Source organism: Hevea brasiliensis, chromosome 3, assembly GCF_030052815.1.
Source record: "Hevea brasiliensis isolate MT/VB/25A 57/8 chromosome 3, ASM3005281v1, whole genome shotgun sequence".
In the NCBI taxonomy this organism is placed as follows: Eukaryota; Viridiplantae; Streptophyta; class Magnoliopsida; order Malpighiales; family Euphorbiaceae; genus Hevea; species Hevea brasiliensis.
The window spans coordinates 72,254,170-72,326,258 of NC_079495.1; the positions used below are offsets into that span (position 1 = coordinate 72,254,170).

The window sequence follows — 72,089 nt, forward strand, 5'->3', positions numbered from 1 at the left end:
TCCCATGGCCGCCCAAATGCATGGCTCACTTCACCCATTTTCAAGCTGAATTTTTTTTACTGTCTTAATTAATTATGATCCCCACCTCACAAGGAAGAAGTAGATACTAAAATCAAGGGAGTTTGGTGAAGATTTAAGAAGCCTCATCAATAGGTAAGTTTGTGTTTTTGATTTTTGTTTTATTAAAGTTTGTAAGGATGTTATGGGTATTTCATTTATAAAGAGATTTTTGAGGTTTGATGTTTAAAGGGGGATGTGTACTTTTGGCAGCCATGGAAACTCCTTGAAGACAGTTTATTTTTTCTGGTAAATGGTGGATTAAAGGATTGATTAAATGTTTATGTGCGTAGGAAATTATTTGGGTGATGTATACTTAGTATATGTGAATGTGTATTTGAAATTTGAAGCTTGGGAATTAATGGAATGTAAATGCATGAATCGGCAGCCTGGTTTGGTGAACCATAAGGAATTTATTTTATGTTTGGATTATGGTATAATAATGTTGAATTGTGATGGTTGTTATGGCAGCTTGGGTATATATGTGATGGTGTGAGGTTGGAAATGTAAATGAGCATGAATAGGTGGTTAAATTGTTGTAATTGAGTTTGACAAATTCTGCACTTTATGGTGTATGTTAAATGTGATTGTAAGATGCCAAAATGATCAAAAATATGTGGTAAAATATGTTTAGGTTATGGTACAAACCAAAGTTGACATGAATGTAGAGTTTGGTAATGCTAAAAGTGACCTTTGATGAGAAATGAAGAAAATGCAATAGGGCAGTTTGTGTTTTGGGCTTAGAACCTTAAGAGTGTGGCTCCAATTGGTATGAGACCAATTGGAGGTGAAACTAGGCACAAAATGTGCCAACTTTCATGAAGGAAGCTTGCCAAAATTCTGCTTGTAAGGTAACTTGAAAAATGACCAAATCCGGATTAGTGCAATTAAGGACTGAAAATTGACCGTTTGGGCAGCAGTTAGTGTTTAGGCCATAACTCACTCAAAACAGGTCCAATTGACCTGAAAGTTTGACCATGAATATTTAAGACCTATATCTACAAGTCTTATGAAGACACCAAAGTCCAGAAATGACCATAAGCAAGTCAAAAAGCTTGCACAAATTCGGGTCCAAAAACTGGCCGAACCTAAAATGACCTAAAGTGACTAATTTTGATGCATTTTGACCAGCAATAGTAAAATGACCATAACTTGGTCTACATAACTCAGAATGACCTGAAATTTTGCCTCGCGTGCAATAAGACATAGATCTACAAGTTTGTAGTTTTGACCAAAGCCCAAAAACCGAGAGAACTAGGTCGTCCGGCTAGGTCAAACTAGTATTCCGGAATCTAGCAAATTGCAAGAAAATGCAAGATACATGAAAATGAATTTGGTAACATGTACCAACCCTAAAAGAATATCGACTGTGACATATTAGTAACATTAAAACCTAATTTACCTAGAATGCATCGAGAGTCAACATATTAGGCTGACTAAGCAAGTAATAGAATCCAGTGAATTAATTATCAAGCATTATCATTAAAGATAGTTTAAATGAGTACTGAAACACCTCAAATTATGTTTCTCAGTTAGCAAAGACTCAGGGAAAGGGAAGGAAACACTGATTCAAGGCCAGGAGATAATTATCAGAGGTTTTTGCATAACAGTTATTCCTTTTGAGTTTTTCAATTGAAATAAATTATGACTATTTGTATATTATTGTTTTCAATTATGGAAATGTGTTTGAATGGATACTTATTGCTTGAAAAGCATTGTGAATGGTATGAAACTGTGGAAAAATTGATTTAGTGTGATTTGTGAAAATTGAAGTTAATTATGAATTGTGTTGCCATTTTGTGAATGAAATTATGACTTTGGAAATTTATTGGATTCTCACGAATCATTTGAATAAAATGTTTGGAATTGATTTTGTGTTCACACTTAGCATGACAGTATCACATCATTCCTTCTCCATTTATGGGGTTGTGATCATTTATTTTTCTCCCTCTCTGGTTTACCAGTTGAGGTGATCGGACGAGTATTCATTATATAGCTAGCTTCCTTCCTCATTGATTTCGATTAGTGGGGTTGTGATTGCTTTGTCGTGGTGTACAATGCGGCATTGATCGGAAAATTGTGTCATGGCTTAAGTTGTGTATGAATTGGCAACACTGTGTTCTTAAATTATTTGACTAAATTGTATTATTATGAGCTTTGATAATTTGTGAAATGGAGTTTAAATTCTTATTGACATTCACTGTCTTCTGAATTTAACTATTTTTTTTATTACTGAGATTTATTGTGATATTGTGTTAAATTCCTTATGACATTCATTGTCTCGAATTAACTATGATTTTATGTATCCATCATTTATATGATTTATGAATTGTGATTTAAAGTTGTATTTGGTTAATGTTGTGCACCACTGAGACATAATCTCAGTGATAGCTTTCCATTGCTATCGCAAGTAGACAGACAGACAGGGCAGTAGACTAGGCTGCTAGTGCATTAAGCGAGAGATCATCGGGTATATTGAGTATACCACATTTTGCATTTTGTACTGTAATGTATGTTCACTGTATGTATATATTGTTCTTGGTTTTGAGCAGTTGTAAATTAAAATTGTACATTGAAGTTTTAGAATAAATTATGAGTTATTTTGGCTTGTAAAATTTGTACTGTATTTCTTTTATCTCAGTCTTTGAAAAACTATTGTAGATTTGAGTTGAGAAAGATATTGTGTTGTTTAAATGTTGGAGTGGAGATTGAGAATTATATTGAAGTGTTTTTTTTTTACAGGTTTTCTAAAGAACTGTTTTATCCAAAATACAGATGGCACTCTGCCAAAATTTTTACAGAAGTCACTAGTAGTCCAAATGTGTTAGCTGTTTCACTTCAATTCAAAAAGGTTTTTAACACCTGTAAATTGTGCTCACCACTGTAAAAAGAAGTAAGAAAAGTTTTAAAATCCCTTGTAGTGTATTTAATGGGTTATCAGTAGACGAAGTTGGTAATTCATTAGGTATACTACCGGATCATGTTATGCCTTACAGAGGGGTAGGGTGTGACATGATGACTTCATCTCATTCATACATTTGACAATTTACTTATGTTAATTACAATTTCATATTTCAAGTTGAATTACTAATGTATTATAAATTCTATTTGTAATGGGCATATAAGCCCTAACTATCTATTTACATAATTTAGGTGAATTACCATTCATATTTCAAGTAATTCATAAATATTTCATGGATTTCAAATTTTTTGCCTTAATTTCCTTCTAAAAATTTGGCCAAGATGCATAGTCCATTGGCCATACTTCCTTCATGGAAGTTGTTGCTCTATGTGTTAATGTAAATCTTTCCTTTTAAATCATTCACCTTAAAATAGTATAATTCTATTTATAATTAATTGATTAATGACCCTAGACAGTCTATAAATCTCAGAAATTTCTATCTCCTTTGTCATATAATTCCAAGCACTTAGGTTTAGAATTGGTTCTAAGTCCCTAAAATAAGGTTCTAGGTCTTCTTCTTAATTTTTCATATTATTATGATCACTATTCACTTTACTATTCATGCAAAATTTGACTATCTAATATGTAATAGGTATGTAATTTCTAAACACACTATCATACCACATTTTGGGTTCTAAATTTGTTGGCATTAGTTGCCAATTACAATTCAAAGTTTCCTAGATGTATTTTTAAAATTTCAATTTTTGTGTCCTATATTTACTGTTCCATTGGACCAAGCTATAGTGATAATTTGGCTAAACTTTCTGCATGAAAGTTGTTCCTTAATGTGTCTTCTTTAATTTTATTTTAGAATCACTCTATTTAGAGTTTTTTGGCTCACGTTATGGTCAATTTACCATAATTGACCGGATTGGTCATTGCCCAGAATTTCTGGGTAAATTTGGTTCTAGCAGTTTTGGTGTCCTAACTTTGGCTAGCAATTTGAAATGGTTATGGTCAGAATTTGGGTTTCTGGTCTTCATGAAAGTTGTTCTAAATTGTCTAAGCTTTCCATGGGTTTAAAAATCAGGTCAGTTGGACCTCTCTATATAAAGTTATGGCCAATTGAACAAACACTGTTCATTTTATCATTTTCCAGGTCTAGATTTTGGTTACCTGGATTTAGGAAAATTTTAGGTTACTTTAGGCTGGTTTTCTGGGCAAGGTCTCTCCATGAAAAATGTGGCTTTATGTCCTAAGTTTCACCTCCAATTGGTCTCACACCAATTTGAGCTATCTAGCTCTACTTATGGCCATCCAAACCTGCTGGACTCAAGGGTCCAGATTTTACCTCAACACACAACATCACACCCACTCAATAATTTGGTCATCTCATCAATTCATATCAATAATTGGGTGTCAAATTGACTTAATTTAGGCATAATTACATCATTTAAAACACAACAATTAAAATTCCCAAATTTAGCAAACCCTAAATCAATTTGGTACAACCATAAAAATCCAAGAGATTTAATAGCACTAACCTTAGTTTCTTGCTTCCCTTAGCCTTCAATCACCTTTTCCATCAACCAAAACTTCCTTCACCTTCATGAATCCACTATGGCCAAAATTCTTGGCAACTCCATGCTTTAAATTTTCTTACTTTCTTAGTTATTTTCTTTAATTTAAGACTCAATGTTAGTTTTTCTTTCAATTTGCTATAAGTATGGTGGTGGAAATTAGGGTTTCAAAGCTTTTATAAAGCTTTAATGGTGAAAGAAAATGAAAGGGAGAGTGAAAATGAAGAGTGCCGGCTGGATGGGCTGTAAAGGAGAGGAATTTTCTGATTTTTCTTCCTTTTTAATGATATTTATAATATTTAAATACAAAATAGCAAAGTTATAAATTATGGGTGATGGCAAACTTGTAATTTAGTTAAACTTTGTAATCATTTCATTTGACTAACTAAATAATCATATTTAATTTTTATAATCTCCATTAATTAAATTAATTGGGCTTTATTAACTTAATAAATTTCATTTTTTTGTCAATGTGGAACCTTTAAATTTCATTGACCAAATTTTGTTCTTACCGAGTTTTCTGTTTATTTTTCTTTCTTCTTTCTTTTTCTTATATTTATTTTTAATTAAATTTTTAGCAATATTTATTCATATTTTAAGACATGGATCTCACATACTAAAATGGACAAGTTGATCAAAAATCATCGCTAAAGGTGAAATGACCAAAATGCCCATTGTTTTGCTTATTGAGCTAAAATTATCTATACCAATTTATAAAATTTTCTCAGCATTTTCTTGATATTCTATTGTCATATGAGCCTTAATAACTTTTCACTTGAGTCTTAAAAATTATTTCACAGGATTTTCCATGGGTCTAGAGTTGCTAACTGTCTTTACGGCTGCTTCCCATTAGGTCACCCATTGTTGGAGCTCCGGCTCATTTAACCTCTTTGCTTGTTATTTCTTAAATTCTTCCTTAATTTTTCTTGTCATTATTTAAGTTATTTATGACTCCTCACTCTAGTTTAAATATAGTTCCAGACATTCTGACTATCTGAACAAACATTGGTCACTAGAACAGTAGAATGTATGGACTATTTAAAGTGAGGATGTCACAGATCCCAGTTGAAACCCTAATTTCTTATATTTATATCTCTTAACAAATCCTTGTTTTAGAGTCCTAAAAGGCTTAGAAAACCTCTAGGAATGACTAGGAGTCATGGGGGGGGGGGGGGTGGGGGAGGGGGCTGAGTTTGTAATTTTGTTATTAATAGTAGCATGGGGCGTGTAATCTTTTTAGTTTACATGGCCCTGCCTCGTGTAACTTTTTGGATGATTAATTTCAGAGTTTTGATAGCTCAAAACATGGGATGAGCCGTGTAAAGCATTCAATTAATTTGGGCTTGGGACATTAGTACCATTTCTGAGCTAACCTAGTAAGTATCGTAGGAAACTCTCAGTAGAGGTGGTAATCATTCATGTTCTGGAGCATCATTATTGTCCGAAAAAAATGGCTCTAAGGATTAATGGTTCCTCTGTATCTATCTAGGATGGGCAGTTTGAACTTTGGGAAAACTACTCAGCCAAGATTGGTTCAAAGAGTGGAGAATTGTCCCTAATCTCGAAGCTTTCTTCCTTCACCCATTTTCTGGTATCTCTGAACTGCTTTCACCAACCTTCAATTCACCTTAAGCTGTGGAGATTCGTCAAAATGTTCCTCCTGCTCTTTCGTCTTAGTATGCTCGATTTTAATTTGAGCACTACTTATAGAGCGAGCCTTCGAAACAGCCTCTAGACTTGTCCTTTTCTGGGCTGAGCTGGATGAACTTCTCTAGATAGTGCCTTAAGGGAAGTTCTGCCTCTAATGCTCTAGGCAGTGTTAATCCTTGAGGTTAACCTTATTGGTTAAGCCTGATAGGCAGGATACTAGCGATGCATGGTGAGACCTATTCACAGGAGCTACCTTGGGTCCAGTTACATTTTGAGCTACCCCAATCATTGATGGGGTTGTCCTAGCCATTGAAGCACTAATAACCACAGTCTTGCCAGGGATTCATGGATCTGCAGCCATAGATGTAACAAAAAGATAAAAGAAACGGAATTAAATTAGGACTGGAAATTAAAACTCATAAAAGCATAGAAATACGAAATAGATAAATGGTTTCAAATTTGGGATGATAGCCGATATTCTGAGTTTCCCATAGACGATGCCATTAATGTTGCCGTGAGTCATTGAAAAATAGTCCAAGTGCCAAGTAAGCCTAAAAACAAAGAAAATGGTGAGGTCGGTAGCTTATTGGTCAATCACTCCGACGCTCAAGTTAGAGACTTTGTGAGAGTAGAGAATTGAATAATGAATGCTTCAGTGAATAATTTGGCAGAATAAGCATACCTGGTTAATGTTTGTTTCTCACATTTATAGGTTAAAGGCTAAGTAGCAGTTATAGCTATTTATAAGAATCTCAAATATTTGATTAATATCCCGATATTTCCTCTTAAAGATACGGCCTTATCATTTACTAGTATTGCTGATGCTCAGTATGGTTGACGCTCGATTTGTCGGGCAAATGTTTCCACTTGTTTTGCTATGTTTATTTTATGTTCATTTGGCCTCACCGGACCGAGCATTCTTTTGCTTAATTAAGGTTATCTGAGCCTACTTTTGCTCAATTTGGGTAATCCAGGCCTTGCTTGCTTGGTGCAGCTAATATCAGGCACATGATGATAAGTCTAGTTCCTAGCGATGACTCTTCTTCTTTGCTCTGACTTTTTACTAAATGTTGACACTTTGTCACACCTTACCCCTCTATAAGGCATAACATGATCCCGTAAAATATCTAATGAACTATCGAACTTCACCTACCGATAACTCATTAAGTATCATGCAAGGGATTTTAAAATCATTTTCTTACTTTTTAGAAGTGGTGAGCATTTTCTAATAGGCATTAAAACATTTAATTAGAGTTTAAAAACTAGTTAAAATTTTTGTCCCTTTTTACTTTTCCACAAATTTTAGAAAAATTTCGGTAGAGTGCCATCTGTATTTTAATAAAACAGTTCTTCAAATACCTGTAAAAACACTTCTAATAATTTATTTCATCAACTCAACAACTACCACATCATTTCTCAAAATCCAAAATTCAAATCAATCATTTCTAATTCAAATATCATAAAAAATAATACTAAGTAATTTCGTTCAAATTAAAACAAAATAACTTTATTCATATTTCATTAAAGTTCAAACAATTTACATTCATCAATCCAGATTTTATATTAGAAAAATCCAAACTAATATTATTACAAACTTTATACAACTGCTCATGATCAGTTCTACATGTACATACATTTACATACATCAAAATAATTATTACAATCAGGGTATAAAATATACCAGATAGAACTTCAGGGAAGGTGGCTCCACAATCCTTAGCAGCTCACTCTGCAGCTCCTCTAGTCTCAATATCTGCGACAGCAAACAGCCATCGCTGAGTACTATGACTCAGTGGTGCATAACATACTAAAATAACATTTATGCAGAATTTAAATCATATTTATTTAAAAACTAAACTGAATATGAGAAATAAATACAAAACATGATTTATAAGCTTTTAATTCAAACAATTTCATTTCGAAAGTCTCAAAACAAATTTCATCAAAACACACAGTTATATCATGCCATTCGAAACAATAATCATCTCAATAGCCAGAAGCTTATGAGAAGTCACATTACAAGGCTAGCTAGCTCAAATATATGGATATCCATTCAATTTCTTCTTCTACTAGCACACACCTCAACACTTCAGCCAGAGAAGGAATCAAAATTCGAAACTAATTTCCCCCACTAGTCATGCTAGTGAGGTATTCAAATATATGGTCATGACACTGTGATTTCAAAACTATCTTAGTAATTTACTAAACATTTAATGCCATTTCAAATATATACAAGTAAACTTTTAACAATTTAAGTCAAAAGCATAATACATTTTTCATGCACTTTATAAATGAATTTTAAAGAATATTGATGTTGTGCACAAACCTTAAGCGAGTCGTCTCTTGGCCTTGACTCGATGCCTCAGGTTCTTTCCCAGTATTCTTTTCCACTGAAACACACAGTTTCACAGTATTTCAGTATCACAATTTATCATAAGTCCAAAAATGAATTCAAATCTATTTATACCTAGCTTTAATATGCGAAACTTAATGTTCTTTAAAATTTGTATTTCGAGTTTACTATTCATGATACTATTCAAGTCAATTTGTTGACTTTCTAATGCTTAATAGGTATGGGAATTCTAATTTCACCCACATACCACATTTTGGTTACCTAATTTATTGGTTTTGGTTTTTTTCTCAAATCTTAAGTCTTTTAGGCTCAAATTTCAAATTTTCAATTTTGGTATCCTGTTTTGTACTATTCCATTGGTCATGTTGCTGTTAGAATTTAGCTAAGTTTTCTTCATAGAAGTGTTCCTTATTGTCTTAACTTTTTTCCCTTTTTGAACCACTTCATTTGGAGTTTTGTAGCCCAAGTTATAGCCATTTGAACATGGTTGGCCAAATTGGTCTAACCCAGATTTTCTGGGCACCTAATTTGGTTTTGGCAGTTTTGAGTCACAAATTTTGGGTGGCTAAATGACTTGGTTAAGGGCATAATTTGGGTTTGTGTTCTCATGAAAGTTGTAGGGCTATGTCTCAGCTTTCTATTGGTAAAATTTCAGGTCATTTGGACCTGCCTAGCCCAAGTTATGACCAAATGAATAAACACTGTTCATTTGGTCATTTTTGTACAGGTTAGTTTGCCTAATCCGAATTTGGCCAATTTGTTCACTAAGTTATGGTCACTTTCTGGGCATGATTCTTAAATGAAAAATGTGCCATTTTGTATTTAGTTTCATTCTCAATTGGCCTCACACCAATTGGGTTGGTAAATTTTCAGTTTTGATCCCTGAAAGGGACCTAGGTCATGCTGCCTGCAGAATAACCATAACCAATCTGAATTTAAACTTAATTCCCACACTTCCTACACATCACAATTGGTCACACATGACCATTCTTCAACTCAAGTAAGGTCAACCACATCATTAGACCATTTCCTTCAATTTTTTTTCTTAATTTTTCACATGGGTCAAAACCCTAATTTTCATGCTTAGCTCAATTGATGAAATCTAAATGCATAACTAGTACTTATACACTCATTTGCACTTAACTACTTCTTTATTTGCATCAAAATCTCTTAACCCTAGTTCACTACCTCTAGGCCAAAATTCATATATATAGTCCACATACTTGGTTTGTTTCAATAGTTTATCATAATTTACATACCTACACATGAAGTATATCTAGGAAAGGAAGAGTTAAACACTAACCTTTCTTTGATTTCCACCTCTTTAATTTCCTCTCTTTTCTTTCTCAACCTCCTTGCCTAGTGTAGTTTAGAAGTTTTCTTTAGGGTTTAGGGTTAAAATTTATGGGACAAATCTAGGTTTTTCAAGCTTGAAGAGTTCTTTAATGGTGGACAACTATGGGTATATGGGAGAGAGTGGTTTCGGCTTGGGGTGGAAGAAGAAGAAGATGCTAGCTTTTCTTTTTTATCTATTTTTAAATCTTAATTAATACACAATTATCCTATAATTTCAATTTTTAATTATTAAACTTATTGCATCATGCATGATGTCATGCATGATGTAATTAACCTTTTTCAACTTTTTCTTTTTTTTCCCTCTTTTTTTTAATTTTTTCTTAGTTCTTTAATTTAATTCTTGATCCTGAAATTTTCTTTTCTCCTATTTTATTGGACAGTTAGGTCAGGAGTCAGCTCTAGGGGTGAATTGTAACACCCCTATGTTCGGTAGTGCATTCTACTGTTCCGGTGACCAGTGTTGTCCGGACAGCTAGGATGCCTAGAACTACACTTCGATATGAGTGAGGAGACATAAAATAATGAAATACAAGAAAAGAAAACACAATAAAAACAAAGGAAAAATAATAGCAAAGAAATATAACCAAGTTAAGCGAGCCGAGAACCCTAGCGATGGGTGGCCGCACCGGAAAGTCACGGCGTGGACCGTTGACTAGCCCTGGACCGCGGGGAACCCTTGAAAATATTTTTAAGATTTATAGAGACATCAATTGAAGTATAAATGCCATTAGAAATATCAAAGAAAAATTAATTAATTAATACAAAGAAAAGTGAGAAATCAAAAAACGGACAAAACCCGGTATTATCGAAAAATCGGGAATGCAACCCGAACAGGGGCATTGTGGGCATTTGACATCCCGAGTTGTCTTTTGACCTAAATGTCCATTAAAAATACATGATATTATATTTGTAAAATGTCATGAAAAATTAAATTAGTGGTACCTAATTCAATTAGCAAAAATTAGGGACTTAATGTGGGAATATGGAAAGTTTAACATTATTTATTATTAACCTATGTTAGTGGAGCACTAAGTAAATTATTATATACCATATAATACCCTAAGTGGACAGAAATGTCCACTAACATTCTGCAATTCATCTTCTCCACTTGAAAAATTCATTTGGGAGAATGAAAGCTCTCAAACCTCTCCCATGGCCGCACCATGCATGGAGCTCAAGTTCTCCATGATCAAGCCTTGATTTCTTGCAAGTGTCTTCATGAAAAATGATCCTCACACCTTGGGCAGTAGATAGGCAGCAAGAAATGAAAGTTTTTGTGGAGTTTTGAAGAATTTCCAAAGTGGTAAGTTTGAGTTTTTTATTATTGTTTTATTAAAGTTTGTAAGGATGTTATGGGTACTTGATTTATGGAGAAATTTTTGAGGTTTGATGTTTAAAGGGGATGTGTACTTTTGGCAGCCATGGAAACACTTTGAGGACAGCTTATTCTTGCTTCTAAATGATAGATTAAAGGATTGATTAAATATATATGTGTGTAGGAAATTATTTGGGTGATGTATACTTAGTATATGTGGATGTGTATTTGAAATTTGAAGCTTGGGAATTAATGGAATGTAATGCATGAATTGGCAGCCTGGTTGGGTGAACCATAAGGATGTTATTTCATGTTTGGTTTATGGAATATTAATGTTGAATTGTGTTAGTTGTTATGGCAGTTTGGGTATATGTTTGATGGTGTGAAGTTGGACATGTAAATGAGCATGAATAGGTAGTTAAATTGTTGTAATTGAATTTGACAAATTCTGCACTTTGTGGTGTATGTTGAATGTGATTGTAAGCTGCCAAAATGATCATCAATATGTGGTAAAATATGTTTAGTTTATGGTACAAACCAGATTGGATAAGAATGTGTGAATTGGTAAATGCTAAAAGTGAGCTTTGATGAGTAATAAAGAAAGTGCAATAGGGCAGTATGCATTTTGGCCTAGAACTTTAAGTGTGTGGCTCCAATTGGTATGAGACCAATTGAAGGTGAAACTAGGCACAAAATGTGCCAACTTTCATGAAGGAAGCTTGCCAAAATTCTGCTTGTAAGGTAACTTGAGAAATGACTAAATCCGGATTAAGTGCAAATAAGGCCTGAAAACTGACCATTTGGGCAGCAGTTAGTGTTTAGGCCATAACTCACTCAAAACAAGTCCAATTGACCTGAAATTTTGACCATGAATATTTAAGACCCATATCTACAAGTCTTATGAAGACACCAAAGCCCAGAAATGACCATAAGCAAGTCAAACAGCTTACACAAGTTCAGGTTCAAAAACTGGCCGAACCTAAAATGACCTAAAGTGACCAATTTTGATGCATTTTGACCAGCAATAGTAAAATGACCATAACTTGGTCTACATAACTCAGAATGACCTGAAATTTTGCCCCACGTTCCATAAGACATAGATCTACAAGTTTGTAGTTTTGACCGAAACCTGAAAACCGAGGGAACTAGGTCGTCCGGCTAGGTCAAACTAGTATCCAGGAATCCAGCAAATTGCAAGAAAATGCAGTATGCACGGAACTGAAATTGGTAACATGTACCAACCCTAAAAGACTATCGAATGTGACATATTAGCACTAAAACCTAATTTACCTAGAATACATCGAGGGTCGACATATTAGGTTGATTAAGCAAGTAATAGAATTCAGTGAATTAATTATCAAGCATTATCGTTAGAGACAGTTTAAATGAGTACTGAAACACTTCAAATTGTGTTTCTCAGTTAGCAAAGACTCAGGGAAAGGGAAGGAAACACTGAGTCAAGGCCAGGAGACAGTTATCAGAGGTTTGTGTACAACAGTTATTTCTTTTGAATTTTTCAATTGAAATAAATTATGACTATTTGTATATTATTGTTTTCAATTATGGAAATGTGTTTGAATGGATACTTATTGCTTGAAAAGCATTGTAAATGGTTTGAAAATGTGGAAAAATTGATTTAGTGTGATTTGTGAAAATTGAAGTTAATTATGAATTGTGTTGCCATTTTGTGAATGAAATTATGACTTTGGAAATTTATTGGATTCTCACGAATCATTTGAATAAAATGTTTGGAATTGATTTTGTGTTCACAATTAGCATGACAGTATCATATCATTCCTTCTCCATTTATGGGGTTGTGATCATTTCTTTTCCTTCTCCATTTATGGAGTCGTGATCGTTTATTTTTCTCCCTCTCTGGTTTACCAGTTGAGGTGATCGGATGAGTACTCATTATATAGCTAGCTTCCTTCCTCATTGATTTCGATTAGTGGGGTCGTGATTGCTTTGTCGTGGTGTACAATGCGCCATTGATCGGAAATTTGTGTCATGGATTAAGTTGTGAATGAATTGGCAACACTGTGTTCTTAAATTATTCGACTAAATTGTGTTATTATGAGCTTTGATAATTTGTGAAATGGAGTTTAAATTCTTATTGACATTCGCTGTCTTTTGAATTTAACTATATTTTGATCACTGAGATTTATTGTGATATTGTGTTAAATTCCTTATGACATTCATTGTCTCGAATTTAACTATGGTTTTACGTATCCACTATTTATATGATTTATGAATTGTGATTTAAAGTTGTATTTGGTTAATGTTGTGCACCACTAAGACATTGTCTCAGTGATAGCTTTTCATTGCTGTCGCAGGTAGATAGACGGATAGGGCAGCAGACTAGGCTGCTAGTGCATTCAGCGAGAGATCATCGGGTATATTGAGTATACCACACTTTGCATTTTGTACTGTAATGTATGTTCACTGTATGTATATATTGTTCTTAGTTTTGAGCAGTTGTAAATTAAAATTGTACATTGAAGTTGTAAAATAAATTATGAGTTATTTTGGCTTGTAAAATTTGTACTGTATTTCTTTTATCTCAGTCTTTGAAAAATTATTATGGATTTGAGTTGAGAAACATATTGAGTTGATCAAATGTTGAAGTTTGAGATTGAGAAAAATATTTGAAGTGCTTTTTACAGGTTTTCTGAAGAACTGTTTTATTCAAAATACAGAGGACACTCCGCCAAAATTTTTATAGAAATTTCTAATAATTCAAATGTGTTAGCTCTTTCACTTAAGTTCTAAAAAGTTTTTAACACCTGTAAATAGTGCTCACCACTGTAAAAAGAAGTAAGAAAAGTTTTAAAATCCCTTATAGTGTATTTAATGGGTTATCAGTAGACGAAGTTGGTAATTCATTAGGTATACTACGGGATCATGTTATGCCTTACAAAGGGGTAGGGTGTGACATGAATTAACTAAATTATCCCTCGCCGATTCGATCCGGTTTGCAAGTAATTCAATATTTCTTTCACATCACTGACCTAATTATTTGACCTGCTTAATAATTTTTTTTTTATGATTGTCTCTTTTTCACTGTGTTCGCAATAGTCCTAAGGACCGCGGCGTCACATTTTACAGTTCGAAATTTGAGTTTAAATCGACCTCGCAGTCCTTCCCGAGAAGGTCACCAATCGCTGTGACTCTCGGCTCATTTAACTTCTTGTGTTCTATTTTTCTTATTTATACTTAACTATTTGACAATCACTAATTATTTATGTTCAGGGCTTAACTAGGTGTCTTAGATGTGGTTCTAATCCCCTTAATTATCGGGACCGACACCGATCACCAGAACGGTGAAATATACCAGGCTATGCAAATAGGGGTGTTACACACTTTGACTACCACGTTAGATTCTTTGACCAAGCGCTGACTATTTGATTCAATTTTGGGTAGGTAGTATAAGTTCTCCTTCAATGTCTCCTTTTTAAAGAAACAATGGGAAATTATTCAACATTGAATATGATTACAACAAATTTTGTTATTGATGAACCTTATTGTAACACCCTTCACCCGACTATAGTGTAGCCAAGCGAAGTGTGCTACATTCGATGCCGGAGTACCCTATCTTGTCTTACTTTATTATTTTAATAATTTGATCTCGTTATATTTTAATATTAATTATTTTTCCAGAGAGAAACCAGCGGAGTTTCCCCTATTTTATCATCAATTGACGTATTTCACTATTCACCTGCTTGAAATTTTCAATAATATTTTACAATAAAAATATCATTCATGCTCATCATATTCATCTCACATTCAATTCTTGTAATTCACATACTCATTTGTACAAATCTATTCATACTCAATTCATATGTAAACATTCTCAAATTACATAAGCAAAATTTTCAAATTTCCTTAATTTACATAATTTACAAAATAATTATATAATTTTATAATTTACATGATATACAAATTAATTACAGTTCCATAATCTATATTTCGACATACAATTCATAGTTTACATTACAAATAATAACTAATTATAATGTACAAAATACATAATATGATCTATATGAACCCTATCTACATGCATTGCTGAGGAGGTGACAACCTTGTACACTTCTGACACTTTCGCAGATCTGAACTCTAAATTCTCCAGTCTAATGTCCACTGGGTTTTTACTTTTAGTACCTGCGCGAGGAAATAAATCCATCACGCTAAGCATGACTGCTTAGTGGTGCAATAATATGACAAGAAATAATGTATACAAATAAAAATAATTGTAGCATATTTTCTATATTCAAGAATTTTATTGGGTTCATATGAAATTTTCCATACAGTACATTTTTCATCATTTATGTTGCTCTCTAGAATCTCTTTTGTCATAAGTTTACAATAATCATTTATATAATGTACAAATAAATCTAAATATTTAGTTTATGTTTTTTTTATTATGGAGGATGCATTTCTAATAATTACTTACGTTATGCTTATTTTGCTAATATTTCATTTACTCTCTTAATATTTTCTATGTGTTGTGGATCATTTCGTAATAATTAAATTCTTAATACTAGTTTAATACCTTTCGGATTTTTCTCACTGATTTATTTAGTTTCTAATATTTTTAACTTATTTCAATAAATTTTTTTCTCTGCCCAGGTAACCTATGACAGGCTGACTAAACTGGATAATAGGTCGTTGGCACTGGACACCGCGGTGCCTTTGGTCGTCATACCATGGGACGTAGAACGTCAACCACGTATGCAGTCAGTATGGCTAAAAAGCCATGATAACACATAAAAGCCATGAATGTGGGCATAAAGCCATGAATACAGGCATAAAGCCTTTCACAGTACTGCTAAAATAATACTCTATTGACATGCCAATCTATCCAATCTAACACACGTGTCTAGGCAATACATGAGCACATAGTACCATTAAGAGTTTATATATTTTATCATTTCATTATATTTTTCGTTTATATTTTTATAGCATTCTAATTTTGTTTATAATGGAAACATAATTTCCAAATTCACATTTCTAGGTAATTTATGCATTCATACTAATTACAATTCACATTCAAAACATCTTTCCTTTCTCTCTTGATGGGAACCTAAATCCCAAATGACACTTTTATCACATTTATTCATTCAATAATCTATTCATGTAAAGTACATTTCATACTTCAATTTGTATTGCTAATATATTATGAACTCCATTGGTGTTGAGAGTATAAGTCTCAACAATCTATCTAGGTTAATTTCATTTCATATTCAAGTAGTATCACTCATGTTTTATTAGACCTCCTAGTAATGGGAATATAAATCTTAATTATATATTCACATAACTTAAATGTTCATTAAGTCATTTAGGTAAATTACTATTTCTATTCCAAGTAATCCATGAATATTTCATGGCTTCCAAATTTCATACCTTAATTTCTTCCACCAATTTAGTTCTTATACTTTGTGTCTTTGTACTACTATTCACATTACTATTCACTCAAATTGTTGACTTTTTAATACATAATAAATTTATTGAACCTAAGTTCTCCAAGATACCATATTTTGCATTTTATTTTTGTTGGTATTGATTTCCAATACCATTTCAAAGCTTATCTTATGTTATTCAAAATTTTCAGATTTCATACCTTAAGTTTACTATTCCATTGGTGATTTGTACATTAGGAATTTGACAAAATTATCTTCATGAAAGTTATTCTTTATTGTGTCTAGTTACATTTCTTTTTTTGAATCACTCCATTTGGAGTTTTGTAACTCAAGTTATGGTCATTTTACCATAACTGGCCGGATTAACCTGTACCCAGAATTTTTAGGCAATTTGGTTCTACCAGATTTGGTGACCTAAGTTTGGTTGATAATTTGACTAGGTTATGGTCAGAATTTAGATTTGTGTTCTTCATGAAAGTTGTAGCGCTATGTCTCAGATTTCTGCTGGTAAAATTTCAGATCAATTGAACTTTTCTACATTGAGTTATGACTATTTGAATAAATACTATTCATTTGATCATTTTCTAGGGACAGCATGTTGGTTACCCGGATTAGGGTAATTTTTAGGTCAACTTAGTTTAGTTTTTTGGGCAGGATTTCTTCACCAAAGTTGTGCCATTATGTGTTTAGTTTCATGTCCAATTTGGCTTGCACCAATTGAACCTATACAACTCCAGTTATAGCTGCCCAAACCTGCTGGACTCACACTCTGTCCTGCAGGTCACCAAGGGCAGCATGCCTAAGCTCAACTCCATTATCTTTACTCACTTCAATTCCTCCTCACACACATTTAAATGATCACTAATTGACCATTACAATATTAATATACCATTACATAAGCAAAACTCTAATTTTTTACAAACCCTAATTTCCAAAGTGTCCATTTCATACTATCCATGCCATCTAACACATCCAATCACAAATACCTACTAAGCAACTCCAATAAACACATTTTATTTCATTTAAATTCATCAATTCCCATAGGTACACATGCTGACCAAAATTCTTCTTCCATCAAACATGAATAATTTCTCAAAATTTTTCTTGTAATTCTTTCCATTTTCATGCTCAAATTTAAGTTTACTAAAAGAATATAGAAGAAAGTAGCACTAACCTCTTTGAGCAGAATTTTCCTAAGCTTAAACTTCACTTTCTTTCTTTTTCTAGGCTGCCAAACACTCTCCCAAGAGGTAAAATCAAGTTTTGTAAAGGAGGGTAGGGGTTTTATGATGTGATCAATTGAAAGATGGAGCTTTGGTTGAGTGAAAATGGTGGAAATTCTCTCTCCCTATCTTTCTCTTTATATTTCGGCTGATTGGGGAAGACAAGTGCAGATTTATTTTTCATTTTGTCTTATTTTTATATAGTTTTTATCCCTTTTAAAATGCTTGTCAGTTTGTGATTGGGTGGAGAGTGTTTAATAACATCATATGATGTCATAATTCCTAATTTTTTTCATTTTTCTTTCTTTTCTTTTCTACTCATTTCCAATTCAATTTTTAGCAATATTTATTCATATTTTAGATCATAATAATTATTTACTTAATTGGACAAGTCGGTCAAAAATCATCTCCGAAGATAAAATGACCAAAATGCCCTCCGTTTGGCTTATTGAGCCAAAATCGTCTGTACCGATCGAAAAATTTTTCTAAACTTTTTCTTGGCATTCTAATGCCATAGAAACATCAATGACTCTTCTTTGGAATCCCAAAAATTATTTTACGAATTTTCTCCCTAGTTTAGGGCTTCTAGTTGCGAAGACCACAACTTCTCACTGTGTTACCCATCGCTAGGACATCGGCTCATTTAACTTAGTTGTATTTTATTTTAAAAATTTTTTCTAAATTTTTCTTATTATTATTTGAGTTATTTATTACTCTCACTCTAGTCTAAATATTTTTCTAAAAATTTTAGCTGTTCGAACAGATACTGATCATCGAAATAATAGAATGTACGAAATTATTGCAATAAAAGTGTTACACTTCTCTTAAACAAAAATCTTATCAATTGTATTATTAGTGTGTACTATGCGTACTTAACATATGATAAAGTCCTTTCATGAACTATTATAAATAAGTGTGTTTTCTTTGTTTCTAGCGTATGAAAATTTTAAAGCTTTCTTTCTCTAAGTTTTCTTTACTTTCTGTAAAAACTTTGTATGGTCAATAAAAGTTTGAGGAATTATTTTCTGCATTTATATCTTTATATTTTTCTATACTCTCTACTTGTTTTCTAAAAAGAAAGTATTTTCAAAAATTATATATATATATAAAATTAAAACTGCAAAACAATTTTGAATAAATTAGCTTAATTACAAATTTGTTAAAATTAAATTTTCTAATATTTTAAGATTGGGATTATATACTTTTTTTTGTCTATTATTGTAATAAAAAATAAATTTTATAATTTTTATTTAATATTATAAATAATATCAATAATTAAAATTATTTTTATTCATTAAAAAAATTTACTTGTTCATTAGTGTGTGTAGATAATAGACAAAATATTATTTGTAATTTAATATTTAATAAGCTTAATACAAAGCATAATGATAAAAAACCATTCAAATGTAATATTGTAATTTTGATAATTTTATCATAATTTTAAAACTATATTATATGTTTACAAAAAAAAAACTTGAATTATCTATTTGTTGTAAAAGAATAATTTAGAATAATGTTAATTTTATCCATATATTAATTGGGGTTGTTGAATTTAGTTTATTTTTAATTTTTATCTAAATTAATATAGAAGTTTTTACTTAAGTTTAATTTAGCTTAAAATTAAAATATATGTGTTAAATTTTTTTAATTTCTTAATTTGGACCAATAATCAAGTAGTTGAATTTCCTGATTTTTAAGTTAAATGTCTTCATTTATCCTAACAATCAAGATATTCATTTTTTTTTTAATTTTCAGGATAAATTTAAATTAAAAAATTTAGATTAATTTAAATAAAAAGTTAATAATGAGTTAAATTTAACATTTTAATACCTTTATATGTATATTGGTGAGATTAAGCATTTATGTAACACCCTCCCGGTAGCAACTCTGTACATTCTCATCGCTCTGTGATCGGTCGGTCCCATACTAGAACGTCCGGAAAAATATTTAAACTAAAGTCAGGAACCATAATTAACTCAAATATTAATAAGAAAAATTTAGTAAAAACTTTAGAAATAAAATACAACCAAATTAAACGAGCCGGTGCCCAAGCGATGGGTAACCAGAGGGAAGTTATGCTTCGCAACTGTGAGCCCTAGACCCGGGTAAAAATTCATAAAATAATTATTGGGACTCCAGAGAAGGGTTATTGAGGTTCCCATGGCATTAGAATGCCAAGAAAATATTTAGAAAAAATTTTCAATCGGTACAGACAATTTTGGCCCGTTGAGCCAAACGGAGGGCATTTTGGTCATTTCGCCTTCAAAGGTGATTTTTGGCCGACTTGTCCAGTTAAGTAAATAATTATAATGATCTAAAATATGAATAAATATTGCTAAAAATTGAATTGAAAATGAGTAGAGAAAAGAAGAAAAGAAAATGAAGGAAAATGCTTAATTATGACATATGATGATGTCATTTAAAAGCCCCCTCCAATTACCATTTGACAAACCAATAAAAAGAGATAAAAATGACTTAAAATGAGATAAAAAAACAAAGGAAACCAGTAGTTTCCTTCTTCATACGGGCTGGAATAAGAGAGAAAGAGAGAGAAAAGGAAAAGAAAGAAAGAAAGGAAGAAGGAGAAGGAGATGAACAGTATCAGAAAAAGGGGTTCAGCAGGGCAGCATGTTTCTCTTCCGTCCAGGTGAGTTTGGCTCAACATCTATGGCTGATTTTTGGATATGTTTGAGGTATGTATGTGTGGAAGTTATGGTTAAAATTTGGGGATTGTTCAACGGTTGGATTTGGAGAAATATATTGTTGAATACAGGCTGTCTGTAGGTTGAATTCTGAATTTTGGCTACTGAAATTTGAGAAAAATAAATAGTTAGGATGCTTATAAAATTATGAAATTTGGTACAAATGATATTTGGGATGTTGAGGCTGCTGGGTTAAAATTTGGTGAATTTTAGACTTGTGGTTTATGAGATATAAATTGTTTTGCATGAGCTGTCTGAGTAAGACTGATTTCAGCAACAATTCAGATTTTGAAGGGTTGAATGAATGTTTTGATATCTCATGATATAGAGATTATTTGATGCTAAAATTTTTACTGATATTGTATAGGGATGTCTTGAATATATGGTTAAAATTTGGGATTTATCTAACGGTTAGATCATTATATATAAATTTGAATGCACAAGCTGCCAGATTGGGTATTAATGGGTGGTTGTGGATTTAAGATTTATGATAGGAGTTTAGTCCAATTTAAGGGGAAATGCTGTTGAATTTTTATTGGATATTTAATTTAGGAAAGTGAAGTTATAATTGATTATGATTATTATGATTCTAGGGGAAATCTTGAAGAATAACAAGCTCAAGGTTGGTTTCAAAAAGGTTAGTGCTTATTTACACTTAAATCTCTTTTAATCCATGTTAAAGACTTAAAGTGAGTAAGGTTTTGTGAATTAAATGAATGGAAACTCATGTATATGTCCACCATAGAATTCGGCAGCCCTATTGAAGGAATAGAAATGGAGTGTTTGATGGACTTAGAGTGAACTAGAGCTTAGATTTAAAGTGTATACATATATATATATATATATATATATAGAGAGAGAGAGAGAGAGAGAGAGAGAGAGAGAGAATGAAAGAGTAAATTAGGAAAATTGTGAAAACTTTGAAATTTAGCTAGGGTTTAGGAATGAAAATTTGACTTGGCTTAGGAAATTGTTAGAGAACATTTTAATGGTCAATTAGTGACCATTTTAGATAATTTGACCACAAATTGGACTGAAATATAGCATGGCAAAGGGAATGTGTAGGCTGCTTAGGGACAAGAGTAGGTGATGTAAATTTCAGTCCACTTGGACTGCCATATCTTGGGCTGTGTTGGTCCAATTGGTGTTTGGCCAATTGGACATGAAACTAGGCTTATAATGGCACATTTTTGCTGAAGAAACCATGCCCAAAAGACCAAAGCAAGAGGACCAAAACTTGGCCCCAATTCGGATACCCTGCAAACAGCCCCTGCAGAATGACCAAATGAACAGTAAGGCCATAACTCACTATAGATATGGTCAATTGACCTGGAATTTTTACAGCAACAAGTTAAGACATAGACAAACAACTTTCATGAAGGAACCTACCTCAAATTATGGCCAGAACCCATCCAACCAAATGATTCTAGTTACTGTTCATGTTACTGTAGATATGGTCAATTCTGCAGATTGGCAATCCGGCCAGCTGTGGTTTTTGGACCATATCTAGAGTTACAAAACTCCAAATAGAGCGATTCAAAAAAGGAAATTCAACTAGACAAAATAAGGAACAACTTTCATGTTTGCCATTTCTTCAAATTCCCACTGCAACAGTGTCCAATGGAACAGTAAAGTTGAGCTACAAAAACTGAAAATTCTGCTTCCCTTGGTTTAAACTTTGAAATGGTATAAATGCTTAATGCCAACAAGTTTTGGATGCCAAATGTGGTATATTGGGAGTGCCAAAGTCAATGTACATATTTTCTATCCAAAAGTCAACATTCTTGTTGACCAATGAAATGAATAGTGACACCAAAAGTTAAAATTCAAAGATTGAATAATTTTAAAGTATCAAATGCCCTAGTATACCTAACAAGATTGGTTTGGATAGTTTGGCATGCCAATAGGATATTGTTTTAGCAGTACTGCGAAAGGCTTTATGCCTGTATTCATGGCTTTATGCCCGTATTCATGGCTTTTATGCCTGTATTCATGGCTTTTATGCCGATTATGTGATATCATGGCTTTTTAGCCATACTGACTGCATACGTGGTAGACGTTCTGCGTCTCATGGTATGACGGCCCGAGGCACCGCGGTGTCCAAAGCAACGACCGTTATCGATCCGGTCGTCCAAAGATAGGTTACTTGGGCATGGAAAAGTATAACTGGATCGAATCGATTATTAAAGAAAATACGAAAATTAAGTATCAGGAATGATTACAAAAATACAAAGAAGCTCAAGATCATGAAGAAAATAATTAATGAAATGCATGAAGAAGTTAATATTATAAAACATGATTAGTCCTCGACTAAACAATAAGTTAGTAATTAGTCAATTCTTATGAACACAATAGCAAGGAAACTATTATTTTTATTTGCATATTATATTTTCTTGTATTATTGGCACCACTAAGCTTTATGCTTAGCGCTTTGCAACGCTTAGCGTAATCAAGATTTGGACAGAGGGCCCAGTAGACCACGATTCGTGAAGTCGGTTCACGCTTCGCATAGTGTCCGTGTCACGTCACCATCCACAGTGCATTGGTAGGACACTAGGTCCCATTTTGTATTTTGAGGTTTTTGTAAATTTTGTAATTAAACTCTTATTTTTATCATGTGTATTTGAAACAAATGTAATATAATTTTGTATTAATGTAAGTACTTGTAATTTGTGATTATAAATCACATGTGAGAATTTATTTATGATTTGAGTCTAATGATGATGTGAAATGAATGAATGACAAATAGTGGAATTGTTAAGAAAATTGTGTTTGTAAAAGGAAAAGTTAATACATAACTGTGACTTGTACATGATTATCACATGAGATAAATGATTGAGAAATGAATGGTGAAAAATGTTGAGATTTTGATATTGAAGTTTGAGAGTGATGAGATGATTGAATATGATCATAGGAAGTGTTTTTCACAGATTCCGAAGAACTGTTTTCTCTATTTTTAAATTTCAGATCACGATTTTCTATAAAATTCTCGGAACTTTAAATAAATTATAATTTCGATAAATGTCTTAAATAAATTATATTTCACAAGTTATATTCAAAGAGAAGAATAAAAATGAATTAAGATAAAATAGAGTGCTTGGCACACTGAGTGGTATAACTTGCTCAGCTACACTGTAGTCGGGTAAGGGGTGTCACAATTTAACTGTGGAAAAGAGCTTAGAATTAATTTGATTAAAATTTTCATTCAAATTAATGATAAAATTTTATTTTTATTTTAATTTGATTAGTGAATTAAATAGAAGTTAGCATTGAAAATTTTAAATAAAATTATTAAAACGTTTAAAATTTTGAATTACAACTAAATTTTAAAACTAAGATAAACAATTTAAATTAAAAAAATTTTCATAAAATTGTAATTTGTGTTTCTTAATCGAAAAGAAGAAACAAAAACGCTTTGCTCATTACGCACCACGTATATTTTAGGATAAACCAATTATTGTTGGCGGAAGCGTTTAGTCTTCGGGGTTCCACTCCGCTCTCGCTCCTTTAGGTATTACTTCGATTCGATCCTCTCCGTTTCGTTTATGTCGATTGTTAACTTTGTAGTGATGCAACTTCTATCTCAAAGTTCCATCTCTTCTATTACTTCATAATAATCTTGATTGATTGATGAACTGAAAATTTGAATGCTTGTATTTTAGTTTTGTTTTTCAGAAATTAATCAAAATTTCTACCATCTAATTTTATTTTGTAATCTTTTTGGGTGTATTATTGCTCTCTCTCTCTCTCTCTCTCTCTCTCTCTCTCTCTCTCTTGTGGTAGATCAATTGTTTCATGGTTTACGGTGGGCATGTTATTCATTCCTTGTTTTACCCAGAAAAAGAAAACAGGAAGGAAAAAAAAAAAAAAACCAATATCTGAGGCTTCACGTATTTGCTTTAGAGTTTTGGAATTGACTTTCTAATTTGGCCTTCACTTATATATATATATTTTTTATTTTTTATGCTTTTAGAAACTAGAATTTCATATTTCAGAATTGACTTTCCAAAAAGGTTACTGATCGCTATAACTGAACTCAAAATACAATAAGGAAATTTTGCTGTCCGATCTCTGCCGCTGTTTAGACTTTCGTTTTCTTTGATGATTTATTCTTTATGAGGCATTTCTTCTTTTTTTTTTCTTTTTATTTTTATTATTTTTTTCTCTTCAATTTCATGGAGGGATCCAAGGCACTCATAGATTTTACATATGGGATTGATTTGATAGTGTTTGTGCACCTTTCATGACTTTAGCATTTTCATAGGATTGTAATTAACATATCCACATTGTGAAATGTAGTCTTGGTTTTTCAATTATAATTTATAACTTTAGTTTTTGACTTGACTAGGAGAAATAGTATAATGTTAGATTAAGGCTCTATTTTTTTCACGGAAAATAAATTGTTATGTAAAATATTTTTCATGGAAATTATTTTCTAGGAAAATGTTTTTAGGCTCTGTTCATTTTACGAAAAATATTTAATTGGAAAATATTGTTCGCATTTTCTAGCATTTGGAATACTCAGGAAAATGGGTCAACCGAAAATGTCCAAGGATGAGTAGCAATAGTTGGTAGATTAAAGTATCTTGACTTTATGCCAATGTTATTCAGGGGAGAGGCTTCGCCAGGGTGACTTTTTTTTCACGAAAAATAAATTGTTTATGTAAAATATTTTTCATGGAAATTATTTTCAAGAAAATGTTTTTAGGCTCTGTTCGTTGCACGAAAAATATTTTATTGGAAAATATTGTTCACATTTTCTAGCATTTGGAATACTCAGGAAAATGGGTCAACTGAAAATGGCCAAGGATGACCAGCAATAGTTGGTAGATTAAAGTATCTTGACTTTATGCCAATGTTATTCAGGCGAGAGGCAACGCCAGGGCGACTTGTGCCCTATGGCTTTAGGCGAGAGGCAAAGTGAGGGCCTTTTGAAGTGAGGCCCTATGGCTTTAGGCGAGAGGCAAAGTGAGGGCCTTTTGAAGTGAGGCACCATAGCCCACACACACACACACACACACACACACACACACACACACACACACACACACACACACACTTTGAAGTGAGGCACCATAGCCTACACACACACACACTCTTACACTTTGAAGTGAGGCACCATAGCCTACACACACACACGCACACACGCACACACACACACACACACACAAACACTCTTACACTTTGAAGTGAGGCACCATAGCCTACACACACACACACACTCTTACACTCTTACACTTTGAAGTGAGGCACCATAGCCTACACACACACACATGCACTCTTACACTTTGAAGTGAGGCACCATAGCCTACACGCACACACGCACACACACACACACTCTTACACTTTGAAGTGAGGCACCATAGCCTACACACACACACACACACACACACACACACACACACACACACTTACACTTTGAAGTGAGGCACCATAGCCTACACACGCACGCACGCACGCACACACACACACACACACAATATCATATATTTAACTAGTTTAATAAGTAAAAAAAAGCATATTGAAAAAAAAAACATATTATTTGTTCTATAAGGGAAATAGAAAGCAGAAAATAATAAGGTTATAAAAAGGAAATGAAATTTAAAACAAAAAAAATTAATTAACTCTATTAAAGTTTGGGGAGAAATAGGAGAGAAGAGAAGAGTAGAAGGAGAGAAGAGAAGAGCAGAGAAGGAGAGAGAAAGAGGAGAGAAAAAATAACCCTAAAAAATAGAAAAATAAATAAAAATAAACGTTACTTTGAAAGAGTTGTGCCTCGCCTTGTCTCCCTCCTCAGTGCCTTGGCAAGAGAGTTGCTCGCCTCTTGGAATTGGGCCTTGCCTTGTTTTACCTCGCTCCTTGCCTGACGCCTTTAATAATACTGCTTTGTGGAATTCCCTTCTAGGTTATTTTCCTTTTTAATGAGTTTGTTGTTATTTGGAAAAAGGCCGTTAAGTTTTCCCTTTTGACCAAGAAGACATTTTCGTTGACTAATTTTTCTAAAAACTACAAATAGTAGATGATACATAAAATGTTTTCTACTATACAAAATGTTAGCTACAAAAAAAAAGTCATTCCTCATTTCTCAAAACACTTTTGTCCTTTTGAGAAGTACACACACACGCATACACACACTTTCGCACTTGCACACATTTGTTATAATCTTAAATTTACAATTGTCCACGATGAATTTTCATTTTTTGGAAGTATTGCATGATCGCTTCATTATCAGTACTATCAAAGACAAAGAATTATTCAACAACTGATCTCCCTATCGATTCTGCAATTGAGTTTTTACAATCTTCATTGCAGAAAATGCCATTTCAACACTTGTAGTTACAACATGTAATGTCAACACTTTACTTGTGAGTCTTTTGACTTAATTCCTTCTTGTAGAAAAATCAACAAAAAACAATTTTCCAATTGATTGTTAAATTAAACAAATAAATTTTACCTGTAAATTAAACACACACGAATAATTAGAAAAACTTAATTTTTGATTATTAATAGAATATGAGTTATAAAATAAAAATTTATCGTATGAAATTGAGTTTGTCCTTTGACACAAAAATAGAAAGGAAAAAACACAAAGCCAATTAATAGAAAATGAGAGAAAAGAAAAAAAAAAGAGAGATGAGAGAGGAAAAAAAAATTTGATTTTGTGAATATGGGAAGAGAAGGGAAGATATGAAAGTTAGAAAAGGAAGAGTTAGAGAGGAAAAAGGAGTGGATGTGTCTTTTAGAGTTTTAGACAGATAATTTTGACTTTTTTAGGTTTTATTATTTATTTTAAAAGATTAAAATAATAGGTGTATAGAGTGAAGTGTTCAACAAGTTTAAATTTATTAAATATAATAATATTTTAAAGGTTTTAATAGGGTAAAAAAATTATTTTAGTGGGTCATATGGATAATTCAATATAATGTATACATAGGGATTAAAAAGACAATTAACCCTACTCAATTATACATAGACCCGCTCCTGAACTCACGTCAACGCATTAGGAGGACCATCATGGTGAACCTTGTCATGTGCAAAGGCATGGGTAAGCCCTAGAAAATGAACCTGAAAGGAATAGTGAGAATTATGTTCCTTGGTATGAGAAGTGCAATTTTCCTAAGTTTAATGGAATAGGATCTATTGGGATGGTTGAATTGATGCAAGCGTTTCTTTGTAGGCAATGAGTGACTGGGGATAGCTTTCTTCCACCTAGAAGGGAGAGACTAGCTCTAGTTTCTGCAATTGGAAGAGGACCACCCAGGATTGACTTGGAATCAATTCTAGGACCACTGTAATTAGAGGTTTGGTCCAACTGCCAGGGAATACCAACTAGAGGTGACACAACATGAAGCTTGAAAAGATGATGCACTCATATATGACTGAAAAATTTAGAGAAATTCTTTGCTTGAAATTTTATTAATTGAATTCTCTAAAACTGAAGATACATAGGATATATGGGTATATATAGAGTTCTTGGACTCCTAAACCTAATAGGAATATGAAATTATTAATTAGGAAGTTTAGCACCTAAATACATTAGGAATCCTAAATTAAATAGGGAAATAACTAAATTCTAGCTAGCTTAGGAAGACTTAATTAAATAATCCTAATTGAAATAGGAAATTAAAATAAGCTAATTTGGCAACTAAAAAACACTCCCAGAACAAGTAGAAACTCTCCAAAAACAAGTAGGATCATGTTAGAACTGTTGGGAGCACGCTTGTAGATGTATTGGGCGAGGAGAAATGGGTCTCTCAATGAGGGAAAAAGGAGGTGTATCGTGGGGTCTGTTATTTGAGATTTACAGGGGAGCCGAGTGTCTTGAGTGAGTTGCGTGTGAGGTGGTGGGTTTGAGAGCAGTTGCGGAGGAGTTGGGAGAGATAAAACTTGTGGGTGCAATGACAGAGAGAGAAAGGGATTCGGTCTTGGAGAGTTGGCAGATTTATTAGGGTTAGGGGTTTCTTTTTAGTAGGAATTAGAGAGGGCATATTTGGGTTTAAAAAGTATTCTACCTCATTTTACCAAATTTTCCACAAAAAAAGGATGACTTTGGATGAAAGGATGTTTTTATTTAACTGTTCAAAAAGATAGGGGCTTTTTAATGAGTTTTTGAAAATACGGGGACTAACTTGTAAATAATGATAATATGCAGGGACTAAATTGTAAATCTTCCATAGAATCAATAGTAATTAAGGAGTTAGATAAATTTTCTATTCCCGGGACAAATTCTCCAAGCTCTTTGTCTTTTAACCATAGCACAAGGAAATTATCAAAGCTTCTAGTTCTGATCCTTTGACATTAGTCACCTCAACTTTTAGTTGAGTTTCAGATTTAAGTTGCCTTTATCGTTCTTTTTTTTCAACCATTAATGGCTTTGGTTGGACCTCTAGTTTATAACGTTTTTGGTGGAATAAAATCTGCTCGTAATCTGGAGGCAGAAGTTCTTGTTTCAACAAATAATTCATCATAAACCAAGTATGAACCGGCCCTTTTCCTTCTCGCTCCCTCTTAGATTGTAGCCATTCCCACCAAACAGAAGCACAACCTTTAAGTCAACAAGCCATCAATTGTACTTGTTTTTCAAGTGCTATATGCACATGGTCAAAGAATTTGTCCACCTACGCGATCCAATCTAAGAATTCTTCTACTTTAAGATCTCCATAAAAATTAGGAATATCAATAGCAATTGATTTTCCCTTTCATGATTCTCATACGTGCCTCTTCTCCTATCACTACCGTATTGTTGATGCCTATTGAACTTGATTGGTTCATAGTCATCTTCTTTCTCTGAATCATCATAGTAGACATATTGCCTACATGCAGAAATTGGTCGATAAATAGGGTCACCATGAGTTATACCATCTCTCGGCTTTTTTTTTTTGTTAACTCAATTCCTGTTTATTTTAGTTCCCAAAGCACCAAGACAATCTACAATTTCTTTGAAGTGTCTCTTGATGTGCTTGAATTTGAGATCCACTCGTTGCTTTACATGTCGCTCCCATCGTTGCTTTACATGTCGCTCCCATCGTTGCAATGTTTCATCCCTATGGTAAAGGGTTCTAGCTCCCTGATCACTGTCGCAAGAACCATTATAATCGCTAGCTCCATCAAAGTAAGCCATTGTGATTGAGGTGATTTTTCCTACTCTAATACCACTTAACCCAACGTGAAGCTTGAAAAGATAACACACTCGCACACGAGTGAAAAATTGAGAGAAATTCTTTGCTGGAAATTTTATTAATTGAATTTTTCAAAACTGAAAATAAATGAGATATATGGGTTTTATAGAGTTTTTAAACTCCTAAACCTAATAGGAATATGAAAGTATTTATTAGGAAGTTTAGCTAAACCTAAATACATTAGGAATCCTAAATTAAATAGGGAAATAACTAAATCCTAGCTAGCATAGGAAAACTTAATTAACTAATCCTAATTGAAATAGGAAAATAAAATAAGCTAATTTGACAACTAAAAAACACTCCCAAAACAAGTATAAATTTTTCCAAAACAAGTAGGATCATGTTAGGACTGCTGGGAGCACACTTGGAGATGTATTGTGTTGCTCAAACCCAATTTCCCATATGGTCTACAGAGAGACACGAATTTCTGTTATTTTTCATTATTTTGCTTCCTTTGTCTCTTTTGTTGTTGTTTGGAAATCGAAGCCTTGCGTCAGGAGGTGCTTATTAATGGTAAACAGGTCAAATTGTTTGATGGGTATGAAGAGTGGCTCGTGCAGTTGGTTGCCTGTGTTGGAGCACTAACAACCAAAAAAAAAATAATGGCACTTAATTGTTGGGCACAAAAATTCAATAAGATTGGAGCTTAAGATCCTACTTCTAATGGACGTAGAAGATGTTATGAGTTTGGCTCGACTCATATAACAGAAGAAAGGAGGTTAGCAAAAGGATGATGTTCACTGATTGGGCAAGCTAATTGATGTTGTTGGTAAACCAAATTTCAGCCAGCATACTCAGGCTTCACCTATTAGAACCCTTAAGAAACTCATGCTCGAGACAATTGAAGAAAGGCGTAAAAAGGGACTCTGTTACCATTGTGACAAACACTTGACAAGAGGTCATAAATGCAAACAACTATTAATGGTTGAAGTAGTTGAAAAGGACATGGGGAACTTTGATTCAGAAATAAAGTTGGAAGAGATGAGTGGACACTTGATCTGATAAAGCTTCCTACGAAATTGGACAATGCTTTATATGGATTGTTTTTTGAATTCTTATTTGAGGGCAAACTTGTTTTCGAAAGAAAGGGTGCGTGTTGGGGTTTGGGGGGGGGGGGGGGGGGGTGTGGTAATGATGATAGAGGCCCAACAATAGACAAGCACTGAGGGTTGACCTTAGGTGGTAACTACCGACTGGATTATCGAGTGAATATAGAAGAGAGGACCAACCTAAGGAAGTCAGGTGACTAGAAGAAAGGAGGTTGGATGATTGTGTTAAAGAGGTTGGATGTCTGACTAAGGAATGCAGATCAACTTTGCATATCAAGAATATAAGTGTGATCAAGGAAGAAAATGATCTCCATAGGTACAGGGATTTACTAGTAATTAATTTTTATCAGTCCCCAAATTATAGGAGTAGATTAAGCCAATCTTGTATCTCTATAATTTCTAATTATATTCTTCTAGCGTGTATATTTAAACTGATAAAGTGAATAAGAATGGGTAAAAGATTTCATATCATAGTTCTTTTCTTGTTAAGGTTGGTCGCTTCCTCATTGAGCTTGCAAGGTTCCTAGCTCCCTCATTGAGCTTGCAAGGTTAGTGCTTCCTTATAGAGTTCGCATTCGGGCACCATAAGTTAGGGAAAGAACAAGTCGAAGTTCCCTTTTGTTTAAAATCATCCCTTGATGCGATCCATAACCTTGGCCAGGACTATATCATTGTCCCTCCTCACCCTCCAAGTAATCAGCATTTTCAACTGTTTTGGTAAGATTGTGTCAATGAAATGTGAGTTTGCTTTAGATTTTTGAGGATACAACAGTGTGCAATTTAAGGGAACCTTCTTGGGTTCTGTTTAGAGTTTTACCTTTCTTTTTTCCTCTTTTTTAATAAATTTGCATGCTTATGTGTGTGAATGCAATCTCACTTTTGTTTGGGCTTTAAATCTTGTCAAAGTGCTTAAAAGTCTTATTTAAGAGAGAGAAGCAACTTGTGCTAGATTGAGTGGCTATTTAGAAATGCCATTAGAAACATCGCTTTTCTTAGTTCCTACAAAATTTTAGAAATAAATTTTAGGAAGAAAAGAGCTACTCTAGATTTGTCTAGTTTGTTTTTGGGATGTTTGAATTTGAGATAGAAGAGCTTGAAACTTGTTCTTAACGAGGGCCAAAAATTAATCAAAAGAATTGGTCAAATTGAAAAAAAAAAAATGCTTCAAAGAATTTTGGATCTTTTCCCAAAATCTTGGTGGTTTTGGCAATGGTAAGCTTCTTTTTTTGTTTTTTTGTGGTCTCTAATAAAAAACAAGATGCCTTATGCTGCTATGCCATTGAGGCACATCCCAAACTGGTGTAGAGTTTTTATTACATATGTTGATATTGGAGTTAGTATGGGCTGTGGAGAATAATTATGTGGATAAATGTTCTAACCTTAGTTATTAAAGGAGTAAGTTCACCAAAGTGTGAAGGGGTCGCATGCTTGTGCCAATGAGAGGTCAAGCATCAAACTTTGCAAGGAAAAAGAAAAAAATGAAAATTAAGATCAAAGATTTATTTGAAAATCAAGATATTAACACGTTTTAACCAAATTGACCAAAATTAAGAATCTCCATTGCATCAGTTATAAGCTAATCTAACCATTACGGGTAAATATTGAACAAATATACATATAACCAAAAATATTTACATCCTTTGTTTGAGACAACACTTTGAAAAATGTATATCTTAAAAGCAAGATGAATGTAGGTTTTTACAATTTCATACTTAGATATTCAACTCATGCACTTATTTAAATGCAAAATGAACAATAAGGTGAATCTATACTCTCTCTCTCTATATATATATGTTGCTATCTTTCTTAGTTAATTTATTTAAGTTCTTTTGGTTTATCATATGATCATAATATCACATTTTTGGGGATGTTATCATAATTGTTTGTTTTTTTATAAAAAGTAAAGGACATAGAGGAGCCATATAACCCAAAAATAGAGTGAAATAATCGAAGCCAAATGGGAATGAGAGGAGACTTGGGGAAAGCAATTTGTTAGGATTCCAAAATCTTTAGACTACATTTTTGGCATGTTGATACCATAACCTTGTAGATTGGTAAGTTTTGAGTTTGATAGCGGCGGCCTTTAATGGAGGGAGAGCTCTTTGAGGTGGAAGTTGGGGAGGCATGCCTTTCTTAGGCCTTGCATCTTGAAGAGGCATGCACTTAATCAATAAAGCAAGCTCCTGTGAGAGATACTGCAAGAGAGATCTTGCCTTTCACTAGCAGAGGAGTTAGGGACAATGCTCTTTGTGCATTGAGCCTGTAGCGTGTCTTCAATAAATTTGGTTGTAATAAACCTATTAGCAAATTCTTTCTCATTCATAAGGGATTTAAAAGGGAAATTGATTTCTAAGTTGAATATAAACCAATCTCATCTTTCTCTTACTCTTTCCTTGAGGTGTATTGGTGCACAATCTGGTACAATTTTTATAGTTTCATTTGTTTCGTGATCTTTCTTGTATTCTAACAATTGATTTAGTTGGGCATTTTTGCTTCATGTTTGTAGAAAGAGATGATTCTTCTTAATTTCAATTAATGTGTACATGGGTATATATATACAATTGATTCCTATAATTGTGTTAAACTAATTAGGAAGAAATCCTAAATAAGAAATTCTAAATAGGAATACAGAATACAAAATATACAAAGAAATAATATAGTGGACTTTCCATAACACTTCCCCTCAAGTTGGAGCATAGATGTTAATCATGCCCAACTTGTTACAAATGTAGTCAATCCTAGCTCTATTCAGAGCTTTTGTGAAAATATCTCCTAACTGCTCTCCAGTTTTGATGTGTCCTGTTGAGATGATCTGTTGTTGAATCTTTTCACGAACAAAGTGAGAATCAATCTCAATATGTTTGGTCCGCTCATGAAACACCGGATTAGAAGCAATATGGAGAGCAGCTTGATTATCACACTACAATTTCGCAGGCAGGCAGGTCTTAAAACCTGTCTCATCTAGTAATTGAAGTATCCACATTACCTCACATACTAATTATGCCATGGCTCAGATTCGATTCAAAGATCGATCGAGAAACTACACTCTGCTTCTTGCTTCTCCAAGATACCAAATTTCCTCCAACAAAAACGCAATATCCAGTAGTTGACCTCTTATCAACCTTAGATCCAGCCAAGTCAGCATCTGAAAAACATTCAACATTCAAATGCCCATGATTATCATATAACAAACCTCTTCCTGGAGCGCTCTTCAGATAACACAAGATTTGTCCCAAGGCTTCCCAATGAGCAACAGTCGGGGAAGACATAAATTGACTTACCATATTAACGGCATAAGCAATGTCAGGACGAGTGACTGTAAGGTAGTTCAATTTTCCTACTAATCTCCTGTATCTCTCTGGATCTTTAAACAACTCACTATCCCCTGCTAACAGTTATAAATTTGGAGTAATTGGTGCACTACAAGGCTTAGCACCTAATTTTCCTGTCTCTGTCAATAAATCGAGGACATATTTTCTTTGAGACAAGAAAATACCCTTATTACTTCTCATAACTTTAATACCCAAGAAATACTTTAATACCCAAGAAATACTTTAACAATTCCAAGTCTTTGGTCTGAAACTGGGTTTGGAGGAAGGTTTTAAGAATTGAAATACCTGCAGAGTCACTCCCAGTGATGACAATGTCATCCACATAGACTACCAGGAGAATTAGACCAGATTCAGATTGCCTATAAAATACTGAGTGATTACACTTACTCTTTTGCATGCCAAATTCCTATACTGCTTCACTGAATCTCCCAAATCAGGCCTTAGGACTTTGTTTCAAGCCATAAAGAGACTTCCGAAGCCTACAAACTTTACCCAACTCCCCCTGAGCAACAAACCCAGGTGGTTGCTCCATATACACCTCCTCCTGAAGATCACCGTGAAGGAAAGCATTCTTGATATCTAATTGGTGCAGGGGCCAATCATATGTAGCTGCTAAAGAGATAAACAAGCGAACAGAAGTAAGTTTAGCTATGTAGAAAGAGATGATTCTCATATATTTCAATTAATCTGTACATGGGTATTTATATACAATTGATTCCTATAATTGTGTTATACTAATTAGGAAGAAATCCTAAATAGGAATACAGAATACAGAATATACACAGAAATAATATAATGATTGACTTTCCATAACACTCCCCCTCAAGTTGGAGCATAGATGTTAATCATACCCAACTTGTTACAAATGTAGTCAATTCTAGCTCCATTCAGAGCTTTTGTGAAAATATCTCCTAACTGCTCTCCAGTTTTGATATATCCTGTTGAGATGATCTGTTGTTGAATCTTTTCACGAACAAAGTGACAATCAATCTCAATATGTTTGGTCCGCTCATGAAATACCGGATTAGAAGCAATATGGAGAGCAGCTTGATTATCACACCACAATTTCGCAGTGGGGTCTTAAAACTGTCTCATCTAGTAATTGAAATATCCACATTACCTCACATACCGATTGTGCCATGGCTCAGATTCGGATTCAGACTAGATCGAGAAACTACACTCGCTTCTTGCTTTTCCAAGACACCAAATTTCCTCCAACAAAAACGCAATATCCAAAGAGTTGACCTCCTATCAACCTTAGATCCAAATTTCACGGCATCTGAAAAACATTCAACATTTAAATGCCCATGATTACCATATAACAAACCTATTCCTGGAGCTCCCTTAAGATAGCACAAGATTTGTCCCAAGGCTTCCCAATGAGCAACAGTTGGGGAAGACATAAACTGACTTACCACACTAACGGCATAAGCAATGTCAGGACGAGTGACAGTAAGGTAGTTCAATTTTCCTACCAATCTCCTGTATCTCTCTGGATCTTCAAACAACTCACTATCCTCTGCTAACAGTTGTAAATTTGGAGTCATTGGTGCACTACAAGGCTTAGCACCTAATTTTCCTGTCTCTGTCAATAGATCAAGGACATATTTTCTTTGAGACAAGAAAATACCCTTCTTACTTCTCATAACTTCAATACCCAAAAATACTTTAATAATCCCAAGTCTTTGGTCCTAAACTGGTTTGGAGGAAGGTTTTAAGAGATGAAATACTGCAGAGTCACTCCCGGTGATGATAATGTCATCCACATAGACTACTGTGAGAATTAGACCAACCTCAGATTGCTTATAAAATACCGAGTGATCACACTTACTCTTTGCATACCAAATTCTGATCGCTTCACCGAATCTCCCAAACTGTGCCCTAGGACTTTGTTTCAAGCCATAAAGAGACTTGAAGCCTACAAACTTTACCCAACTCCCCGAGCAACAAACCTGTGTGGTTGCTCCATATACACCTCCTCCCGAAGATCACCATGAAGGAAGGCATTCTTGATATCCAATTGGTGCAGGGCCAATCATATGTAGCTGCTAAAGAGATAAACAAGCGAACAGAAGTAAGTTTAACTACAGGAGAAAAAGTGTCAGAGTAATCAACCCCATATGTCTGAGCATATCCTTTTGCTACAAGGTGTGCTTTTAATCTAGCCACAGAACCATCAGTATTTACCTTCATCAGAATATCCATTTGCAACCAATAGCTTTCTTACCAAAGGCAAAGGCAACAGCTTCCCATGTACCATTAGCATCTAAAGCCTCCATTTCCTCTTTCATAGCAAAGACACCACCAGATGAGACAAAGGCTCACCAAAAAGATTAGGGATGGGAATAGAGTATAAAGAAGTAACAAAACACCGAGACCAAGAAGACAATTGATTATAAGAAACAAAAGAAGAGATAGGGTAAGTACATGAACGTTTACCTTTACGAAGAGCAATGGGTAAGTCTAGATCAGAATCATGATCGCATGAGGTACAGCAGGATCTCCCAACGAAGTAATCGTGGAGGATCCGAGTCAGAATCTTCAATCTCTGGAATAAACATGAACAACGGAGGCCGAGTAGGTCTAGAGACTAAGAAATAGGTGTGAAAGAGGACTAGACATTGGTTGGACAAGATATATTAAGATATCATCTTCCTCCCCGACTCTCATACACAGATGATTGAGAAAAAATGGAGTGGACTCAAAAATGTGACATCTGCAGAAACAAGATAACGATTAAGAGTAGGAGAGAAACAACGGTACCCTTTTTGGATCCCGGAGTACCCAAGGAAGACACATTTGAGAGACTTTGGATCCAATTTAGTAACCTGTGGACGAGCATCACGTACAAAACAAGTACAACCAAAAATACGGGGTTCAACGGGAAACAAAGATTTTGTAGGGAACAAAGCAGTATAAGGAATATCCCCATTAAGGATGTAAGAAGGCATACGATTGATCAAAAACATGCCGTAGAAACGTGATCCGCCAAAAGTGTTTAGGAACTTTCATCCGAAAAGAAGAGCACGAGTTACCTCAAGAAGATGCCGATTTTTTCTTTCGCCACGCCATTTTGGGATGGGGTATCCACACAGAAGACTGATGAAGAATGCCATTTTGTGTCATATAAGATGAAATTGTCTGAAAAATATTCTTTAGCATTGTCACTTCTTAATATGCGCATGTAAATATTAAATTGAGTTTTGATTTCATTACAAAAGGCACAAAAGATAGAAAACAACTCAGAACGATTCTTCATTAAATATAACCAGGTAATACAAGAGTAATCATCAACAAAAGTAACAAAATAACGAAATTCAGTTTTAGAAGTAACAGAACAATGATCCCAAACATCAGAATGAACTAACTCAAAAAGGGATGAAGCCCATTTATTGACTCTAGACACGTAAGGCAAACGATGATGTTTTGCAAACCGACACGACTCACATTCTAGATCGATAAAGATCAAATCGAGGACACAACTTCTTCATGGTAGACAAAGAAGGATGACCCAATTTACAATGAGCTTCAAGAGGTGTTAAGGTACTGGAGCAAACAAGCGATCGCGGTACATGATTTTCCAGAATGTAGAGACCACCTGACTCACGTCCTCTACCAATAATCGCTTGGCCGTAAGATCCTCAAACAAACACCGATCGTAAAAAAAGGAAATAGAACAATTTAAGGTACGAGTAAGTTTACTAATGTAAAGTAGATTAAAAGAGAAATTTGGTAGACACAAAACAGATGACAAAGAAATTGACGAAGTCGGATTCGCAGTTCCAGAACCCATGACACAAGAAGTAGAACCATCAGCTAAAGTAACAGTAGAGGAAGTGGGATTAGACTGAAAAGTAGATAGAAGACTAGAATTACCTGTCATGTGATCTGTTGCACTAGAATCAATAACCCATTTGGATGAGGAAGACACAAGGCATGTAGTGGATTTACCTGACTCAGCGATCGCAGTGATAGGGGAACTGGGAGGCTTTAGAGATGCCTGATACTGGGAAAACTGTGCAAAATCCTCTGCGGATACCAAAACAGTTTTCTCAGAGGAAGATACTGTAGAATCCTCACGCCATATTTCCCATCTGTGATCGCTGATTTTTCCTCTGGTTGCGGACAATTATATTTTGTATGGCTGTGCTCATGACAATAATAACAAATGACTCCTCTTGAGTCCCGATTAGAACTAGCCTCTCCATTACGCTGATTACTACACTGTAATTCCTCCTCTACTTCCTCTTCTATTACCCTGTTGTCCATTTGGATTACGGCTAATAAGAGCACTACTGGCAGGTTGTGAAGATTGGGTACTTTCTGTACGAAGGACCCGTGTGAATGTTTCATGCAAAGAGGAAATCTCGAATCGAAAGAATCGAGATTTAGCGCCTCATACTCAAGGAAGGCTGCAAGAAAACTCATAACTGATTGCTCCGTTGGGCTGGCTGAACTTTCATATCGTAACTAAAAGGCAACAATACATTAAGTTCCTCATATACCCGCTTAAAATCCATAAAATAAGCCGTGAGAGACTTATTCTCTTCTCAAAGACAGTAGAATGCCTTACAAACATCATAAATACGGAGATATTCCCTTTACCGTAATACGTAAAAATCTAAGTAATCCATCAATTCCTTAACAAATTCACAGGTGATTAATTAAACTAATTACCTCACCGTGAATCGAAGTTCAAGCCGCAAAAACAACCGAGCATCCTCCCTTAGCCAAGTTTGTTGTGTATCATCGAGGTGGATCTTTAGTAAGGTGATCATCCTTATCAATGCTACGCAAATAGACCCTAACAGCCTTACTCCACCCGGATAATTCGAACCATTAAGTTTGTGTTCCGTGATCTTAGTCATCCTCGGAATCACATCAGAAATAACATTCTTATTGTCTGCCATTTGTTGAGACAAAGAAACCTAACCGAAACGCTAATCCAAAGTGCCGATAAAGAACAAAATAATCCAAAATCACAAATCAAGCAAATACGAAATAGCATCCGAGAGCCAAACCTCGGAAGTCCTTTAATGGTGTAATCGATCGTGCAACAAAGACACAATGGTGGAATGAGGGGATTGAGGCGACGCTGCAATGTTGATCGGAGTCGAAACGCACGGCCATGCCAAGGTCTCTCCCGAAATGGGGTGGTGAGAACAAATAATCACCCTAGATAGATGACCTGCTCTGATACCATGTAGAAAGAGATGATTCTCATATATTTCAATTAATCTATACATGGGTATTTATATACAATTGATTCCTATAATTGTGTTATACTAATTAGGAAGAAATCCTAAATAAGAAATCCTAAATAGGAATACAGAATACAGAATATACACAGAAATAATATAATGATTGACTTTCCATAACAAGCTACAGTAGAAAAAGTGTCATAGTAATCAACCCATATGTCTGAGCATATCCTTTTGCTACAAGGCGTGCTTTTAACCTAGCCACAGAACCATCAGGATTTACCTTTACTGTAAATACCCATTTGCAACCAATAGCTTTCTTACCGGTGGGCAAAGGCAACAGTTCCCATGTACCATTAGCATCTAAAGCCTCCATTTCCTCTTTCATAGTAGCACACCAGCCCGGATGAGACAGTGCCTCACTAACAGTATTAGGGATAGGAACAAAGTCTAAAGAAGTAACAAAACACCGAGAACAAGAAGACAATTGATTATAAGAAACAAAAGAAGAGATAGGGTAAGTACATGAACGTTTACCTTTACGAAGAGCAATGGGTAAGTCTAGATCAGAATCATGATCAGTATGAGGTACAGGACCTCCCAACGAAGTAGCTGGTGGAGGATCTGAGTCAGGAATCTCCAATCTTCTGGAATAAACATGAACAACGGGAGGTCGAGTAGGTCTAGCGACAGAAGGAACAGGCTGTTGGAGAGGACTAGACATTGGTTGGACAGTATATATTAAGGGATCATCCTCCTCCCCCTGACTCTCATACACAGATGATTGAGGAAAAAATAGAGTGCACTCAAAAAATGTGACATCTGCAGAAACAAGATAACGATTAAGAGTAGGAGAGAAACAGCGATATCCTTTTTGCAGCTGGGAGTACCCAAGGAAGACACATTTGAGAGACTTTGGATCCAATTTAGTAACCTGTGGACGAATATCACGCACAAAACAAGTACAACAAAAAATACGGGGTTCAACAGGGAACAAAGATTTTGTAGGAAACAAAGCAGTATAAGGAATATCCCCATTGAGGACAGAAGATGGCATACGATTGATAAAAAAACATGCCGTAGAAGCTGCATCCGCCCAAAAGTGTTTAGGAACTTTCATCTGAAAAAGAAGAGCACGAGTTACCTTAAGAAGATGCCGATTTTTTCTTTCGGCCACGCCATTTTGGGATGGGGTATCCACACTAGAAGACTGATGAAGAATGCCATTTTGTGTCATATAAGACTAAAATTGTGCTGAAAAGTATTCTTTGGCATTGTCACTTCTTAATATGCGCACAGAAATATTAAATTGAGTTTTGATTTCATTACAAAAGGCACAAAAGATAGAAAATAACTCAGAACGATTCTTCATTAAATATAACCAGGTAACACGAGAGTAATCATCAACAAAAGTAACAAAATAACGAAATCTAGTTTTAGAAGTAACAGAACAAGGATCCCAAACATCAGAATGAACTAACTCAAAAGGGAATGAAGCCCGTTTATTAACTCTAGACACAGAAGGCAAACGATGATGTTTTGTAAACTGACACGACTCACATTCTAGTACTGATAAAGACTGAAACTGAGGACATAGCTTTTTCATGGTTGACAAAGAAGGATGACCCAATCTACAATGAGCTTCAAGAGGCGTTAAGATAATGGAGCAAACAAGCGACCGTGGTACATTATTTTCCAGAATGTAAAGACCACTTGACTCACGTTCTCTACCAATAATCTGCTTCATCGTAAGATCCTGAAAAAAACACTGGTCATGAAAAAAGGAAACAGAACAATTTAAGGTACGAGTAAGTTTACTAACAGAAAGTAGATTAAAAGAGAATTTTGGTAGATACAAAACAGATGACAAAGAAATTGACGAAGTCGGATTCGCAGTTCCAGAACCCATGATGCAAGAAGTAGAACCGTCAGCTAAAGTAATAGTAGAGGAAGTGAGATTAGACTGAAAAGCAGATAGAAGACTAGAATTACCTGTCATGTGATCTATCGCACTAGAATCAATAACCCATTTGGATGAGGAAGACACAAGGCATGTAGTGGATTTACCTGACTCAGCGATCGCAGTGACAGGGGAACTGGTAGGCTTTAGAGATGCCTGATACTGGGAAAACTGTGCAAAATCCTCTGCAGATACCAAAATAGTTTTCTCAGAGGAAGATACTGTAGAATCCTCTGCTGTCATATTTGCCATCTGTGATTGCTGATTTTTCCTCTGAAGTTGCAGACAATTATATTTTGTATGGCCAGACTCATGGCAATAATAACAAATGACTCCTCTTGAGCCCTGATTAGAACTAGCTTCTCTATTACGCTGATTACTTCTGTTGCCTGTAATTCCTCCTCTACTTCCTCTTCTATTATTTGGATTACGGCTAATAAGAGCACTACTGGCAGACTGTGAAGATTGGGTATTCTCTGTACGAAGGACTCGTGTGAACGTTTCATGCAAAGAGGAAATCTCAGAACTGGAGAGAATATGAGATTTAGCAGTCTCATATTCTGAAGGGAGGCCTGCAAGAAAACTCATAACAACCAGTTGCTCCCGTTGGGCCTGCTGAACTTTCATATCAGTATTAAAATGTAACCATACATTAAGTTTCTCATATACCCGTTTAAAATCCATAAAATAAGCCGTGAGAGACTTATCCTCTTTCTCAGCACGGTAGAATGCCTTACAAACATCATAAATACGGGAGATATTCCCTTTACCAGAATACAGAAAATCTAAGTAATCCATCAATTCCTTAACAAATTCACAGTGATTAATTAAACTAATCACCTCACTGTGAATCGAGTTCCGAAGCTGCAAAAACAACCGAGCATCCTTCCTTAGCCAAGTTTGTCGTGTATCATCCGTAGGTGGATCTTTAGTAAGGTGATCATCCTTATCAATGCTACGCAAATAGACCCTAACAGTCTTACTCTACTCCAAGTAATTCGAACCATTAAGTTTGTGTTCCGTGATTTTAGTCATCACCGGAATCACATCAGAAATAACATTATTATTTTCTGCCATTTGTTGAGACAAAGAAAACTAACCGAAACGCTAATCCAAAGTGCTTACAACAGCAAAATAATCCAAAATCACAAATCAAGTAAATACCAAAATAGGATCTGAGAGCCAAACCTCAGAAGTCCTTTAATGGTATACTGGATCAGGCAACCGCCCACAGTGGTAGAATGAGGGGGTTGAGGCGACGCGGGTGATGTTGATCGGAGTCTAAACTGCCGGTCGGCGGCCAACGTCTCTCTTGAGCTGGGTGGTGAGAACAAATAGTCACCCTAGATAGATGACCTGCTCTGATACCATGTAGAAAGAGATGATTCTCCTTAATTTCAATTAATCTGTACATGGGTATATATATACAATTGATTCCTATAATTGTGTTCTACTAATTAGGAAGAAATCCTAAATAAGAAATCCTAAATAGGAATACAGAATATACAAAGAAATAATATAGTGATTGACTTTCCATAATAATGTTGAAGATGGTTAAATTTTCTTTTTTCTTCTTCTATTTCTAAAGATATTGTTTCATTGTAGGGACAATGCTCGCTTTCTTATGTGAAATAAATTAAAAAAAATATTAATGCCAAAAATTGGAAAAAAAAAACCTGGTTTATAGCTGGAGTAGCTATTATTTTGAAATTGAGCATAGGCTCTTTTGGGAAAGTGCAACCAACTATTTTATGTTCCTTAGAGAAAAGGTAGATCAGCTGATTGAGTGTAATATCAATATATTTTCTTAAATGAAGATTTGTTTAGAGAAAGCAAGAAAGAGGGAACAGTAACCAAAAAAAATATGAAGAAAAGAGAAAAAAACAGGTTGTTTCTCTGGTTGGTTCAACTTCTTTATGGGCCCAAATTTCTTAGTTGATTCATGGAATTGTTAAACATTTGGTCAAAAAAAAATGTGTGTAATGCAAGCATGGATTGGGTTTGTGTGTGTGCCCCCCTCAATATTCATACTAAAAAACTTCATTTGCCATTGCTTTTGATGAAGTTTTTAAGATCATGTTGTGCTTTGTTCTTGTTCACTGTGCTTGAGCTGCATTTTCTCTTTTCTTTTTTATGGCAATTGGATTTAGAAATACTGTACAAGCGCCTTTTTTTTTTTTGGGGGGGGGGGGGGGGTTTGGTGCGGGGCCGGCGCTTGTGTAATCAGGATTGTGAATCAATGGGAGATACCTGGAATTCTATTACATAGTTTAGGTGACACTTGGCAAAATACACCCTTACAATCTTGCTATCTTGCAAGTGAATCAAATGGTTTTTGACTTGGTCTTCCATCAACATTGTGGTCGTTTTGTTAGGCTTTAAGCAAAACAGAGCCAGTGATGGTTCATTTATTCTATAACTGGAATTTAAATATAACTCTCCAAATTACCTTAATGTTCTTTACATAAAAATGCAGCCCTTTTTTTTTTTTTTTTTAAATTTTCTTAAATGAGTCAAAAGCACATAGATATAGAATTCAAACCCCAAACACTTCAATTTTAGGATTGTCATAATTACTACTGCCACACCATTTTTCTTTTGTGATTTTTAAATTTTTTTAATATCAAGTTATTGAATTATAGGAGCATTTTTAATTTAATAAATGAAATTATCATACCAATATGCATTTCTTTTTATTGTTTTTAACTTTGTTTTGATACTTTTTTTTCAATTTTATTTATTTGACTTTTATTGTTGGATTTATTTAATATTTGCATAAAAAGCTATTATTTAGATATTTTAATGAAAAATTTTAATGATATATAAAGAGATCGTCAAGTTTAGTGTAAAACACACTTTATCAATTCTTTTAGAAATGGACAAAGTAGCAAGAATTTAAAAATTACAATATATATATAACAAAATTAAGGATAAATCAACTATATTGTCTTTAAATTTAATAATGTAAGCCATACAACACCACTATATCTAGGAAATACGTTACTTTAAGACTTGATTTCAAAAATATTTACAAAATAATTTCTATTAATTATCGCACCTATTATTAATAAAATAAATTGAAAAACAATTATACATTCACAGCATCGCACAAGCAATGTTGCTTGTTTTTGCTGAATTTATATTTTCCATGATATTTGCTTTTTCTTTTTTTCAATTTTTCTCTGTTTATTGCATTTGTAACTTAATTGGGCCCTATTATGTTTCATGGTTGGGGAACCTATTTGATGGCTTGAGCATTGAGGTAGAGTAGTTTCTTAATCAAGCAAATGAGAAATGTAGATTTTTGTGATTTTGGTGGGGATTTGGTCACTATTTTGCTCTGTGTCAGCAATCACAATGGGTTTCATACTCAGGTTTTTGAGGTTGCACATGATGGTAACTTTGTTTTTCCTTTTTAGCACAGTTAGCAGTTTCAGTTATAGTACATGATGGTAATTTTGTTCTTCAATTTTAGTTCAGTTAGCAGTTTCTTAATGCTAGGAATAAAGCATTTGGAGAACTAATTCTTGAGGACTTTTAGTTCTCTTTTAAAAGAGTGAAGACACAAATATATTGCTAAACGTTATCAAGGATTTACTAATTTACCCTTTAATTTTGAAAATAATGTACAAAACCAATTAATATTTGTTCACAACTTTTCATGACATTTCTTTGTTGGAATGCTTTGATTTAATGGCAGTACAGTTGCTGCATTTCTGTGCAGACTGATAGTGAATGTGTCGATTTTAGCCTGAGTGCTTACAGCGAGTCAGGTTTAGAGATTTGAGACCGGAGCTAGGAGAAGAGAGAATGTCAAGTGGTAGAAATACCCACTGGTGTTACAGATGCAGGCGGCCAGTTTGTCTGCATGGGCAAGATGCAGTTTGCCCCTATTGTAGTGGAGGATTTGTTCAAGAACTTGACAATATGGTGCAATTCAGCCCATTGGATTTCTTTGAATTGGAAGGTCACGATGATCGTGACCAAAGATTTGGCCTTATGGAAGCTTTCTCAGCCTTGATGAGGCAGCGATTGGCAGACAGAAGCCATGACGTCAGAATGAGATCGGGTTCAATTCCTGAACATAGTCCACGGTTTGGTCCTCTGTTGATTTTTGGTGGCCAAACTCCTTTTAGGGTGTCTGGAAATGGTGGGTTTGAAGCTTTGTTCCCTGGGGCTCCTGGAATAGCTCTAGCACGAGGTAATGCTGGTGATTATTTTATAGGCCCTGGACTAGAAGAATTATTTGAACAGCTTTCAGCTAATGACCGGCGGGGCCCTCCCCCAGCATCCAGATCATCAATTGATGCAATGCCTACCATTAAGATTACCCAGAGGCATCTTCGTTCTGATTCACACTGTCCAGTTTGCAAAGATAAATTTGAGTTGGGAAGTGAAGCGAGGCTGATGCCATGTAACCACGTATACCATTCAGATTGCATAGTCCCATGGCTAGTTCAGCATAATTCATGCCCTGTTTGTCGTCAGGAGCTACCACCACAAGGATCAAGTAGTGGCCACAGTTACCAGAGCTCAAGTTCTCAAAGTAGAAACAACAATTATAGCAGAAGAGAGAATAGCAGGGAAGGAAGACGGAATCCATTCTCTTATTTTTGGCCATTCCGCTCATCTAGTTCTAGCTCTAACCATGATGGGACCACGGGAAGCAGTTCACCAACCGTACATGAAGAGAACCACCAGATGGGTTATTCAGGATGGCCTTTTAACTAAACTCCACTTTCTTTCTGAACATATCATGTCATTGTGTTCTGTGATCATAATGTGCACCTCTATTACTTGAGCAAATTGCCTGGTGTGTGTGGTTTGATACCTTTGAAATCTACTAGTCTTGGAGTCTTGTTGAAAGTAATGTCTTTCTTTATGCTTATTCTGCAACTTTTTATTGTAAATGAAATTTCCTTCTTTGCTTAATTACTTGTGTTTGTGAATAATTACTAGGATTTATGATTGTTGTGATGTGGCTTCAGTCTGAAATATGAAATTAAAAGTGGTTTGAAGGGGATGGGTTCTTTTGTACATCAACACACTTTATTGGAATGGATGGGTTCTTTCATACATCAACACACTTTTTATTGGAATCTATCTTAACTGCAATCTTTTATCTATAGCGCGAATTACTTTGACAATAGATTTTCCCATTATTTACTGTTAGTCCTAGATTTTGATAATTATATTAGATCCTATTTTGTCTCCTTAGTATCTCTTTCTAAATTTTCATATTTTTAATGGTAGTCAATCACGTGGAAGCTGCTCCAAGGCGAGAAGTTTTAGATTTCAACTTTAAGCTTCTCTCTCTCTCTCTCTCTCTCTCTCTCTCTCATTTATGTCTGCTCCATTTCTGTGTCCACAAAGCTAATTCAAACTCAATAAATTGCATAAATCTAACAAACGAATTTTAATTTCTGTAAGACCTTTGATTTACTTTTATGATAAAATTTATTTCATTTATAAATAAATTTTATAATGAAATTAATTTATAAATGAATTTTTTTATTTGATATATTTATTCATTTAAGATGAAATGAATTTTATATTTAGAATAAATAAAATGATATAACATGAGAATAATTTTATCACTTGAAAGTATATATGATTTTAAATTTAGAATTTATTTATAAATTTTATCAATTTTGATGAAATTTAATAGAATTTAATTTAATTATAATAAATTGTATGAAGTTGATTATTAAGAATTTCAAATAAATTTTCATTTAAATCAATTACTAAAATTTTAGATTTGTAAATAAATTTCATAAAATTTTATAAAATCCATTTATAAGAAACACTATCTAAATTTCAATAAAAATGATAAAAATTCAAGCTTACCGTATTTATCTTGGCAATTCATATCCATATCTAGCATATATACTGTAACACCCTCATTTTAGGTAGTTTGTACATTCTATTATTTCGATGACCAATGTTTATTCGGATAGCTAGAATGTCTAGAACTATATGTAAATTAGAGTGATGAGTCATAAACAACCCAAATAATAATAAATAAAATTTAAAGAAAAATTTTAAAAATAAAATACAACAAGGTTAAATGAGCCAGTGCTCCGGCGATGGGTGATCTAACGGGAAGCGACTGTGAAGACAGTCAGCGAAGCTAGACCCGTGGGGAAACCCTGTGAGATAATTTTTGGGATCCCAGTGAAGAGTTAATGAGCTTTAGATGGCCATAAAGTACCAAGAAAATTTTCTAAGTCGATACAGACGATTTTAGCTCGTTAAGCTAAACAAATGGCATTTTGGTTATTTTGTCTTCAGAGATAATTTTTAAGGTATATGATATAACACCCCTCACCCGTCTACAGTGTAGTCGAGTAAAGAATGCCACATTCAGTGCCGGAGTACCCTATCTTATCTGTAACACCCCTCTATTCGGTAGTGCGTTCTACTGTTTTGGTGACCAGTGTCTGTCCAGACAGCTAGAATGCCTAGAACTACACTTAAATATTAGTGAGGAGACATGAAATACAATAGAGAAAAATACAAGAAAAACAAAGGAAAAATAAGAGCAACGAAATGTGACTAAGTTAAACGAACCAAACCTGTAGCGATGGGTGACCACACCGAGAAGTTACGGCAGGGACTGTTGACTCGCCCTGGACCGCGGGAACTCGAGGAAACATTTTCGAGACCAAATTAAAGGTCTACAGAGGTGTAATTGACATTGGAAATGTCAGAAAATTTAGGAAGTTAATATAAACAAAAACGAAAATTAAAGAAATCGGCGGGTCAATAAGTTAATCGGTAGCACCGAAAAATTCGAAATGCAACCCGAAGGGGGCCATTTTGGTTATTTGACACCTAGAGTTGACTTTTGACCTCAATGTCCATTAATAATAAGTGGTATTAAATTTTAAAAATGCCATGAAAATAAAAAATTGGATATATAATATAAATAGTAAAAGATTGGTGGCAAATTGCAATTAAAGGGACTTGGATTAATTTAATCATTTAATTATCAATTAGTGCTCCACTAACCATGAATTATGGGACTATATTAAGCAAAGTGGACAGAATTTCAGTCCATCTTCAACCTCCCATTTACCTAGCCGAATACATCCACCATTAAACCTCCATGGCCAAAGCTTCATCAACCTTCATGCACTCCATTTCTAGCCACCTTTCACACTAATTTCCTTCATTAATCTTTGCCTACTCAACTTGGGGAAGCTATTGGGAGCAAGAAAGGAGAGTTTTGGTGAAGATTTAGCAAGCTCCAACAAGAGGTAAGTGTCCATTTTCTTCCCTTGCTTAATTAAAACTTGTGTTGAGGTTGTGGGTAGTATTTTGGTTGAAAAATTGAAAGAATTACTTGAGTAATTGTTGGGTGTAACTTTTGGCAGCCATGGATATTGAAGGAGCTTGATTTCTTTTTTCATGTAATCGGTAGGTAATGAAGTTAATTAGGTTATGATGTTATGTGTAAGTGGGGAATTGATGTTTAGAGTTAGAATTTTGAAGTAGATTTTGAAGGATTGTGCAATGTTGAATTTGGCAGCTTGTTAACTTCTTGAAGAATGATGGAATTCATGAAGTTGTTTGATGCATTGTGGTCTTAAAGATTGCTAAATGTGTATGTAAATTAGTGGTGAAGTTATATGTTATGGTAGTGGTGAAGTTATATGTTATGGTTAGAAGTGATTATGTGTATATATTGTTAGAATTTGATTTGGTGAATTGGAATTGTAATTGGTGTATTGTCAATTGATTATATACTTCCCAAACTAACTATAATGTGAAGTGAGGAATGGATTTGGTACCATACCAAATCAGAATTTGTATGAGAAGTTTAAATTTGGCAAGTTGAATGTATATGTGATTGGTGTTTGAGGAAAATGTAAAGGGCAGTATACAATTTAGCTTATAACCCTAAATGTGTGACCCCAATTGGTATGAGGCCAATTAGAGGTAAAACTAGGCACAAAATGTGCCAACTTTCATGTTGGAAGCCTACCTAAATTCTGTCCGAAAGGTGATAAGAAGATTGACCAAATCCGGATTGGTGACTTTGCAAACCTGAAAATTGACCATTTGAACAGTAGTCAGTATTTTGGTCATAACTCACTCAAAACAAGTCCAAATAACCTGAAATTTATACCATGGAAAGCTTAGACATAGAGCTAAAACTCTTATGAATACACCAAAACCCAGAATGACCATAGGCAAGTCAAAATGCTTGCATAAGTTCGGGTATAAAAACTGCCAGAATAAGAAATGACCTAAAAATGACCTAAGTTTGCCATTTTAATGCAATATGTCCAGCAATAATAAAATGACCATAACTTGGTCTAGTAAACTCCAAATGACCTAAAATTTGTGGCAAAAGTTCACTAGGACATAGACCTACAAGTTTGTAATTCTGACTAGAACCCAGAAACTGAGAGAACTAGGTCATTCGGCTAGGTCAAAACAACATACCAAAATCTGATAAATTGCAATAAAATGAAATACATTTGAAAATGAAATTAGTAACATATACCAATACTTGAGGACTATAAAATGTGACATATTGGTAACATTAAAATTAATTCACCTAGTGTGCATTAAAGGTCAACATTATAGGTTGACTAATGAAAGGAGTAGTATCAATAAAATTTAATTATGGAACCTTATGATTAGAAACAATTTAACTGAGTATTGAAACACTTTAAATTGTGTGTTTCAGTTGAAAAGGATATTGAAGAGCATAAGGAACATTGAGTCAAAGCCAAGAGGCGACTCATCCAAGGTCTGTGCACAATACTTTTTATATTCACTGCTTTTACTAGATACTTTATTTGGAGAAATGAGTTATGAATAATTTTTTATTATTTTGGCTTTGGGAATTTTATTTGAGAATTATTGTGTTGCCTACTTTGTAAATGGAAATTTTGAGATAAAATGTATTTAGGGCTATCAGAGCAAAGTAGGGACGGAGATACATAACGCCTACGATTTCTGGGAACTCTCACGCGTGAACTGTGGCAAAGCGTGACTCTCTGCCCAGGAGCTTGCAGGGACGACGATACGTAATGCTTGCAAGTGCTCTGATAGATACACTATATTCCTCCTCCATTTATGGGGTGAGTATGACTATATTCCTCCCTCTTTGACTTGCCAGTCTGAGGTGAGTATGGATGAGTTCTCATTAGCTAGCTAGCCACCTCCCTCATTGATTTCGATTAGTGGGGTGAGTTTGCCTTGTCGTGGTGTACAACATGACATGTTCGGAAAAATTTGTATCATGACCTAAGTTGTGTTATTGATTGGCAACACTGTGTTATTCAATTATTTGATCAAATTTGTGTTATATGAGCTTTGAAAATTGTGACATGAAATTATGAATCATTTGAATTGTGAATTGTTAATAAATGTTTTATATACTGCATTTTAAAATTTTATTGTGCACCACTGAGTAAATTTTACTCAGCGATAGCTTTTTCATTGCTGTCGCAGGTAGATAGACAGATAAAGCAGTAGAGTAGGCTACTTGTAACTTCTCTTTGGGATTTTGCCGGGTATATTGAGTATACCACTTCCTTGTAAATATTATTGTAATGTATGTGAACTGTATGTATATATTGTACTTGATCTTGAGTAGTTGTAAAATAAAGTTATAAATTATTTTGGCCTATCAAAATGTTGTACTATACTTTTCTTATCTCAGCTTTGAAATACTTAGTCATTTTTGCATTCTATTTTTGAAACTACTGAAAGTGATGTTGAATTGAGTTTGACTTGTGTTTGAGAAAATTGATTTGTGTTGAGCCATATTGGAGTATAGGACTAAAACAAATATATTGGAAGTGTTTTCTACAGGTTTTTGAAGAACTGTTTTGCTCAAAATACAGACGGCACTCTACAGAAATTTTTACAGAAATTACTGATACTTCATATTTTTTATTTGGTTTCACTTCAGTTAAAAAAATTTTAAAACCTGTCAAAAGTACTCACCACTTTAAAAAGAAGTAAGAAATTGTTTAAAATCCCTTGTAGTGTATTTAATGGATTACCGGTAGGCGAAGTACGGTAATTCATTAGGTGTACTACATGATCATGTTACATCTTACGGAGGCGTAGGGTGTGACATTATCTTGTCTTGTACATTATTAATTTAATGTACATTTGCTTTTATTATCCCACGTATAATTTTTTTTTTCATCACCTGTCATTCTTATGAAGACTCAGACAGTGTTTTCTCTGTTTTATTAGTGCATGGCGGGTTCCACTATGTACCTGTTAAAATTTTCATATCATAAGTTCAATCCATATCAATTTATCTCTTGTCTTATCCATCTCATTAGTTTCCATGTATCACATCATATCATCAATTAATATCATATGTCATATAATCAATTCATGTAAAACACATTTACTTTTATTAATATAATTAATATATAATAATTTACATTTTATATTACAGTCTCAAAATAAATTACATCTTTGACTTATATACATAAATCAAAAATACAAAATCCAAATACATATGGGTCCTACCAAAAATACTCTGCTGAGGTGACTCCCACACTAGTACATATATGCTCAAAATCTCTGTCTGGACTCTACTGGTCAATCTCTCCAATACCTACGCGAGGAAACAATCCATTGCGCTAAGCATATTGCTTAGTGGTGCATAATTTAAAATAAAAATAACTGAATAATCAAGGATAATTATTTCATATATAATTTCATATAAAGATTCATATTTCATGAACTCTGAGTCAATTACATGTTTACTGAACTTTAGAAGCAATTAAACTTATCGGGATCCTTTCTAATAATTTATTCCATTTTTTAGTCTTCTTAATTTCATATTAGTGTCTTTTCATGTAATTATTTAATTTTTAAAGCTTATTATTTATGAATCGTTTCATAACTTTAGCTGTTCCATAGGAGCATAATTTACTGGGATCTCTTCATATAATCAATTGATTTTTACATCTTATTACTCATATATGTGATCTTTTCAGTACTTAATTAAATTTAAGACTCATTGCTCATATTTGTGCCCAAGTAACCTATAAAAGACTGTAATGCTGGATACACGGGAGTATACTGGTTAGACCTCCATATGTCTACCCTGTATACAACTGTCATGTAAGGCACAAGGCCAGCGGGCAGGCATAAAACCAAAAATCATATCAGGCATAATTGCCAACAGGCAGGCATAAAGCCAGTAGAACAATCATATCAGACATATTTTTTCAATTAATGATTATTTATGTAAAAATCATATCAGTGCATTCTTAGTCTTTTAAAATCATATAAATGCCAAGTAACCTATAATAGTCTATAAAGACTGGATACACAGCAATATTCTATCCTGTATACATCTGTCATGTCAGGCACAAGGCCAGCGGGCAGGCTGTTAAAGCCAGAAATACAATTAGGCACAATGGCCAACAGGCAGGCATATAGCCTGTAGAACAATCATATCAAACATATATTATCAATCCATGATTTTCCATGTAAGCAGTACTAGTATCTGTAATCCCTAATTGGTATACCAATCAATCCAACTATATACACAAGTCTAGGTATACTTTGGGCAAATTAGTACTATTAAGCACTAATAGTTTTATTATTTCATGCTATGTACTATCAAGGGTTCATAAAATATTGTTATTTCACTTCATGTATTATTTATGCTTTATACCATTTTCATGTCATTATAATAGGAACATAGGTCCCAAGTGTATTTTCGTATGACTTACGTATTTAGCGAACCATTTAGGTAATTTACATTTTATGTATTAACTGATTTCATGTCACCTTTTAGTAGGAAAGTGGGTCCCACATACCTATTTCATGTAATTTAGCATGTTGTGACTTATTAGGGATAAGTCCTTACTAAAAACAATTTAATTCAAGAACCTTTCTTTAGGTTTAGTTTTACTGTTTTGATTTTACATATCAAATTGAGCAATTTGTGGCTACTATTTAGCCCCACTTCCTTCATAGAAGTTGTGCTTCTATGTCTTTTCATTATTTTTCTTCTTGAATCATGTCATTTGGATTTGTATAACTCAAGTTATGGTCAAATAACCATAACTGATTTAGTTGCAAATTTTGGTTCCTTATCTAGGCAGTTTTGATATTACACTTTAGCAATTTATTTGAACAGGTTCTACCAACATTTAAGCCTAGTGTGTAACGATCGGGCTCCAACCACTAGAGGAATTGTCCGGTTTGGCCATAAGCCTCACGGTTTTGTCCCATAGGTGGAATGGAGAACTTCCTAGGAGGTCACCCATCCTAGGATTTCTCTCAAGTGAGCACGCTTAACCTTGGAGTTCTTCCAAGTCTCCAGGCCAGTTCACCAAAAGGCACCTCTAGTGATTAGTTCCCCCATTTTATATATCATTACTTTTTGAACCCAAGACCATCTCCGTGCTTTGCCGATGTGGGATTTGCCTAAGGGACCTTTCTCCTGGGAAGTTCTCCATTCTACCTATGGGACAAAACCGTGAGGCTTATGGCCAAAGTGGACAATTCCTCTAGTGGTTGGAGCCCGATCGTTACATAGTGCTCTTCATAGGATTTGTTATCCTATGTCTTATGGTCACTCAAAATTTCTAGTTGTAATTTTTCAAGTCATGTAGACTTACTTATAGCCACATTATTGGCCTGGACTTAAATGTCCTATACTAACATGATTTCCATTTAGGTCAGTAGCTTTGACCCAAAATTTAAGCTTCTTACATTCATAATTTGAGGTAGGTGTCTAAAACAAAGTTAAAGCCTTATTTCTTAGGTTTCTAGAACTATATGGCACATCTCAATTGAAGTTTTCTAGTGGTAGATATGCTTAAAAGACTATGCTGGAGTTAAGGATTACTTATGCCCATTTCCAAAATTTATGCACTAACTTGGCCTAGCTAATTGACCTATTTCTCTTGATTTTTGAGTTTTGGTCAAAATATCAATCTTGTAGGTCTATGTCTTATTGAAATTTTGGTACTAGTTTCAGGGAATTTGGATTTCTGTGGACCAAGTTATGGCCTCTTTGCCAAAACTGGTCAAATAGCTTATGTTTAGCAAATCTGGGCAGTTTTGGTTCTAGACAATTTTGGTAACCCAAGGTGGGCAAGCAATTTGACTTGGTTAATGGCATTTATGGGCTTTAGTGTCTTCACAAAATTTGTAGCTCTATGTCTAGTCTTTCTAATGACATAAATTTCAGGTCATTTGGACCTGTCTAGAGTGAGTTATGGCCAAATGAATGAACACTGTTCATTTGATCAAAATTCTGGGTTCACAATTTGGTAATCCGGATTAGGGCAATATTTAGGTCACTTTTTAGGCAGAATTTGGACATGGTTTCTTCATAGAAAATGGTACATTTTAGGTCTATTTTTGCCTCCAACTGGCTTCATACCAATTGGAGCCACACAATTTCACTTATGGCTCAAAACATTCACTGCCTTAAATAAATACTCAACCTGCAAGAAAATTGTACACTTCCAATTTCATTCCTCCAACTCCCAAACTACAAATTTGCATTCATGGCACTTCTAATATCATCAATTCATCTCAATTCCATCAAATTTCCAACAATTACATCAAGTCTCCAATAATCAATTGATAAGTGCATAATTTATTAATTTTACTCCCATCACATTTAGTATTTTTAGTGTGTTTTTTATGTTTAATTTAGTTGGTTAAAATATATTTATCATTTAGACATATTTTTAGATAGTTGTGGAATAATTGTGTTAAATGGAGAAATTTTCAGCATTTGACCTTTACTATATTTTTCAGGTGTTTCTAAAGTTGTGGATCTCCAAATTGAGTGTTTTTAATCCATTAAAAAGCTAACATAGAGCACTTCAAATAATAAAGAGGGACCAAAGCCCAAATCAGTCACCAAGGTTGACAAAATGAGCTATGGATTTATTGCGAAAGCCCAGACTTGATGTGTCACGACCAGTTTCAGTATTTATTTTGTATCTGGAGTTTTAGACGTCCAAATGAAGCAAGCCCAAGCCCAATTGAACCTTAAGAGCCACCTCTACAACTTCTATGAGGGGTTGGACATGAGATAAGGCCATTTTAATTGTCAAAAATGGCAATGAAGTCATTATAATGGGCTGGACCGTCTGTCTGAACCAGTCCCCATTTTTGGGCCATAACTTGGATTGTAGGCCTCGGATTTGGGTCCATGAGTACCCGTTGGAAAGCTAAGAAATAGGGTTACAACTTTCCTGAAGAGGGCAGAGGCAGATTCGGAAAGAAAGTTACTGAAAATCTACCTTGATTCCAAAAACGTGCATGCAGGCTGAAAATTTGCATCTTGAATTTCAAAACCTTCCTAGTTTGGTTTGGTTCCTATCTTTGGGATTGTTTTTTTTTTTTTAGTATAAATATGTCTTTGGGCAGCAGCTAAGAGCATCTCAATTCAGACTTTCGTTCTCCATTTACATTCTAGATTTCTTTTTTATTTCTTCTTTAATTTTCTGTAAGCCATGAACATGAGTGGCTAAGTTTTTAATTCAATTCAAGGGATTCAAGTTCTTATGTATGATTTGTGAGATCAGGTTCTTAATTTAATTTATGTCTTTTTGAATATCTATTGTTTTCTGATTTAATTATTTTTGATATGTTGAATGATTTGATAAAAAGGCCTATTAGTTAATTGTTTGATTTGATCAATTGCTAGTTCATCTTCATAATCTATAATTGTTGTGTAAGATTGAACATGAGTAGCAATTATGTTTTATTGATTATGATCCAAGTTTTCAATAATAACCTAAGGAAACAATAGGGTGGATTAAATTATTTATGCTTCATAAATTGTTGTTTAGCTTAACTACTTCCTTTTCTTAAAGCAGTTATTAATTTGATGAGGATTGCTTAATACCAACCCAGTTAATAATCAGAGTCAATAAGAGTGCTGGGCTCGAATTGATGAGTATAGGGAAGTTAGGGGTTTACCTTGCTGTTTGGTAAATCTATGTTAAGAGATATAATTGTATTTCTTTTGTCTATGATTAAATCAATGCATTGAAATGCGAATTACCTTGGGCTGAAGTTTGTTTAATTGGAGAGTTTCTGTGACACCCCTAACCCATTTACAGTGTAGCCGAGCAAGATATGCCACACAGTGTGCCAGAGCACCAAATCATATTTCCATTACAATTTAACCTTTTTAACTCATTTATTTACAATTTTGATTAATCTAAATTTTTCGCAAATTCTATAGAAAATTCGGCAGATTGCCGACTGTAAATTGGAAAAACAGTTCTTCTGAATCTGTTAAAAACACTTTCAATATAATCATAATATCAATCTCAGTCAACCATCAACATCTTTCAACAATTTCTCAAATGACTTCAATATCTCAAAATTCAATTCGCTTCATATCATACTCAACTCAATAAGAAATACTCAAATTTATTACTAAACATGATTTATAGATGTTTACATCAAAACATAATTACATGAGTTTGTAATATACATGACAAAATAAAAGTCTAATTACAAAAATTTACAAAATACAAAATACCAAAAGTAACCTAATGTCCTAGCAATGCACTGTAAATGTGAGGTGACTCTGGACTCTGTGTGCAGATTTGAAAGTTCACCCGGTCTGAGGTCTGCTGAACTCTCCGGCTATGTCTCCAGTACCTGCGCGTGGCAAAAGCAACGCGCTAAGCAATTCTGCTTAGTGGTGAAAATATAAAATAAAATAATTAAATAAAATAAATATGCAGAATGTATGTTTACATTTTATGTAGACTTAATTCCTGGCATTCATTACAGTATTATTAGGTTAAAATTTGGTAAGATTTATTTTAATTGCCCGAGTAACCTATACTAGTCGACTAGACTGGATAAATGGGTAAACTGGCACTGGGTACCAAGTACCTCGGACCATCACACCATCAGTCACATTCTGTCTCTCGGTGTGCAATAGAACAGCTAATAAGCTATAATAATAATCAGGGATAAAACCCAAGTATAACAACTCAATCAACATAGCCAAAGACTATTATATCACAAAATGGCACGTGAGGCCATAAAACACAGAATGGCATGAAGCCATATGCAGTACTGCTAACAGAACTCTATTGGCATGCCAACCTATCCAAACCAATCTTATTAGGTGTACTAGGGCATGTTACACTTTTAAAGTTTACAATTCTTGCAGGTCAATTGGACTTTTCTACACTGAATTATGACCAAATGAATAAATATTGTTCATTTGGTCATTTTGCCTAGGCAGAATGTAGGTCACCCGGATTAGGGCAATCTTTAGGTCAACTTGGTTTGATTTTCTGGGCATGGTTTCTTCACCAAAGTTGTGCTATTATGTGTCTAGTTTCATGTCCAATTGGCCTTGCACCAATTGAACCTCTATAATTGAAGTTATTACTGCCTAAACCTGCTGGACTCATGCTCAGTCCTGCAGGTCAGCCAAGGCAGCAACACTAACTTTAATTCCCACTAAACAAACCACTTCATTTCTTATTCACACATAACCAAATGGTCATTAATTGACCATTAAAACTTACTTTCACTATTACATGATCAAGTTCTCAATTTCATACTCAAACCCTAACCCATTCCATCTCAAATCATGCATTCATTTGCCTTTCACTATCCTAAACAATAGGTTAGTATTAAGGGCAGCTAGGGTACCTTCTTCTTCAAGAAAATCTTCAAAACCCTACCAAGCCCAAGGCTACTGGAATTTTTAAGCAAGACATACATATGATGTTTATCAAGCATTTTCTTGCAAGTTTTCAACTCCCTCAATTTCACTCCTTCATCATAAATTGAGCAATAGAAATGGGTAAGTTTAGTCATTAACCTCAATAGTAAACTCGACTTCCCTGGGTCTTGCAAAACTTGCAACTCCTCAAAATTTGCACCCGGGAAGTCTTCTCAAGGTGTGGGGTGAATTAAGTGCTCAGCTTGCCTTGTATCAACCACGTGAGCTAGCTAAGCTTCACACTTTTCTCATTATTCTTCTTGCAACTGTGGCTGAGATAACATTGGACAGGAAATCTGTCCTTTCACCCACAACAATGATCTCATTACCCTCAGAAGTTTTCAGAGAAATCCTCTTTAATTTGCAATCAACTATTGCTTGATGACGTGACAACCAGTCCATACCCAAAATCACATCAAACTCGTGGAAGGGCAATTCAATTAGGTCTACCGAGAATTCAAACCCCTGAATCCTCAACGGGCAACCTTTATACACCTTATTCACTACCACACTGTGGCCTAGTGGATTTGTGACCAGAATGTCTTGATCACTCTCCTCTACTGAAACTCCCCTCTCTATGGGTAGTTTGATGCAAATGTAGGAATGAGTGGATCCTGGATCCACCAATGCATGTACAGAAGTATTGTAGAGGGAAAACGTACCCCTGATGACATTCGGGGCATCTTGCTCCTCCTGAGCTCTGATGGCATAAGCCCTAGCTGGCATTCTAGTGTCTGGCCTCCCAGCTGACTCGGATGCAGGCCTCAGTGATGGACCAGCTGTCTCAGGTTTACCAGGCTTCCTACCTCTTTGTGGTGCAGGAGCAGGTCTATCAGTTTGTGTTGGAGCAACTGTAGTAGTCCTCTTCGGACAATTCTTAATCTGATGTTCTGTTGATCCACACCGTAAGCATGCACCAGTCACTCGCCAACATTCCCCCTTATGCCACTTCTGACAGTACTGACAGGCAGAAGATGCAGGGGCTGGTCCCCTAAACACCGTCCCTGGAGAGCTGCCCATTGATGGTGTGGGCTGGCCTCTCCTCGGTGTGAACTGTGGTCTGGGCCCCTGAGACTGACCCTGACCCTGTGGTGGTCCTGAACTCTGAGCAGGAGGACCCTTACTCTTCTTACTGGGAGCAGAAAATGCACTGGACTGACCCGGACCCCTCTTCTGCTGTCTTTCCCTTCTATTTTGTTCATTGATTCTGACCCTTTCCACTTTCGATGCTGCATCTACCAGTTTAGCAAAATCCGTAATCTCTAGTGCTGTGATCATAACTTTGATGTTGTCATTGAGCCCTTCCTCAAACCGTCTGCACCTCTCCGCCTCGGTAGGGACTATCTCCCTCCCATACCGGCTCAGTCTGACAAACTCACGCTCATACTCAGCCACTGACAACTGTCTTTGTCTCAAACTGATGAATTCCCTTCTTCGCTCTTCTAAATATACTTTGCTAATATATTTCTTCCTGAACTCTGTAAGGAAGAATTCCCAAGTGATCCGTTCAGGTTGCACCTCACTGGTTACTGTGTCCCACCACTGATATGCGTCATCCTGAAGTAGGGACACAGCACCCACCAGGTTCTGCTCGGGGGTGCAGTTTAACTGTTTCAGTACTCTGATGGTTCTGTCCAACCAATTTTCTGCAGCCATGGGATCATCCTCCCTTTTTCCGAAGAAGTCTACAGCCCCATGTTTTCGCAATTTCTCCAAATGGGACTTCTGTGGGGCTGGTGGAGGTTGTGGCTGTGGCTGTGGTGGTGGAATTGCCCCCATCATTTGCCGATAGAATTCGGTCATTTGTTGAAATAGCGCAAACTGAGGTTGAGCAGGTGCCTCAGCTGCTGGTGGAGCAGATTCTCCCCTGCCCCCAGTGTAACATCCTCCCGGTAGCAATTCCGCACAGTCTACTGTTCCGGTGACCGGTGTCGGTCCGGACAGCTAGAACGTCCGGAAAAATAATTTAATTTAAGTGAGGGACCATAATTAACTCAAATATTAATAAGAAACACTTAGTAAAAATTTTAGAAATAAAATACAACCAAGTAAAACGAGCCGGTGCCCAAGCGATGGGTAACCGAAGGGAAGTTGCGGTTCTCGCAACGAGGAGCCCTAGACCCGGGGGAAAAATTATAAAATAATTTTTGGGACTCCAGAGAAGGGTTATTGAGGTTCCCATGGCATTAGAATGCCAAGAAAATACCTAGAAAAATTTTTCAATCGGTACAGACAATTTTGACCCGTTAAGCCAAACGGAGGGCATTTTGGTCATTTCGCCTTCAGAGGTGATTTTTGGCCGACTTGTCCAGTTAAGTAAATAATTATTATGATCTTAAATATGAATAAATATTGCTAAAAATTAAATTGAAATGTGGTAGAAAAGAAAAGAAAAGAAAAATAAAAAATTAAGCAAATAATGACATCACATGATGTCACTCACTTACTCCCACCCAATCACCACTTGACAAAACTAATAAAAAGAGATAAAATGAACTTAAAATGAGATAAAAAAACAAAAGAACCAGCAGCTTCCTTCTTCATACGGGCTGGAATAAGAGAGAAAGAGAGAGAAAAGGAAAAGAAAGAAAGAAAGGAAGAAGGAGAAGGAGAAGTAGCAGAAATAGGGGTTCAGCAGGGCAGCATATTTCTTTTCCGTCCAGGTGAGTTTGGCTTAACATCTAAGGCTGATTTTTGGATATGTTTAAGCTATGTATGTGTAGAAGTTATGGTAAAAATTTGGTGATTTTTCAACGGTTGGATTTGGAGAAACATATTGTTGAACACAGGCTGTCTGTAGGTTGAATTCTGAATTTTGGCTACTGAAATTTGAGAAAAATAAATAGTTAGGATGCTTATAAAATTATGAAATTTGGTACAAATGATATTTGGGATGTTGAGGCTTCTGTGTTAAAATTTGGTGAATTTTAGACTCGTGGTTTATGAGATATAAATTGTTTTGCATGAGCTGTCTGAGTAAGACTGATTTCTGCAAAAATTCAGATTGTGAAGGGTTGAATGAATGTTTTGATATCTCATGATGTAGAGTTGATTTGATGCTAAAATTTTTACTGATATTGTATAGGGATGTCTTGAATATATGGTATAAATTTGGGATTTATCTAACGGTTAGATCATTATATATAAATTTGAATGCACAAGCTGCCAGATTGGGTATTAATGGGTTGTGGATTTAAGATTTATGATGGGAGTTTAGTCCAATTTAAGGGGAAATGCTATTGAATTTTTATTGGATATTTAATTTAGGAAAGTGAAGTTATAATTGATTATGATTATTATGGTTCTAGGAGAAATCTTGAAGAATAACAAGCTCAAGGTTGGTTTCAAAAAGGTTAGTGCATATACTTATCTTCCTTTCTTAAATTTTCTTAAATTGTGTCTCAAGTTTGGTTGGCAATTTGACTAGGTTATGATCATAATTTGGGTCAGGTTTCTTCATGAAAGTTGTTGGTCTATATGTCACCTTGTTGCTGGTAAAATTTTAGGTCAATTAGACCTTTCTACATTGAGTTATGGCCAAATGACCAAACACTGTTCATTTGGTCATTTTGCCCAGGCAGAGTGCAGGTCACCCGAATTAGGGCAAGCTTTTGGTCAAGTTGGTTTGGTTTTCTGGGCATGGTTTCTTCATCAAAGTTGTGCCATTATGTGTCTAGTTTTATGTCCAATTGGCCAAACACCAATTTAACCTCTACAATTCAAGTTATGGCTGTCCAAACAGGCTGGACTCACAGCCACACCTGCAGGTCACTCAAGGCAGCCACTCCAACCTCAAATCCCACAACCCAATTCACTTCATTTCTGGTTCAAACCAAACCAAATGGTCACTAATTGACCATTAAAACCTACTTCTACCATCACAAGATCAAAGTATCATTTCCCCCCCTCCAAACCCTAACTCAACATTATCAAACTTGCATTTTCACTTTATTTCTTCAATCTACTTAGCAAATACACATTGTGGGCAGCCCCAATACCCTTTTAACTTCATTAAACTCAACACCATCAAACCCTAACCATGGCTGCCAAAAATAAGGGATGGCATACCAATGTCTTTCATCAAGTTTCTTTGTCATTTAATCACCAATATAATGCTTAAACATGGAATTGAATTTAAATTTAAGGTTTTGGTCACTAACCTCTTTTAGCTCAAATCCAAGCCAACCAAAACTTTAATTTTTCTTCAAGATTTTGCTGCCCAAAGCTTCCTCAAGGTGTGGGGTGAATTTTTTGTGAAGACAACTAGGGCTTTTATGGTGTGGAAGCTAGGGAAAATCAAGCTTGAAAAAGCTTGTCCATGGAGGTTAGGGAAAATTGGTTTACGGCAAGGAAAAAGAGGAAATGAAATCTGATTTCTTTCTCTCATTTTTCAGCCCATTTTGTCTTTTTAAACATATTTTTGCCATGTGTCAACACTTCAGTGGGTGAAGGCACACTAATGACATCATGTGATGTCATAAATTCCCATTTAATTCATTTTTTTTTCTTTTCTTTTCTACTCATTTTCAATTCAACTTTTAGTAATATTTATTCACATTTTATGTCATAATAATTATTTACTTAACTGGACAAGTCGGCCAAAAATCACCTCTGAAGGCGAAATACCAAAATGCCCTCCGTTTGGCTTAACGGGCCAAAATTGTTTGTACCGATTGAAAAATTTTTCTAAGTATTTTCTTGGCATTCTAATGTCATAAGAACCTCAATAACCCTTCTCTGGAGTCCCAAAAATTATTTTATAATTTTTCCCCCGGGTCTAGGGCTCCTAGTTGTGAGAACCGCAACTTCTCACTAGGTTACCCATCGCTAGGGCATCGGCTCATTTAACTTGGTTGTATTTTATTTCTAAAATTTTTGCTAAATTTTTCTTATTAATATTTGAGCTAATTATAGTCCCTCACTTTAGTTTAAATATTTTTCCATACATTCTAGCTGTCCGGACCGACACCGATCACCGGAATAGTAGACTGTACGGACTAGCTAAAGTGAGGATGTTACAAGAAAATTCAGTGGGTGCCATCCTATAAGGAGCAATAGAAATGGGTGTTGTACCTGGCATTACCTCAATAGCAAATTTGACTTCCCTTTCTAGTGGTAAACCAGGAAATTCTTCAGGAAATACGTCTGGGAAGTCTCTTGCTGTGGGTATATCATACAAGTTTGGCTTAACCTGCCTAGTATCAACCACATGTGCTAGGTAAGCTTCACAGCCTTTTCTCATCAATCTTCTTGCAATTGTGGCTGAGATAACATTGGATAAGAAATTTGTCCTTTCCCCCATAACTGAAATCTCATTACCCTCAGGAGTTTTCAGAGAAATCCTCTTCAATTTGTAATCAAATATTACCTGATGACGTGACAACTAGTCCATTCCCAAAATCACATCAAATTCGTGGAAGGGCAATTCAATTAGGTTTGTCGAGAATTCATACCCTTGAATCCTCAACGGGTAACTTTTATACACCTTATTCACTACCACACTGTGGCCTAGTGGATTTGTGACCAGAATGTCTTGATCACTCTCCTCTACTGAAACTCTCCTCTCTACAAGTAGTTTGATGCAAATGTATGAATGAGTGTATCCTAGATCCACCAATGCATGCACAAATGTGTTACAGAGGGAGAACATACCCCTGATAACATCTGGGGCATCTTGCTCCTCCTGGGCTCTCATGGCATAGGCTCTAGCAGGTACTCTGGCCTCTGGCCTCTCAGCTGACTCAGATGCAGGCCTCAGTGATGGACCAGTTGCCTCAGATTTACCGGGCTTCCTATCCCTTTGAGGTATAGGGGCAAGCCTATCTGCTTGTGTTGGGACAACTGTAGTAGTCCTATTCGGACAATTTTTGATCTGATGTTCTGTAGATCCACACCGTAAGCATGCACCAGTCACTCGCCAACAGTCCCCCTTATGCCACTTCTGGCAGTATGGACAGGCAGAAGATGCTGGGGTTGGTCCCCTGAACACCGTCCCTGGAGAGCCACCCACTGATGGTGTGGACTGGCCTTTCCTAGGTGTGAACTGTGGTCTGGGCCACTAGGACTGACCCTGACCTTGTGGTTGTCCCGAACCCTGAGTAGAAGGACCCTTACTCTTCTTACTAGGAGCAGAAAATGAACTGGACTGACCTGCACCCCTCTTATGCTGTCTTTCCTTTATATTTTGCTCATTTATTTGGACTCTTTCTACTTTCGATGTAGCATCTACTAATTTGGCAAAATCCGTGATCTCCAATACTGTTATCATGACTTTGATATTACCATTGATCCCTTCTGTAACACCCCTATATTCGGTAGTGCGTTCTACTATTTTGGTGACCAGTGTCAGTCTGGATAGCTAGGATGCTTAGAATTATACTTAAATCACAAATCATAAGTCATATAAATAGTGGATACTTAAAACCATAGTTAAATTCAAAGACAGTGAATGTCAATAAGAATTTAAATTCCATTTCACAATATCACAATGAATCTCAATAAATCAAAACATGGTTAAATTTAAAAGACAGTGAATGTCAATAAGAAATTAAACTCTATTTCACAATCTCACAATACATATCAATAAATCACACACAGCTTAATCATGTTCCAAAGTTCAATTCGTCCCAAAAGCCAATGGCTAATGAGGAATTCAATTCGTCCCAAAAGCCGATCGATAATGAGGAATAACATAGCTAGCTAGCAAAAATATGAGTACTCATTCTATTCGTCCTTAACAGGCACACACCTCAACACTTCAGACAGAGAGGGAATTCAATTCGTCCCACTAGACAAGCTAGCGAGGAATTCAATCAATATACATGATAGCTGTGATTTCAAACCATTCACAATGCTTTTCAATCAATAAGTATCCATCAAATATCATTCAAATAATTTTTCATAGTTTCAAACCATTTACAATGCTTTTCAAGCAATAATTATCCATTCAAACACATTTCCATAATTTAAAACAATAAAATACAAATAGTCATAATTTATTTCAATTGAAAAATTCAAAAGAAATAACTGTTGTGCACAAACCTCTGATAACTGTCTCTTGGCTCTGACTCAGTGTTTCCTTCCCTTTCCCTGAGTCTTTGCTAACTGAGAAACACAATTTAAAGTGTTTCAGTACTCATTTAAACTGTCTCTAACGATAATGCTTAATAATTAATTCATTGAATTCTATTATTTCCATAGTCAACCTATGATGTTGACCCTCGATGCAGTCTAGGTGAATTAGGTTTTAATGTTACCAATATATCACATTTGTAGTCTTTTAGGGTTGGTACATGTTACCCAATTCATTTCCATGTATATTGCGTTTTATTGCAATTTGCCGGATCCCAGTATACTAATTTGACCTAGTCGGATGACCTAGTTCCCTCTGTTTTCGGGTTTTGATCAAAACTACAAACTTATAGATCTATGTCTTATTGCACGCGGGGAAAAATTTCAGGTCATTCTGAGTTATGTAGACCAAGTTATAGTCATTCTACTATTGCTGGTCAGAATGTACCAAATTGGTCACTTTAGGTCATTTTAGGTCATTTTAGGTTCGGCCAGTTTTTGGACCTGAACTTGTGCAAGCTATTTAACTTGCTTATGGTCATTTCTAGCCTTTGATGTCTTCATAAGACATGTAGATATATGTCTCAACTATTCATGGTAAAAATTTCAGGTTAATTGGACCTGTTTTGAGTGAGTTATGGCCAAAACACTAACTGCTGCCCAAATGGTCAATTTTCAGGCCTTAAATGCACTAATCCGGATTTGGTCATTTTTCAAGTTACCTTCCAAGCAGAATTTTGGTAAGCTTCCTTCATGAAAGTTGGCACTTTTTGAGCCTTGTTTCACCTTCAATTGATCTCATACCAATTGGAGCCACACACTTAAGGTTCTAAGCCAAAATACACACTACCCTATTGCATATTGTTCATCACTCATCAAAGGACACTTTTAACACTTACCAAGTTACACATTCACGCCATTTCTGTTTTGTACCATAAAATAAACACATTTCACAACACATTTTTGGTCATTTTGGGAGCTTATAACCACACTCAATATGCACATTATAGTCTAAAATTTTCCAAGTTCAAATTACAAACAATTTAACCACATAACCTGGCTCCTTTACACGTCCAAACTCAAACCTTTATACCCATGTACAAGCTACCACAACAAGTACCATAATTCAACCATACAATTCCATAAACCAAACCATGAAATAACATTTTCTTGATATACACTTCAAGTTGCCGATTCATACATCCCTCTCAATTAACTTCCAAGCTTCCAAAATCAAGTGTACATTAACATATACTTAGTATACATCACCCAATTTATTCCTACACACATAAACACTTAATCAACACTTCAATCTACCATTTACATGCAAAGATAAACTGTTCTTAAGGAGTTTCCATGGCTGCCAAAAATATACATCTCCCTTTAACAACAAACCTCAAAAATCTTTCCACAATTCAACTACCCATAACATCCACACAAACTTTAATGAAGTGAGCATAAAAAATACCTACTTACCACTTTGGAAACTCTTCAAAACTTCACCAAAACTTGATCTTCTTGCTGCCTATCTACTACCCAAGGTGCATGGACAACTTTTAGTGAAGGGAGCTTGAGGTTTCCATGGTTGGATCATGCTTGCATGAAGCTTCAAGGTGGACGGCAATGGAGGTTCTTCTCTCTTCCATTTTCGGCTGGTTCTTGGGAGTTTTGAGGAAGATGAAAATCTGTCCAAAATATGCTGGTCACATGTCCACTTAAGTGGAGTTAGTGGACCACTAACTTAGATTAAGTATTTAATATTCTAAAGTTTTCATATTCCTAATTTAGCCCCCATATTTTGCTATTTAAACTATGTACCACCAATTTAATTTTTCATGATATTTTCCAAGTGTAATATCATGTATTTTTAATAGACATTTAGGTCAAAAGACAACTCGGGGTGTCAAATGACCATAATGCACCTGTCCGGGTTGCATTCCTAATTTTTCGGTAATACCGAGTTTTATCGTATTCTCGATTTCTCACTTTTCTTTGTACTAATTAATTAATTTTTCTTTGATATTTATAATGGTATTTATACTTCAATAAACATTTATTTAAGTCCTAAAAATATTTTTCAGGATTCCCCGTAGTCCAGGGCTAGTCAACGGTCCACGCCGCGACTTCCCGGTGCGGTCACCCATCGCTAGGGTTCTCGTCTCATTTAACTTGGTTACATTTCATTGCTATTATTTTTCCTTTGTTTTTCTTATATTTTCTTTTCTTGTATTTCATTATTTTATGTCTTCTCACTCATATCTAAGTGTAGTTCTAGGCATCCTAACTGTCCGGACAATACTGGTCACCGGAACAGTAGAACGCACTACCGAACATAGGGATGTTACATATCGAGTAGTACGTAGCTCTACACAATAATCTCAAGTCATTACTATAATTTGCAGCTTACAGTATAAACATCAAGAACATTGCATAGTTACTATGATACATTCCAATATATCAAACTTTCCTATCTTTTATCCTTTTCGAATTCAGTAATATCCGAGACTTATTCTGATTACAATATCCATTGACAATTACTAACTGTAACATCTTTGCCCTCATCTAGAGCAATTCCATTACTATAACTTACTTTTAGGTAACTAACAAATTTTTTTTTTTTTATATGAGGGACAGTAGGAAGGCAAACAATATTGGTACTAACATAAAAGTATGCAGACCCTAGGTCAAACAATACATATATATGTTAGTTACTAGTTTAGAGAGTACCAGCAATGATGTCAAAAGTCTCAGCCTCTTCTCTCTGCCGTAGAGCGTATACTCCAGCTGAAGCATCACCCTGTTCTGGCTGATTCACGGTACCCTGACTTCTAGGTGTACTACCCCTACCTCTACTTCTGCCTCTACTAACTGATGGTGAACTCTTTGGGGTAGAAACTTGGGTTGACCCCTCTGGTGTAGTAAATGATTCAGAATGGCATGGATTTGTACAATCCCTAGCAAAATGACCAATCTTTCCACAATTAAAACATGCTCCTATGGCTCTATAATATAACCCACTATGTGGTTTACCATAAGTTTCACAAAGTCAATATGACAGCGCATTTTTGGGTTTCTATTGAGTTTGCTGATCCGATCGTGGTGGTTTCTGTCCAAAAGATCTATCTCTACCGGACTTCTTACCACCTCTGTTGTGTCCCCCAAAGTTTTTCCTCTTTCCAGTAGGACCACTGGAACTCTGTTCTACTAACTTTCCCTCTTATTCTGTCTTTTCTGATTTCTTTTTCTCAGGGGCCGCTTCAAATTCAATTCTTTCTAATTCTAGTGCTTGAGAAATAAGCTCAGAGAAGTTGTTATGTTTGAATCTGACCACTTGTAATCTGATACTGGGCTTCAAGCCATTTTCAAACCTCTTACATCGCTTCCTACTGGTAAAAAGTAGACTTATTTCATAATGGCTCAGGCGGGAAAATTCCCTTTCATATTTAGCCGCCAATCTACTCCCCTGTTTCAGACTTAGGAACTCTTGCAGCTTCTAGTCCACATAAGCATCAGGGACATATTTTTGTCTGAACTCCCTGAGAAAGTCATTCCATGTTAGCACTGAAGGTTCTACTGCATCGTGGGGAATGGTTTTCCACCACCATATGCATCCCCAGAAAGTGAGACACCGAATATTCAAATATGAGCTCCTCTGCACAATGTAGCTTCTGAACACCCTATCCATTCTCTCTAACCACTATTCTCGCCTCTAGAGGATCTATCGTCCCTTGAACTCAGAGCCCCATATTTCATTAATTTGTCATCTCGCTAGCGTAAGATCGTGGTTGTATCACCGTGTCTCAGAGGGGACTTGAGTAGGCACATTACCAGCCATCTGTTGAAACATTCTGACCATCTCACGAGCGAATCGAGCAGAAACTGCAGATCGAGGGGTCTGCGGCTGATCCACTGACATTGTGTAGGGCTGCGGCATCCCCTTGTACCTCAGCTTCTATAGATTAATCGACTGAACGATCACCCTCTTCCATAGTCAATGCGAGGATCTTAGACCTCCTGAGCAATTAACACAAGGAGATTTTCTCCCGTTAGCGCATATTTATAATGTAATGTACTGTATGTATCAAATAATGACTTTAAGCAGTTGTACTATGAAGAAAGAATATTCAATTTACAGGTGAAAATAGAATTTAAAAACTTGCTCTGATACCACTAAAACATGTCACAACCTACCCCTCTGTAAGGCATGACATGATCCCGCAGTATACTTAATGAATTATCAACTTCGTCTCCTGATAACCCATTAAATACACTACAAGGGATTTTAAAATTTTTCTTACTTCTTTTTATAGTGATGAGCACTATTTACAGGTGTTAAAAATTTTTTGAACTAAAGTGAAACAGCTAACACATTTGAAGAAATAATAATTTCTGCAAAAATTTTAACAGAGTGCCATTTGTATTTTGAATAAAGCAGTTCTTCAAAAACCTGTAAAAAGCACTTCAAATATGTTTTCCAATCTCAAACTCCAACCTTTAATCAACACAATATGTTTCTCAACTCAAATCCAGAATAATTTTTCAGTATTTTCAAAGGCTGAAATAAAAGAAATATATCATAATATTTACAAGTCAAAATAATTTACAAATATAATTTACAACTTCAATGTACAATTTTAATTTGCAACTGCTCAAAACCAAGAACACTATATACATACAGTGAGCATATATTACAGTACAAAATGCAAAATATGGTATACTCAATATACTTGATGATCTCTCAATATAGCATTAGCAGCCTAGTCTGCTGCCCTGTCAGTCTGTCTACTTGCGATAGCAATGAAAAGCTATCACTGAGTAAAATTTACTCAGTGGTGCACAATAATAATTTGAAATGCGATATATAAATCTTTTATTGACAATTCACAAATCAAATAATTCACAATTCCATTTCACAATTTACAAAGTTCATATAACACAAATTTGATCAAATAACTGAATAATACAGTTTTGTCAATCAATAACACAATTTGATCAAATAACTGAATAATAAAGTTTTGCCTAACACAATTTGATCAAATAACTGAATAATACAGTTTTGCCAATCAATAACACCATTTGATCAAACAACTGAATAATACAGTGTTGCCAATCAATAACACAATTTAGGCCAAGACACAATTTTTCCAAACATGCCGTGTTGTACACCACGACAAGACACGCTCACCCCAATAATCGAAATCAATGAGGGAGGAAGCTTGCTAAATAATGAGTACTCATCCACACTCACCTCAGACTGGCAAGTCAAAGAGGGAGGAACATAATCACACTCACCCCAGACTGATAAGTCAAAGAGGGAGGAATATAATAACAGTGTCATGCCAAGTGTGAATAAAAACAATTCAAAATCACAATATTTCATACAATTCCCAAATTACATTTTATCTCAAAATTTCCATTTGCAAAGTAGGCAACACAATAATTTCCAAATAAGATTCTCAAAGCCAAAACAATAAAAAATTATTCATAACTCATTTCTCCAAATAAATTTTCTAGTAAAAGCAATGAATATAAAAAGTATTGTGCACAGACACAATTTAAAACTATAATGTTCAAATAAATTTTAAGTAGAAAATAAGAAATCAAAATTATTGTGCACAAACACAATTTAAAACAATAACATACAAATAATCACAATTTATTTCAATTGAAAAATTCAAAAGAAATAACTATTGTGCACAAACCTCTGATATATGCCTCTTAGCCCTGACTCAGTGTTCCTTATGCTTCTCAATATCCTTTTTAACTGAAACACACAATTTAAAGTGTTTTAGTACTCAATGAATTTGTTTCTAACAATAAAATCCAATATTTAAATTTTCTTGGTACTGTTCCCTTCAATTCATTTCATTAGTCAACCTATAATGTTGACCCTTGATGCACTCTAAGTGAGTCAATTCTAATGTTACCAATATGTCGCATTTTATAGCCTTTTAGTGTTGGTACATGTTACCAAATTCATTTTCAAGTATATTGCATTTTATTGCAATTTGCTGGATTTCGGTATACTAATTTGACCTAGCCGGATGACCTAGTTCCCTCGATTTTCGGGTTTCGGTCCAAACTACAAACTTGTAGGTCTATGTCTTATTGTACGCGGGGCAAAATTTCAGGTCATTCTGAGTTATGTAGTCCATGTTATGGTCAATCTACCAATGCTGGTCAGAATGTACCAAAATGGTAGCTTTAGGTCATTTTTAGGTCACTTTTGGTTCGGCCAGTTTTTGTACTCGAACTTGTGCAAGCTATTTGGCTTGGTTTTGGCCATTTCTGAGCTTTGGTGTCTTCATAAGAATTGTATATATATGTCTAAACTATTCGTGGTAAAAAGTTCAAGTTAATTGGGCCTGTTTTGAGTGAGTTATGGCAAAAAAATCAACTGCTGCCCAAATGGTCAATTTTCAGGCCTTAAATGCACTAATCCGGATTTGGTCATTTTTCAAGTCACCTTCCAAGCAGAATTTTGATAAGCTTCCTTCATGAAAGTTGGCACTTTTTGTGCCTAGTTTCACCTCCAATTGGTATCATTCCAATTGGAGCCACACACTTAAGGTTCTAAGCCAAAACACACACTGCCCTGCTACACACTCTTCATCACATACCAAAGGACACATTCAACACTTACCAAGTCACTTCCTTCATGCCATTTCTGTTTTGTACCATAACATAAACACATTTAGCAACTCATTTTTGGTCACTTTGGCAGCTTATAACCACACTCAATATACACATTATAGTCCAGAATTTTCCAAGTCCAAATTACAAACAATTTAACCACATGACAAGCTCATTTACATGTCCAAACTCAAACCTCTATACACATATACATGCTGCCATAACAAGCACCATAATTCAACAATATAATTCCATAAACCAAACCATGAAACAACACATTTTGATCCACACTTCAAGTTTGCCGAATTGTACATCTTTTTGAATTAACTTCCAATCTTCCAAAATCAAGTGTATATCACACATACATTTAGTATACATCAACA

At 34.9% G+C, this 72,089-nt stretch overlaps 1 protein-coding gene across 4 annotated transcripts; it reads left to right on the forward strand.

The window, feature by feature from the left end:
- The first annotated feature begins 23,927 nt into the window (after nt 1-23,927).
- Nucleotides 23,928-46,208, forward strand: LOC110661185 (probable E3 ubiquitin-protein ligase RHC1A). 4 transcript variants are annotated; one of them, XM_058144019.1, is made up of 3 exons: nt 23,974-24,066; nt 27,733-27,890; nt 45,001-46,208. In XM_058144019.1, the coding sequence occupies exon 3, from the start codon at nt 45,087-45,089 to the stop codon at nt 46,005-46,007; it is 921 nt and encodes a 306-aa protein (XP_058000002.1). In that variant the 5' UTR covers nt 23,974-24,066; nt 27,733-27,890; nt 45,001-45,086; the 3' UTR covers nt 46,008-46,208. The 4 variants fall into 4 exon arrangements, with proteins under 4 accessions (XP_021675435.1, XP_021675436.1, XP_021675437.1 ...); XM_021819743.2 differs by lacking the exon at nt 27,733-27,890 and having other exon boundaries at nt 23,928-24,066; nt 44,982-46,208; XM_021819744.2 differs by lacking the exon at nt 27,733-27,890 and having other exon boundaries at nt 23,928-24,066.
- Nucleotides 46,209-72,089: the final 25,881 nt, after the last annotated feature.

Excerpts from the sequence above, each read along its gene's own strand:
- LOC110661185 (XM_021819743.2), top strand. The coding sequence starts at position 45,087 with ATGTCAAGTGGTAGAAATACCCACTGGTGTTACAGATGCAGGCGGCCA.